This window comes from Meleagris gallopavo, chromosome 1 (assembly GCF_000146605.3).
Source record: "Meleagris gallopavo isolate NT-WF06-2002-E0010 breed Aviagen turkey brand Nicholas breeding stock chromosome 1, Turkey_5.1, whole genome shotgun sequence".
NCBI lineage: Eukaryota > Metazoa > Chordata > Aves > Galliformes > Phasianidae > Meleagris > Meleagris gallopavo.
Genome location: NC_015011.2, coordinates 183,509,924 through 183,566,381, shown reverse-complemented (window position 1 = coordinate 183,566,381; position 56,458 = coordinate 183,509,924). Strand labels below are relative to the sequence as shown.

The window sequence follows — 56,458 nt, the reverse complement described above, 5'->3', positions numbered from 1 at the left end:
CTCCGGAGTGAGGTAAAGAAGGGTAGGAGGGGATGGAGGGGTTGGGGTGTGCGGGATGATGAGAGGGAAAGGATGCGTGGGGTGCTCCGGGGAAGGGATGCTCAGTGATTGGGATGTTGGATGGTGTTTGAGGTCGGGATGCTCATAGAGAGGGATGCTCAGGGATCAGGATGCAGGAGGAGGGTTCGGGGTCCAGGCTTCTCAGAGAAGGGATGCTTGGGGGTTGGGATGCTCAGAGCTTCAAGACACAGAAAGGATGCTCGAATGGAATTGGCATGCTTGGGGAGTGGGATGCTCAGAGAGCATTGCCTGTGAGAAGGGATGCAGGAGGGATGTTCAGAGGAAAGGGATACAGGAGGAGTGTTTTTGGGGGTCGGGATGCAGGATTGGTGTTTGGGGTCGGGGTGCTCAGAGAGGGATGCTGCAGGGAAGGGATGCAGGAGGGATCCTCAAGAGTCTGGATACAGGAATGATGTTCAGGGCTTGGGCTGCTCAAAGGTAAGGAGGGATGATGACTTGAAGGAGAGATGGTCGGGGGCTGAGATGCTGGGGAACTGGGTTGCTCAAGAGTTGCCTGGGAGAAGGGATGCTTAGAGAGACAGGTGCAGGAGGGATGCTTGGGATGTGGGACAGTTGTCTGGGGGTGAAGCTACTCAGACAGAGGGATGTTTGGAAATTGGGGCTTGGGGCTTCAGGATACAGGAAGGATACTTGAAAGAAGGATGCTTGGGGGCTGAGGAGCTAAAAGGGAGGGATATTTTAGGATGTTTCAAAGAAAGGGATGCAAGAGGGAGGGATGCAGTAGGGGTGTTCAGGAGTCAAGATGCTCAGAAATAGGGATGCTCATGTGAAAGAATACTTGGGGATCTTGCTGCAGAGGTGTTATTTGCAGGTTAGGCTACTCAGAGGGAAGGATGCTTGGGGGGTCAGGATGCTCAGTGTATCAGGATACAGGGAGGATACATGAAGGAGGGATGTTCAGAGGTGAGCATGCTTAGAGAGAGGGATGTTTGCGATCAGGATGCTGGAGGGGTTTTCAGGGCTAGGGATGCAGGAGGGATGCTCCAAGGAGGGATGTACAGTGGGAGAGATGCTTGGAGTTCAGAATGCAGGAGTTTGTTCAGGAGTTGGTATGCCCAGGGCTTCAGATGCAGGAAGAGAGAGGGTTGTTTGGGGGTTGGGCTGCTCAGCTGGAGGATGTTCAGGGGGCAGAACACAGGAGGAGTGCTCAAAGGAGGGATGCTCAGGGCTCAGGATGCAGGAGAAATTGATGTCTAAAATGTGGGACATATCCCTTATTTCCTGAAGGCACTGCCAGAAAGATTGGAGGTCTGTGTATCTCCAAGTAGCTAGGCAGTGTTTGATGATTCTCAGCCAGTGTTGGCAGCTGTTGGTCTGGTATGCTTTGGTGAAGAGGACATGTCTTTTGTTTGGGCTATTTCCAGGGGATCTGTTTCTATACACAGAAATGCAGACAAAAATGTGATGAAAGAAGAGTGATGTTTATGCTATAAATACCTCAAAAAAAAACCAACAAGCCTCCGGAGTGAATGTGTTTACAGTCTCTGGGGATGATAATAGGAAGGACACCGGGCTGAAGGTCAGTGAGGGATCTGGGTGCTTCTGTATGCAGAGCTGTGCCCTGGCTGAGAGCTCTGGGAAGGGAGGAAAGCAGAAGTCTTTGATGGCAAGAAAAAGGAGATATATTCTTTAGGGGGACATGAAGAGGAGAGACAGAACAGGGAAAACTTTGCCTAATGCAGGCAGGACAAAGCTTTTCAGCATATGTTGCCCAATATATTCAGAAAATTGAAAAGCAGCTAGTGTGAGTTATTTTTTTGTCTGTGATTGATGCTGGCTTAGCCATAAATCCAGTGATTTGTCAGTGGTGCTCCAAGTCCTGCTTTCTATGCCTTTGCTGCTGTTTTTTGATGCAATGGGATAGAGAAATGTAATTCCTTGTGCCTCGTTTCCTGCAGTCACCCCGGGGGATGAAGGCTGATGACATGCGTTTTGAGATGCTTTATCGGAAAAGGATGCTGGCATCTATTAGAGATGTGTGTGTGTCTGTTGTCTGGAGGGGAGGAATGGAGCTGGGAGGAGTCTGGAAGCAGAGAGGATAAAATGTCAGGGCCTTCGGCTTTATTTGGCATTACTGCACTGATCACTTTGACATTGAGCCAAAGCCTTTTTTTAATCTGACTACTGAGTGCCTAACAGCAGGAAACATAAAGCAAGAGGAGAGACCTGGGACTCTGTATGCATCAAAGGGACTGAAGGAGCAGCATGGGAGAAATAAGGCAGTGGGGTGGCTTCCAGGTAGGGCAGCCAGGCCAGCAGTGGTGTCCATCCATTAAGGCCAAGGTAAGTCAGCGACAGAAGGCTGAGAGAATCATATAATGTGGTCGTAAGTATGTAAGAGTGTTTTAGAAAAAAAAATGATAAAGGAAGACACTGTATTGCAGCAGAAAGGAAAGTGGTCTGCAGATTTAGAATCACAGACTAGTTTGGGTTGGAAGCCCACCCAGTTCCAACCCCCTGCCAGAGCAGGGACATCTCCCATCAGCACAGGCTGCCCAGGGCTCCATCCAGCCTGAGCACTGCAACAAATGGGCCACCCACAGCAATCTGGGCAGCCTGTGCCTGTGCCTCACCACCCTCTGAGTAAAGAATTTCCTCCTAACATCCAATGCAAATCTCCCCTCTTTTTGTTTAAGATTCTTCCTTACTCTATCACTAAAATCTTTGATAAAGCCCTCACTATCTTTCATGAAGGCCCTCTTTAGGTATTGCATGGCCACTGCAAGTTCTTCCTGGAGCCTTCTCTTCCCAAGAGTAAAGGATTCCAGCTCTCCCAACCTGTCACTGCAAGAGAAACAGCAGATTTTGGTAAAGGTATGGGCAACTATTTGGTAATGCACACAGATGCACTTTGATAGAATCGTAGAAAGTCCTGAGTTGGAAGGGACCCACAAGGATTGCAGAATCACAGAATGGCCAGGGTTGGAAGGGACCTCAAGGATCATGAATCTCCAACCCCCTGCCACATGCAGGGCTGCCAACCTCCCCATTTAATACTAGACCAGGCTGCCCAGGGCCCCATCCAATCTGGCCTTGAACACCTCTAGGGACAGGGCATCCACAGCCTCTCTGGGCAGCTGTTCCAGCACCTCACCTCATTCTCCGTAAAGAATTTCCCCCTGACATCTAACCTTAATCCCCCCTCCCTCAACTTAAAACCATTTCCCTTGTCAAAGGATCACTGAGTCCAACCCATGGCCCCACACAGCACTGCCCAAACCCAAACCCAATGTCTGAGAGAGATGTCCCAATGCTCCCTGAACTCCATCAGCTCAGGGCCGTGCCCACTGCCCTAGGCAGCCCGTTCCATGCCCACTGCCCTCTGGGGCACAGCCTTTTCCTCACACCCTGCCCCCCCCCCCCTCACATGGCTCCATGTTGTTCCCTTGGGCCCTGTCACTGTCACCAGAGAGCAGAAATCAGCGCTGCCCTTCCACTGCCCTGTGAGGAGCTGCAGCCACCATGAGGCCTCCCCTCAGCCTCCTCTGCTCTGGACCAAACAAACCAAGGGCCCTCCGTTGGGATAAGACAGAATTAAGTAGCTTTAGCGAGGTGGGGACGTGCAACACAAGTACAAGCTGTCACTGAAAAGCACTTTGGGATGGGAAGTGAAGAAAATGTTATTTCCTTGAGAAGAGAAGGTGAATTTAGAGAGGCCGATTGCAATTACATGCAAAAAGTTGGCCAGGTTTCTGCACTGGCAGTTTTCCCTGCTATAACCATAGGTGGGCAGAGTCTCACTTTGGTTCCTAAAGGGCTAGTTAGGTGCATTTCTGGGAAGTTATTAGCTCTGAGTTTATGTTGTAGCCCTGCAATAGCACGAATGCTATCTGCTTTGAATACAGCATAGGTTCCTCTCTATACATTCCCATATATATACAATCTGTTGGCTGTTGGACATGGAATCATAAATCATTAAGGTTGGAAAGCCCAGTAAGATTCCCAAGGCCAGCCCACCCCACCATGCTCAGTGTCCCCAAATGCCACATCCCAACAGTTCTTGAACAACCCCAGAGATGGTGACTCTTCCACTCCACTGGGCAGCCTGTGCCACTGCATTACCACTGGTTTGGAGGAGAAATTATTCCTGATATCCAACCTGTACATCGCCTGGCACAACTTAAAGCCATGACCTCTTGTGCTACAATACAATTTCAGCTGAAGCCTCCAGAAGTTATTATAATAAAAATAAAGAAGGGAGGCTAAGGCTTCAGGTAATGAGTAGCAGGATGTGGAATAATTAAGAAAGCAGTAAGGAGGGAAGCAGCAATCATGTCATTGGGTGGACTGTAGAAAACAGTTGCAGCATTAAGTCACTGTGAGTGCTTGAGCTGTGCACAGACAGCTCTGAAGTCACGTCAAGTCATTTAACTCAGGTGAATAACTAGATCCCAGCTAAATTAAGAGTAAAACTGGATGTGTAAGCCATAATCATGTTGACATTGGAGTTGGGGATATGGTAGCTGTGTTGAGGGCCTTTGTTTGAAGATTTCCAGCTCTGTAGGGAAATTGCAGTTTCTTCATAGTTATTCACTGGACCATAGCTATTCTCTGACACAGGCTGCCCAGAGGGCTGTGGGTGCCCCATCCCTGAAGTTGCTCAAGGCCATGTTGGATGGGACCCTGGGCAGCCTGGGCTGGTCATCAGCAACCCTGTCCACAGCAGGGGATTGGAACGAGACCATCTTTAAAGTCCCCTCCAACCTAGGCCACTCTGATTCTATGATTTAGAGAGCCTTAAAAATAAAAAAGTCATAGGAATATGATGAGAGGGACTTTCTGTGACTATTTAATACCTGCTGGTCAGGCTGCATCTATTGGATATGGTATTGATGAGTTGCAGTCTGTTTCTCCTCTTTGACAGGATGGATGGGCAGGTACTTCAGACCAAAAGTATCTCCATTACATCTATGACTAAGGATGCGTGTGGTCCCTGCAGGGAAATAATTAAAAAATAAATAAAAAATCATTAGAACTGAAAACTGCTTTGATGGTCCTGAAGTACAGACTTAAGAAGGTGTGTGACAGCAGTTTCTTTGAAAAGTATACCAAATCATGGCAAATTTCATAGAAATTTCATAGAGTACTGTTGAGCAGAGTGCTGTGCTCTAGGAAGCTACTGTGTGCAGTCACTTTCATCCTGCAGCAGCTCAGCATCTTGCAGGACTGAACCTTAATTGCCTGGCTGCCTGGAGGATGCAGCAAGAAGAATAGCGATGTCTTGGCTGACATAAAAGGAACTGTTTGAGCAGGAGTTAAGGTCAGTAAAAGGTGACTTTTGTTTCTGTACTTCCAGACCTCCAGAGAATTTAGAAAAGTAGATCATTATTTCTTTTTCTTTTTAATTAAGAAGAAATCACTTCATTAATCAGCCTTCCTTTGGATGGTGGGATTTTTTTCCTCCTCCAGTGGTATTTATCAAGCTATATAGCATGAAATAATCCAAAAGTCACTGCAGAGAATGTGCTGAATTTATTACCAAGATTCCCTAGAGGTAAGGTGCGTCTGAGATCTATGTTTTCACAGCTTCGTATGATCTGGGATGTAGGGTCTGATACTGCATTCTAGAAAAAAAAAAAAAGAAAAAAAAGAAAAATACCAAGGAGCCTTTACTGAAAATCTGCTGCTGGCAGGGATAGGGGAATGAATTGATTTAGAAGTAATTGGATAGAATTCAATTGAATTGAGTCCTAATTAAAGGAAAAAAAAAAAAAAACAGAAGAAAATACATTAGGACACCTCTGAGCAGTACAGATTATGAGGATTTGATTCAAGTAGAGCCCAAGGTGACTTTTCATCCTGACCTCTGCTTTTTGTTATGTTTTTGTTTGCAGTTTACTCAGTTCAGAGTGTGAAATTAAGATGCAGTTGGTAGATGCAGTTCTTTGCTTATATTCCGTTTCACTGTCTGCTTCCTAGGGCATGACTGGGTATTTGTCCTTGCATATCTTCAAAAAATCAAGAAGGATGATCCTGGGAAGCTAGTTTTGTCAGTCTCGCTTTGGGAAAATCATTGGGCATGCTCTTTTGGAAGCTGTGTCTGAATTCAGGAAGCCCCAAGTAACTTGGTTTAATTTCAGTTTTGTGCAGCCATTGGACCAGAGACCTCTCAAGGTCCTTTCTTGCCCAGCGTTTTGACTTTACCCATGTTTCTTCTGCCAGTTTCATGATTTCATGGGATTTCTTTTTCAGTTCAGAAAAAGTGTACTTTCTGTTTTATTTGAGCTACATAACAGATGGAACCTCAAAATGGCTCTTCAGATTAATAATTAACACTTTAACCTTCTACAGCAACTTCATGTGCTTCAGGAACTCAATTCTCTTTACAAGCAGGAATGAGCCAGTCCTCCCAGCTTTTCTGTGAGTTATTATTCCCTGCCAGGATGATAAAGTGCAGATATGTTGAAGTTCTCCCACTTCAGGAATAGTTGCCTGGTTTCCTGAATATTTATTCTCCTTGTTTTAGTATTTAACAGAAGAGGACCAGGAACCAGATGCCCAGCAATGAACCCATCCTTCCTCCTCCTGCAGTTCCTGGGGTTACTTATGACACAGTTCCAATTCCTGCAACAAATGAGACAGTGCTCTTGCAGGAAACAGTCCTTAACTGCAAACCCTGATTCATTCTCTAGGAAGGGCCTGGAAAAAATAAAGTCAGTACAAGATCCTTTAACTATTATCTCTGATAGCATCTGCAGAGGCGGTGGGTTTGAATTAGCCATCCTCATTCCCAACATTTACCACTTGAATGCTCTCTTAATGTAGTTTAAAAACTGTAGTGTTTATTATTATATATCAAAATGCATCCTGAGTGTTGTTTTAATACAGTTTTAAGATTGCAACGTGCGCTGTAAATATCACCTTTTTACGTGCTGCCTGGCTGGCATCTTCTGTCCTGGCATTATCTGGCCCATGTCCAGCTTGGTGCATCCTGATACACAATAGAAATGTGGGATTGTTCAACCACCTCTGGTTACTTCAGGGCAGTTCACAACCTTGTGTTGTGAAGTCTGTGTTGCTGCAGAGATCATGAACCACCACAAGGTCAATTCAAATGATCCTCTGTGTGCAACTACGAGCTCCTAAAGTCAGCATGAGCCACTACAGTCTTTCTTAGTGAGGAAGATGGTCTTCCTTTACAACTGTTAGGCACTCTCCACTTGTTCATGTGTTTTGACTATGGGCAGAGCCCTATTTCAGTCTTGTGTTCTCCACATTACATCAGACCACACCTGGCTGCCACCAGGCAGCAATGCTGGGGTGACCCATCCTCATATTTCCTCTGGACACCAGCCCAGAGCTGCAGCTTCCTCTAAAAATGTAGTTGGAAGCAGATTCTTCACGTTAAAAATTTGGGTGAAGTTTGGCAGTGTTACAGCTGGTGACCACTGTGATATTTGTTGATCAGTGAGCTACAGACAGGACAACTGTGTCCCTCCATTTCTGGAAGCTTCAAGTTTGCATCTGGCCTAGTTTCTTCCCCACCAGCATGAAGATGCCTACCAGAGGAGGAGACAATCTCCGGCTCAGACACAGGCTTAATTCCAGGGATGGGTTGATCCTTGTATTGCATCCTCTGAGGTTCTTTCTGCTTTTCATCTGTGAAAATCAAAGTTGAGGTATAGAATCGTAGAATAATGGAATGGCTTGGGATGAAAGGGATCTTAAAGATGATCAAGTTCCAACTCTCTGCTTCGGACAGAGTCCCCAGTCACTAGATTAGGCTGCAGGTATATGCCATATGCATGTATACTTTTGATTAATATCATGCTACCCACTTGAGGAGCTTCAAATGCTTTATAATGTCCATGAAAGTTAAATCAATCATTGGAAGGACTGCACTAGAAAAGCACTGCATATTGTCCTTATTTTGCAGACTGGGAAGCTGAGAAACAGAAAAGAGACTTTCCTTGCACTCAGACACAGATGAGTATGGATGGACTTTTGCTGCCTTGATCTCTCATTAGGTATTGAAGATGAAACATGCTTCCCTTTTTCCTCTGCTATATATGGTTTCAGGCTGTATGCAGGAAGGGATGGTCTCGCAGTGTATTTGGGCAGCATATAGCACCAGGGGTGACCTGCTGTTTTTTCCTGTAATATGATTTAGGAAATTCTGTCTATCTGATTTTATCATCTGTAACACAGTTTCTTGTGCAGCAGTGCATCCAGTACCTTGGCTGTAAATGTTCTGAACTGTTCCAAGGAAAGCCTTGGGGGCTTTTTCAGTACTCTCTAATACGTTATTGCTGTTGAGTCCAGGCTGTGACGAATGGGAAGCTTTGCCTGACTCTGCAGTTTCTCTTCCTTGCTTTGGACCTGCATACAAATGTGGAAAGTCCCTGGAGGACAGCCAGGACTGCAGCTCTCCCTCTGCTCTGAGCTGGGGTGGATAACAGCACGGTGTAAATGTCAAATGTACATTCCTTCTACTGTGTGCCTCTCCTTCCCAGGGTTTTTCTCCCCCAACTGTGAAAACAATCACTGGGAACATCATTGCCTCTGGAAGGCACCTGAGCCAGCATACATCAGTTGAAGACTCTGCCTCCACTGTTTGCTTCCTGATCCCAAATTCAGCCCCTCTTACAGGTCTGTGGCAGCCTGTTTCTTGGGGGAATTGGATTTTGTGAGCACTGGGACACCATCTTCAGCTGCTGTACCGCTCAAGGAGAAGGGGTCAAGTGTAAGGTTGTAAGAGATTTACAAGACAACTGTGCTCAAGGATGTGACAAGTCTGAAGAAGTTCTGTTTTTATGTGTTTGTTCCAGATTTGGAGCTTTGGTCTCAATCAAACATCACCCAAAAGGAAACTTTTTAGAAAACCACCACAAAAATGTCACAAGGATTATCACCTTTCTAGTGTTCCAGACAACTCCCAAGCTCTATTTCTTTGGCTTTTCTTGCAAACTTGGTCTTGAATGCTCAATAGACCTTGCCTGAACTAACCTGCTGCTCTGTTCTTTTCTTTCAGCAGGAAACAAAGATGGATAAGATACTGGAAGCTGTGGTGATGTCCTCATACCCCAACAATGTGAAGCAAGGGCTTGTGAGGCGCGTCATTGAGGCATCAAAGCAGCCCATGGACAGTGAGCAATGCTGGTCCATGCTGGAGCTGTGCACCAAGCTTTATCTCGTGGGGGACACAAAATATAAAAGAGAGATTGGGAAAGAGGTTTTGGAGGTCTATGGCCACTACCACCCAGAGGAATTTGAGGAGTTCTTCAATGTCCGCTTCCTACTGAGTCTCCTTCAGGAAGGCTATGGGCCTCTGGGAAAGAGAAGCCATTATGTACTTGATTATATCCAGTTAGGACTGCAGTTTGTCTTGGAAAGTCCATCAGCAAACAGCATTTTCAGCTTACTGAGGATCGAGGTGCTCCGGAAAGTCTGTGAGAGGCCCAGCCCCAAGCAGTGTGCAAAGATCAGCAAACTCTTAATGCAACATCCTCAGTGCATCCCCACAGGCAAACACCAGGTCCTGTTTTGTCAGCAGCTGATACGGTGCATTGGGCAGTTTCAGTGTGTCTCTGAGGGGGAAGATGACATCATGGAGTTTTTGGAGCAGGTGAACAAGGTGAGCGGTCTGCTGCAGAGGATCTGGAGGACTCAGACCTCGGCCATCCTGCCCTCGCTGAAGGAGCTGTTCACTATCATTTCTTCAACAGGTAATAATAAGAAAAAAATGAGAGTGCAAATGCAGATATTGGCTTTGATGAGGAGCAAATACTTTAATTAGTCTTGCTTGATTATGATCTTATGATCCCCCCCAGAAATGCAACCACAGCTGAAATTTCTAGTGCATCTAACTGTTACTCAGAGCCTTAGGATGAGAAATAAATATCTCCTGAAACCACACTGGATCTCTACACAGGAGTTTTTACCTGGTTTGAAATGCCATGTTGCAAAATTTGAGTGCTTGGCATTTTTCAGCATCAGCTGGGCTTAATGGAAAGAATCTTCTTTTCAGAAGGCTAGAGTGGGACCCAGAAGCTTTCAGAAATCTCTCTCTCCACTGCCTGATTCAATGGGACCTCTCAGCCTGCATGTTAGAAGAAAGTAAGAGCAAAACTAAGGACTTATTTCTCTGCAATCTAGAGGTGGGAAGCCCTGCTATCTTTCTGGAAAGTGGTTATGTCTGAAGGTGGGAGATAAGATATTAATCCGGCTTCTGACATCTTTAGATTATTGCAGAATGGCTCAGAATGTTTTTGGAGATACCAGTGCCTTGAAAGATCAGACTCTCTGCATGTAAGTGAGCACCCAGACCCACTATTTCTAAGCCCTTGAGGAGATGGGCATTCCAGTGTTCCCTCCACGGAAACCTCATCTTTTGGAATGTGCTCCAGGCAGGCAAACCCACAGTCACATCTCATTGCAATAATTGCAGTAATTAGTATAAAGAAAGCACCCAGAGGGAATTTTAGGAATAATGTTCTTGTGTCTATGGTTCCTGGCTCCCTTTGGGCTGTATATGACATCATGCAACAGTTCATTGGCTGCCACCCAACCTCATTCTGTGCTACACTGGGACTTGGGGAATTGTCCTAGTGCTGCTGAGCATGGACTCCTTATGGCTGGTTTATGTCAGTTCCATTTATGAAGGTGGGAACGTTTTGGCTTTTACAGCTGAGAAATGACCTCATGTGCCTGGTTTCTCTGGTGACTAACATCTTCATTACTGGTACTCATCCATGTCTTGCAGAGGAGCAGGAGGTGCCATCCAATGCCTTAGCCAGCGTGGTCCAATTTGTCCCTCTGGAGCTCATGGATGGTGTCATAAGAAACCTAACCAATGATGACAGCATCACCGATGTGCAAATGATGATGGCCATTGGCAGGTAGGCTAAACTGCATTAATGAACGTCATTCTCAATCTGGAGAAAAAAACTGTTCCAAAGCTGCATTGGGTTCCTATGCATAGTTTTATCCCCAGATTGTAGCGAAAGCCATTTTGGCTGGTGTTGTCTTGCAAGGTGTAGAGAAAAGGGGAATTCCAGGATCCTTTCTTCCATCCCTGAGGGCTTGGAGAACTAGAATTACTGATGATGATAATGATGATGATAATGATGACAATGACATCTGGTTTGATTTGGTTTCTTTTTTCGAAGTAATAAGTGGTGTTATGGGATATCTAATGTGAGATACTTTGAACACAACTGATTTTTTTTCTCCAAAGGATATCAAGGGCTTTTCTTCACAAAGTGTCCTTTAAATAATTTTTTATTGGCCCCTGTATCCCTTCAGAGGGACATTGCCCTAAATCGTTAGCCACAGCTAAAAGATCTGCAGAAACTTTTTAATGTTCAACTGTCTCAATGAGCACACCTTGACCTCCATTAGATGGGTGCAGTGCTGCTGCTCTGCATCCTGGTGCTGTGTGATTTTTATCCTCTGTGCAAGAAGAGCTGATGGTGACATCAAGGCATGATGACGAAGCAGTGGGTGAAATATCACTTGTCATGCTGGACTTGGTTCTCACAGAGCCAGGGCCCTGATCTTCCTTGCACATCTCTGTCCAAATCCTACAGCTTCGCTTCGCCCCAGTATATTGCTCCACATTTGGCTAAGAGCATCTCCAATCCCTGCTTTCCTCCACAAGAGGTCTCCACTTAAGTGGGTGATGTTGACATGCACTTAGCCCAGGGGAGGTGGAAATATCTTTTTCTCACTGTTCCTACTAGGATTGTTCCCCCTCAAGTAGGTTTCATGACAGAAGCCCACATTATTCCCAGTGGGAACTTGATGCACAAAGAAAGGGATCTCTGATTTGCATGGTTTTCACAGGATCCAGAGCAAGCCAGGACAAATGTTAAAGTTACCGGTTCCGTTCTCAACCTTCTCCATCTTTTTCTCCTTCTGGGATATGGTTCCCAGATGCAACTGTGAACTCCAGGCAATAAATCCTCTAAGAGCACTAGTGTCTAAATATAGTGCTTGCAAAATCAATTGCATCATTCCTTAAAAAATTCTTTGTCATGCCGAAGGATGAGTAAACGATTACTCAGCCAAAATCTGTAAGCAGAGTATGCACAATGTAATTAAGATCACTTAGGAGGAATGCAGAAGTTTTGGTGGCGTGTTTATAGCCAGTAAATGCCCCAGAAAAATGCACCACGGTTGGCCTTTGGATGAGTGCATGCTGCATAAATAGAAAAATAAAGAAAAATGTACAGGTTGAAAGGGTCTTTTTGGTCAGGATCCCTAGAAGAGCAGACACATGCAGTAGTTTCTTCTTCCAAATATTGAATTTGGGATTTCATGGCAGGGGAATGGACTGGACGTGGGGTGGAGCTTGTGATCAGGCATTTAGAGAGCAAATAGTGGTTAAAAAAAAAAGCAAGCCTGGCATCTGCTGGTGTAGATGCACATCACAATCTCTTAGTATCCTTTGTCATAGCTCAGGTAGAGCCTATTAATATGTATCCATGACTTCAGAAGTACTGATTTGTATTTTTACTTGTATTTTTCTTTTTTTTTCCCACTTATGGCGCGTGTGTTTCAAAGGGCCCAACTTCAGCTGCATAGAGCTTCTACCATCACAAAAAAATGCAAGCACTTGCTATCTCTAGAAATCAGAATTTGAATTTAAAAGCTAAGTATGCCACGTCAATGGCTCCTTTGGAAAACTAAGGCCCTGGTTCATAAAATGTTTGTGAATCTTGCAATGTGGAAAGTGCAATGTGAATTTAAAAAGCTGTTTGTTCCCACTGGCTGCTAATGGGGCAGGGCTGTAATTTGGCCATTAATGTTGGTAAAGATAGCTTATAGTGGACAAGGTTATTTTATGTCGGTGTGAAAAGAGATAGATGAAGGAAAGCCTTTAGATCCCTGAATCCATCTTCCTGCTTTATAGATATTGATATTACATCCCTTTCATGAGTGCTCAACCATAATCTTCAAAGCAAGAAGGGTTTTTGCTCCCACTGCTTACTTTCAATAGCTGCTCCACCATTTGATTGCTTTAATGGTTTAGATTTCTCTTCTAATAGGCAGCTTATATTTATTTTTGGTATTCTTATAGCTCTTTTGATTTTATGCCAGCATAAATAGCTGCAGTCTCTTTTCCTTCCCTGGTGTTTATTTGTTCAGTGTATGCTCAGAGAGCTGCCCCATCCCCTCTCTGCTTTTCAATGGCTATGCTGAATGAGCCATATTATTTCAAGTTTTTCTCTCAGGAGAGAGAAAAGGAGAGGAACCTCTCAGGAGAGGTTCTTTGTTTTCTTGACCAGATCAACAGTTTTTTCAACACCTGTTCCCACTTCAGTTCATTGGTTTTGGATATGGATGTTGAATTTTGTGCACCATGTTCCTGTGAGGTTCACCCTGGCTTTAGATGGTGGCTTGAGAGATTATCAAATATCTGACTTCTCTTCTTCAAGCTGATGAATTTCCATCAACAGCCATTTCTTGTTATTTCCTTCTCATGTGCCTTGCCTTTGTTTTGAATGAAAGCATTTCATCCTTGTTCTGTATCTCTAATCCTTGGGGTCTACCTCGTGATGCTTTGATCCTCCTGTGTTGATGATGCCTCCCAGCTTTGCGTCATCACAAGTTTCACCACCACATTCAGGATGTTTATGCCAACACCATTAGGTCCTGAAGTACACTGCTTGTTCTGTATCCCTGCAGATACAGTCAGATATGAGCTTATATTCTTTGACTAGAAAATTAGATATCCCAGCAAATCTTACTTTTGCCATCTCAGTAAACCCCTGTGGCCCTTCTTCCCACTCACTCCCTCATTGCTTATCTTAATTACTGGAACTCTCTTCCTATTCTTCCCACACAGAGCACTACTTCAGTGTTAACAGAGTCATGAAAACCACTAGAGTTGAATTTTACTTGATAAACAACCAGCTCATCTTGGTAGTGTATGAGCTCTTCATGTTTCTCTTTCACATCATCTCTCATTGCTCCTGTTTCCATTACTCCTGTTTCTTTTCTCTGCCTTCTCCTTGTTGCTGACCAGTTCCTTCATCTTGCTGAAAACAAGAGGATGCATTTAGTTTGCAAGTTGCATCTAAAGGCCATGTGATATCTTCAATCACCATCACATCCCCCATGCACAGTGTCTACATATCTATCCTTATTCTACTCTGATGCAACTGTCTGCAGAAGTTTTTCTGGTATTTGTTTTATGATCCATCTTCGCTTGATTTTTGTTATTTCTCAATATCCCAACATATTTTGCTCTTCAAGCTTTATTTATTTCTTTTTTTCCCCAATTTATTGTAGATTTGATTTATTCTTGCTCTTTGCCTTGGTTGGTTATTTATCCACAGTTGCCTTTATGTATTATTGCACAAGATGCAGGCTTGTAAACAAACGAGACTGATTGGGTAAGAAGGCTGGATTGGTATCTTCAAACAAAAGGTACTGGAATGAAAATGATTAGCAAAGTTTGACCTTTGAAGCTCCCAAGCCTTGATTACCTTGAGGTTCTGCTTAGCATTTAATTCAAACATGATTTTAAAAGATGTTTAAATAAATACTTAACCTGTCATCACTCAGTGATACCATTTTTTTACAAGTGCCTCTTCTATAAACCATTGCAGAAACTTGACATCTTGTTGGCTGAGTGGCTGTAGTAGTTGATTAACTATTCTATTCAGTAGTACCTGATTTCTATGAGGCTATTTTCTTTCTTTAATGTGATTTGGGGAATGAATGTTTCCTGTACAGGGAAGATAAAGATCCAGATCCCATTTGCTATCTAACAGCACCGACTCCTTAGATTTGCATTATGGTTCTTGAAAAAAGGAGACTGACCTTCTAGAGAATACTGTGAAAGATGTATTAGAAAATCCTTCTCTGTATCCCTCATGACCAGGCTTCCAGTTTCCTTCCAGAGAGGGTCCACATCCTCCCTGACCTTCTTTTTACCACTGATATATCTATAGAATTTCTTCTTGTTCCCCATTATGTCCCTGGCTAGATTTAATTCTGTCTCTTAGCTTTCCTAACCTGATCCCTGGCTGCTTGGACTTTGTAGTCCTCCCAGGTCTGGTAACCTGTCTGTGCTTCCACTCCCTATAGACTTTCTTTTTGCGCTTCACTAAGTCCAGGAGCTCCTTGTTGATCCACAGAGATCTCCTGGCATTCTTGTCTGCCTTGCTTTTTCTTGGGATGCACCGCCTTCTGGGATTGGATGGGATGGTTTTTGAATATCAGCCAGCTTTCTTGGGCCCCTCTTCCCTCCAGGGCTTTCTCACATGTCATCCTGCCAAGCAGTCCCCTGAAGAGTTCAAAGTCTGCTCTCTAAACGCCATATGTGCATCCTATTTCTTACTTGGCCATCCCATTGACTGGTAGGAACTTGGAGAAAATTTAACCCAAAGTGGAGTTTAACTTTCACAATATGTGCATTACATTTGCTTCAAGAGTTTGATTTTCATTTCAGGATGATCGACTGGGTGTCATGGCCCCTGGGGAAGAACATAGACAAGTGGATCATTGCTCTGCTGAAGGGTTTGGCTGCAGTGAAAAAGTTCAGCATCTTGATTGAAGTTACTCTTTCAAAAATTGAAAAGGTCAGTGGGCATCTTAAATATGACTGCAAAACACAAACTTCTTGCACCTGGGCTACCTTTCTGCCCTTCAATTTAATAAGGGTGAGATACAACTTCAGATGTATACGAAAGACTGTGCTATACCAAGGAGTTTTGCAGGAACCATCATGCCCACTGCACACTGTGTATGCTGTATTACTGTGTACAGGGTAGTGGGCTACTACCAGTTTTGCATCTAGGAATGATGTTTTCCAGTAATGCCCATTTTAGCCATTTAGTGTAGCTCCTAATAAAGGGAGCTGGGTACTAGGAGTCAAGCTGGTTCTTGCTTGAGTGTGTTGCATAAGGATTTTGGGTCCTGCAGCAACTGAAAGCCCAATCCAATGTCATTTAGAGCTTGGTTTGCAGAGGCACTGATATCTTAAAAACTATGAAATATAACAAACCAAAGATTTTAAAGCCAATCAAACATGGAGATCTTGTACAACACATTGTTGAGAATGTAAAACACTCTCCCTCAAATGTGCCTAGGTCGGTGCTGGTTGACACCACCTTATAGGTTAACGATCCATACAGTCACAGGGCAGTTTTAAAGCCTGTGCCCTGGCCTTATTTAATTTAGCAGCACAGACAAGGCCTCACTCCCATTGCTAACCCCTGCTTTGACAATGAGTACTTGCTACTGTCTGAAAGCCGTGTGATCAAATTGGTGGCCACTTCAAAAATATTCTCCAATTTATGGTTCCACGGTTCCTTCCTTTATAAGATGGTCATAAGGCCTGACTGAGTCTCTCCAGTGGAAGTCACCATGGAAATTATCAATACCATAATTGTCTGTAGCAGAACATTATTAGTAACTGAATTTGCACCTGTGATCCCTCTTGTGCATCAAGCAGTGAGAGGGTCACTGAATTTCTTCAACTTCTCTTTATCTTTCCTTTCATTGTTAAAGGATAGGAAAAGAACAGCACTTAAAATGCTGCGTGATTGCTGGAAAACCTCAGAAGAAGGGTCTGAAAGCAGTACAGAGCACTGTTATTTTCTGTAGAGTTCTCTAGATTGGGACAAATGTCATTACTTAGCCTTTGAAAGCACTGAAAGGCCTTTGCTTCCTATCCCTTTGCTTTGGAAGGTTGGTGTTAAGATTTCAAATATAACAATAAACAGAAGAAGCTCATAATAGAAAATGTGGCTGCCATTCTTGTGAGGCCTCTTCTATCAAGAAGAGTAGAGGTATTTTACAACAGCCCAAAGCCCTATGCCTCACTGTGCAGGTCTGAAAGAGTGAGGACAACCCACATGGTGTTTTTATGGTGCTTCAAGGCCACACATCTCTGGACAGGAGATGTGTCTGGAGGCCTCTTCAGGCTGCATGCTTTGACATCCAGATAAGTGTAGGAACACACCAGTAGATGTAGTAGATGCCCGGGGCCTCCATTTCCTGATAGGCCCTTCAAATGCATGTTGTGATGCCATCCTGCCTTCTCATTTGCTTTTCTCTCTCCACCAGGTCTTCTCCAAGCTGCTGTACCCCATTGTAAGAGAGGGGGCTTTGTCTGTCCTACAGTACATGCTCTTGAGTTTCCAGCACTCCCATGAAGCATTTCACTTGGTAAGGATACATTGAACCCTTGGATGAACTCATTGCCCTAAGTTGTAGGACAACATGGCTGGGAGGGAGCCTAAGACGCTGAATAATGCTGTTGAATAGTGAATATTTCCCACTTTTCTGCATACTGCATATTTCACTCTCTTCTGCAGCCCAACCAACTTTTTGGGCCCTATGAAGCTGCTGTTGTAGAAGCAACTCCTACCAATATGTGCCACCCATGTGCCACCATTTATTGAAGTCCTGAAGCACCTTCCCAAGCACCACACACCATCAATGTAGTAAGACTTGAAGACAGGATCAGAACACTTCTAATCAGGAATTCCCCACTGTTCAAAGGCACAAAAAACCCAAACAAGCCCCATTTTCAGCAACAGTAATAGCAACCAACAAAAACCCCTAAACCACATACTCAGTAGCCACTTCTAGCAGCATTTTAATCTCTTTTCATTTCCACAATGATACTTCATATATATGTATATATATTTACTGTTATATGTAGAGTAATGTTTCTGTTTTTCCAGTCACCAGGGATTTCACCAGACTGCCATGATTTTTGAAATATGTTGGAGAGTGGCTTGGCAACCACATCAGCCATCTCTTTCAGAACCTTAGGATAGATATCATTCAGCCCCATGTACTTATACATGTTCAATTTCACGAGAAGGATTCGGACTTGTTCCACTGTTAAAATGAGACAAAAATGAGTGCACTAAGGATTCTGAGCCTTCAGTCCAGAACTGTTCTGGAGTAAAATTAAGCACAGCAGAAACACGATAAATGCAGTGTAATTTCAGAGTTACTCCAGTGCATCTGCTACACTGGAATCATGTTTTCAATTTTCTGTGTGGCTCTGGGGTCAGCAGAGGGTGCCCGTGAGCAATTTATCATTCTCCTTTTGGTCTGCTCATGTTTAAGTTTTCTAGATGACTGCAAAGTAACAAATGTGCTTTTTATGGGCCTTTCACTACCCATCCAACTCACACATAATGAATACATCCACTGTTGATTGGTGGATGGTTGGACTGGATGATTTTGGAGATCTTTTCCAACTTTGGTGATTTGGTGATTCTGTGATACCAGTTCCAGTTTATTTTATGCAGCATGGAATAAAATACAGTGTACCAGATAGCACTTTTTGTATATTAGTTCACCTGTTCTGTTGGTTTGAATTCCTGAACTCAGTATTCAGCATATAACAATCCTTTCCAGTGTATGTTTTAGCAGATATTGATCTTCACAAAGAATTGAAATGACAGCACAAACTTGCAGGTGCTGTACAGTATGAAAACCCTCTACTGGTAGCCCTGAATTTGCACTGCTAAATTTGATGGAAGATTTGCTGTTCAGTTCGTAGGGTGAATGATGAAGTCTGGCACGGGATTGAAGTCAGCTTCTGTTGACTGTCCTTTCTGCCTGGATCGGAATGTCATTCTGTTAAAGCTTTGTGAATTACTTTGAACTCTCCTTTTCCAGCTGCTCCCTCACATCCCCAGGCTGGTGGCCTCGCTGAAGAAGGAGGATTCCAACTCTGCCACCAGCTCCCTGGAGCAGCTGGCTGAGCTCATCCACTGCATGTTCTTCCGCTTCTCAGGATATCCAGATCTCTATGAACCAGTGTTGGAAGCTATAAAAGTAAGCTATTTGCTTCTTGGCTTTTTTTCTGTACTACATATGCAATCATAGAATCAATTGAGTTGAAAGGGACTTTTCAGATGCCATCTGGTCCAATTCCCTTGCAATGAACAGGGATGCCTACACCTTGATCAGATGCTCAGAGCGCATCCGGCCTGATCTTGAATGTCTCCAGGGATGGAGCACCACCACCTCCCTGGACAACCTGCTCCAGTACTTCACTACCCTTATATAAAAAACTTTTTTTCCTTAAATCCAGTGTAAATCTCCCTTCTTTTAGTTGAAACCATTTCTTCTTTTCCTGTCCTGTCTGCTTCTTTCTTACAGCCTGCCCTATATAAATGACATCTCAATTTGCAGCATAATGCACAGGGGCTGTTTTACTGGTAGAAATGTTCTAACCTCAATGCTTCAAACTGTGGCAGAAGAAAGTGTTTACAGTTCTGAATTTGAGCCCCATGTAGGCTAGTTGGCTGCATTTTGGGAAGAGACTTCTCTTATGGTAGGCCTGCAGAAGTCCTTATCTTGACCATGGGTTTTATCTGTAGTTTTCCTCTTAGGTGCCTCTAAAATAGTAATAAATAGTAACACCACTAGTTAAATAACACATTCATGTGAAGAGCATGAGGACAAGCTGTGCCACGAACATGCACACGTCTTGCAGAGGAGTTCTGCATTTGCCCATCAGAAAGATAACGATAAGATAGTGTCGATGATCTCTCTTTCCAAGGCTCTTCCAATTCCAAACGAAGACCGGATTAAACATCTCTTGGGACAAAATGCTTGGACCTCCCAGAAGAATGAGCTGGCCTGCTTCTACCCACGCCTGGCCTCCAAATCAGAGACAGGGAAGATTGGATTAATTAACTTGGGAAACACTTGCTACATGAACAGTGTCATCCAGTCTCTTTTCATGGCTTCAGAGTGAGTTGTTGCTCCCTTGTTCCCACTTGGGGCTGCTTTTTGCACTGGCATCGTGCTGTCCACACTGACTGTCCATCTTGTTTTGCATCTCTTCTTGTCTTTTGCAGCTTTCGGCATTCCGTATTGAATTTAACTGAGGGCATCTCCCAGCCCCTGATGACAAAACTCCAGTGGCTCTTTGCATTTTTGGAGCACAGTCAGGTAATTATTTTGTGTTCTAGTTACTTGCTTAGACTGTCAGCTGTGGAACGGCTCGTCTCCAAGTAGCTTCCTGCCAACTCCAGTGTGCTGATAAAGAGTTGTGGATCTGGGTGCGTGTTTGTAATGGGACCAGTTTTGTTGACAGGAAAGAGGCTAACTTTGGGGGTGGAGGAGGCAAAGTGAGTCTGGAGCTCCTGTCATCTGTGAAAGTGAGCTGTGTTCACACCAGGCTGCCTCTGGCCGTCCTGGCTTTGACGGATGCAATAACTGATAGTTTTGACAATGAAATCCATTTGGTAGTAGTTTGTATGCGTGGCCAACTGAAAAGCCTGTTGGTGTAAAGCAGCACTTTTTGTTTCTTGCTGTGCAGCAAGGAAGAAGACTGGAGCAAGCTGTTTGTCCCCTTGCCTCACTGCAAACTGCAGTCAGTCAGTAGAAAATGCCTTCAAATTAGCTTTGGCAGACCAAAAAAACAAAGACCAAAAACTACAGCAGCAACAAACCTTTGGATTCCAGATGTTATGAATCTTTTGTATCTGAGGGAAAGTAAAAAAAAGGAACCCACCAACAAATTAATTATGAGTGCTTTCTTCACCAACCTGAAATTTAACAAGTGACTCCAGGTGGGTCATATCTGGGCCCATTTGTGAAAACACCCGTCTGTCCCCCAGAGACACAGTTTTGAACTTTCACTTGCTGTGGATCCATTTCCCTGTAGCTCTCCATTTCCCAAGACTTGACTGACAGCTCTGGCTTGTTACATTGTGATCAATCAATTCTGTGATTCTGTGATGCTACAGCATTAGAGATCCATTACAGATCACTTGCATAGAATCATAGAATCACAGAATCACCAAGGTTGAAAAAGGCCCACAGTATCACCCAGTCCAACCATCCACTAATCACCAGTTGTTCTCACTAAACCATGTCCCTCAACACAATGTCCAAACGTTCCTTGAACAGGGGGTAATATAGAGAACATCTGACATCTGGCTATAAAAGAGCCTGTTTCTTGAAAGCAGGATATGGTGTGTTTGATGTGCATTAGCATACTTGCTTGTTGTGTAGCTTGTAGTTAATAATTTCCCAGTAACTTCCTGTAATCCTTCTGGTTATTTTTCTTTTGGGCCAGTACTTAAAGTCATTTCTTCAGCCAATGATGGGTCTTTCAGCATATTAATTAGACAACAATTGCCTAATGGCACTGATTACGTTATCCAGTAAGGCAGATGACCTGCCTGCAGCGATCAGAAGGATGGGTGGAAGTTTAGTGGATTTTTTCTTTTTAACTGGTCTCGGTATCACATTAAGGATCAAATTAAGTTCAGGCTGAATTAAGTAGAAGTCTGTGGGTCAGGAACACAAACCATTTTGAAACTGAATGAAGAAATGAATGCATAGGTAGTTCATATGAGTACCTAAGTGATAGGCATTGGTAAAAGTAAGCGTATAGAAGCTCTCATCCTCATGACAGTCCAGCAAAAGGATGTTCAGCAGGGCGAAGTTCATCCTCCCAGTGCTGGATGCAGCAAACTAAGCAGGTCTTCTCCTGTATGAAGTGAGATCCAGTGATTAAATGTGTTTTTCCCTCTTGGTTCCAGCGACCTGCCATCTCACCTGAGAGCTTCCTCTCTGCCTCCTGGCCACCCTGGTTTACTCCTGGTGCTCAGCAGGACTGCTCGGAGTATCTCAAGTACCTCCTGGATCGGTATGTGGCAAGCACTCCAATTGTGGAGCCCAGACATGATGAGGCCCCAAGACGTAGTGTAATATGAAGCGCTGACTTCCGTGGAAGTGGTGCAAGTGGCTGAGATCTGAGAGATTTGGTGTAAAAGACGGGAAAACCAGGCTGGGGCTTCTTAGTAGAACTGTTTGTGCCCAGCTGGGGGTAAGAAATGAAGTCAGCTTGAAAATTTCTGAAATTGTACCAAGATCAGAGGAGAAGTGTTTGCCTGACAAGCTTCCTCTTTAAAATGCTGACTTTGCCTTTCTTTCACCTAAAAATCCCAAATCCCCAGTGTCCTGGTGATGCCCCTGGAAGTGGGCTCAATGCACATTGACCATCTCTGCTTTCTGCAACACCACACTTGGCATCAGACCCCTGTGCACAGACAGGTTATCACACGTTAACTGCGACGAGCGGAGAACAGATACCATTCTGTAGAAACTCGTTCTTTGGGTTTTATTGCTCTATGTTGCCATCTTTTTTCTTCTGCCAAAGATTACATGAAGAAGAAAAAATTGGAAAGAGGATCTACCAGAAGCTCAAGGAGTCCAGCTTGATGTCTCAAGCCACGGAGCACCATTCCTTAAACAAGACATTGATCGAGAAGATGTTTGGGGGGAAAATGATGACCAAGATTCGTTGCTTGAAATGTTTGAACATCTCCTCTAGAGAAGAAGCCTTCACAGACCTGTCGTTGGCCTTCCCCCCTCCGGATAGGCCCGTACGCAGACCAGGAAGTACCTCTGTTTTACCTGTGGCAGAAATCAGCCCACAGTTTATTGAGCCCCACAAAAACCCAAGCCAGCCAACAGGCTCTCCCTGGGTCCGGAGGAAGCCCCCTGTGCCTGGAGATCCCGCAGCCCAGCCAGTGCCGGTGGAAACACTGGGTTTTCGGGAACCCAGAGAATCAGCACATCCCCTAAGCAACAGTGCTGTCAGCGTGGATACAACCAAAGATCCTCACTTGGCTTTTGCGGAGCAGACATGCGCTCCTAAGGATTCCCGATCTGTCCCAGATTTAATCAACTATTTTCTGTCCCCAGAGAGGCTGACAGCAGAGAATCAATACCACTGCGAGCAATGTGCTTCCTTGCAGGATGCTGAGAAGGTGGCACAGCTGACAGAGGGCCCGCACTACCTCATCCTCACACTGCTGCGGTTCTCCTTCGACTCGCACACCATGAAGAGGAGGAAGATTCTGGACAATGTCTCCATCCCTGTGGTGCTTAAACTGCCCATCCTTGTCAGCTCAGAGGAAACTGAGGACGTTTGCCGGCACGGCGAGGACAGGGCTGACCTGGGCAGCACCTTTGTGTCCGCCGTGTACGATCTCTGCAGCGTGGTGGTGCATTCGGGCATCTCCTCCGAGAGCGGCCACTACTACTGCTACTCCAGAGAGTGCACTGATACCGTGCCCCGCGCACCGCCCCGGGATGGGGCACCAAAACCGGCTTCTGACAAGCAGTTGGACTTTGAAATCCCGTGGTACCTCTTCAACGACACCAGGGTTTCCTTCTCCTCCTTTGAATCAGTCAGCAATGTGACTTCTTTCTTCCCCAAGGACACTGCCTACGTGCTCTTCTACAGGCAGCGGGAGGGCAGGCCATGCTCCCCACTGCATGAGGCTGTGGCAGAAGCCAGCCACCTGCACAGTGAACTCTCCCTCAATAAGGACTTGATGGAAGCCATCTCCAAAGACAACATCCTCTACTTGCAGGTAGATCTCAGCTGTACACAGACGGCATTTTCCCACTGAGGTTGGGTGTTGAGCTTGATGCATGGCATCAGTGAGGCAGCCAACACGAGGCACAAGAGAACGACCCAGTGATGTCTGTCCTGGGCAGCTGTGCATCAGTTTTTCTCCAAGCGCTCAGGTGTGGTGAGTGGACCATGGCTGCCAGTCAGGTGCCCACCCACCTGCTCTCTCACTCCCCCTCCTTAGCAGGAGAAGGAAAATAAGATGAGAAAGCTCACGTGGATCAAGATAAGTATAGAGAGATGGCTTACTGTTTACCATCCTGGGCAAAACAAGCCTAACTCAGGGAAGATAAATTTAATTTGATGCCAGTCAGTAAGAGTAGAATGATAACTAAAAGCAAACTAAAAACTTCCTCCCCATCCACCCTCTTCTACCTTCTCCCCTCTAAGCAGAGCAGAGGAACATAGAGTGGGGGCTGAGGTCAGTCAATAACGCTTTGTCTCTGATGCTCCTGCATGGTCATTCTCTGCCCTGCTGCACCATGAACACCTCCTGCCCTCCTCCTGCTCTGACCTGGGGGGCTGCAGGGCAGCTTCTCCCCATTTTTCCTTCCCAGAAGTTTCACAGCGTTTTTTACCCGGCTCCCTCCTCTCCCAAGGTGGCTGTCAGGGGGCTGGTTTGCATCACTCGTGTGGCTAGAGAGATGTGACACTTAGATGCATCTCTCCAACCAAGTTCTAGAGATGAGTACGTGCCATAGCAGCCCCAGATTAATTTTGTGATAATTCCCAGGGGCAAATGGGACAGCACAAGGAAGGAGGGAGCAATTCCCAAGGGTCATTTCCATGCACATAACAGCAATATACTTGGTCATTTCTCCTACAGGAGCAGGAAAAAGAGGCGAGGAACAGAGCTGCCTACATTTCCACCTTGCCAAAATCCCCTCTATGGTGGAGAGACTTTGAGAGGGACAAGGACGATGACAGCTCGTCAGGAGGATGCAGTCCTGGTGGGGGTGGAAGTGGATCTGGCTCTTTTCATGGACTTGTCTTCTAGCAACTGGTATCTATCAGACAGCCTGCGTCCGTGGGGCTGACCCAAAGCTGGAGGTTCCTCTTTCTCACCTCGGTGACAGCGTGCATCTCAGGAGAGAATTTGGGGAACAATGCAATGGAAAAAGACTCAGGGGCTGATTTGGAGTCTGTTATTGGCACCTGGAGGTTTCTACTGCTTTCTATGCACTTAACGCCTTAAATTAACCCCTGCAGCTAAGCACTTGAGAGCCAAGCATCCACTGACAGCTTGGAGAAGTGCCCTTCTGCTTCAGCGTAGCACTGTTTTGCCTGCTGCCACCAGCCTGGGGAAGGGATGGGGATAGGGATGAGGATGGATGCAGCAATGCCTGGGGGATGGACACCGCTCCCACGCATGCCATCTGCAGTCCTTCCTGCGGCACTGAATTCTGGGGGACCTTTCCTGGGTTGTTTTATTTTAATGTGCTTTTGCCAGCCCACTTTAAGGTGCATCTAATGGTGGGAAAAGGCTGAATAAGGCCCAGCAACCAACATTGCAATGCCAGCATTCCAAGGTGGTGAGTCTGCAAGCTTGTTTGGCAGCACTGAGCGGTAGCAGGTTGACCTGGACAATGCTGAGGGTCACAAATTGCCCCCAGCTACAAGAGACCGAGCAGCTCTGGTTGGTTCTTTTGGGCTCCATTGGGCCCTTGTGTCACTGGTGACCTCTGGATTCTGTAGAAGGCAGACCCAGCTGTTTATCCAGATGTGTCTTTAGGACTTGGTTACTTTGGTATTTCCTGGTTTCTGGTCAGATCTGCCAGACTAGACAACTGGGCATTCTTTTAGGATGCCCTGAGCTAAGACCCCTAAGCCCACCAGCTATTTCTTAAAATATTGATTTGCTAGGAAAATAACCCAACCAGATGCACTGTACGCACCCTATATAAGTGCAGAGCTTTCTACATAATCAGTCACAGAACAGGGGCTGATTTTGGTGGCAGGAGCCAACGCAAGCCCTGGGCATTGTGTCTGTAGGATCGTAGCTCCGGCCCACAATGCCCCCCACCCACTGTCCCAACCTGCTTCTTACTTGCATTTCTAGTAAAGGTTGCTTGAACTCAAGCGGCAGAAGCGTGTGCCTTCGGTGCTGTGTGTGGGGCCTAATCTTGACTGTGGGGTGTCAGGGGGGAACACTGTATTGCTGTAGAGGAGAAGACAAAGCACAGGCATTGCTACAGGGGATGCAAGCAAAGGATCAATCTCTTGGTGTATACCCTTAAATTTTCTTTTATTTTCATCCCTGCATATAAATAAAGGAAATCAATTCAGTATAGAGGCTTAGTGTCTTACAGCAGTACTCGTTTGTGTTGGGTTGATGGGGACAAAAGAACAGGAGAAGCTGATGGGAGAGGAGCACCCGACCTTGTGCGCTCAGGAAAATCACATGGAGTATGGATGGATTCACCCCGGGCGACTCCTGCCTGACAAACTTGGTGCCCTTTCATGATGGAGTTACGGCATCAGTGGATAAAAGAAAAGCAGCTGATTTCACCCACTGGGACTTGTGCAAAGCGTTTGACACTTTGATACTGTCCCTCAGGACATCGTGGTCAGCAAGTTGGAGAAAATGGATCTGATGGACGGACCGCTCGCTGGATAAGGAATTGGCTGGATGGTCCCACTCAGAGAGTTGCAATCAGCTGCACAGTGTGTGACCGGTGATAGTGACATTCCTCAGGGATCGGTGCTGGGATCATTGTTTATCTTTGTAGACAACAATGGCAGTGGGATGGAGTGCACCCTTAGCAAGTTTGCAGACAACACCAAGCCAAGCGATGTATCTGACATGCTAGAGGGAAGGGATGCTCTCCAGAGAGACCTGGACAGGCTTGAGAGGTGGGTCCATGCCAACCTTGTGGAGCTCAGCAAGGCCAAGTGCAAGGTCCTGTACCTTTGTTGGGGCAATCCCAAGCAAAGATATAGGATGGGCAGTGTGTGGCTTGAGGGCAGCTCTGAGGAGAAGGACCTGGGAGTGTCAGTTGATGAAAGATTCAATATGAGCTGCCAACATGTGCTTGTAGCCCAGAAGGCCAACTGTATCCTGAGTTGCATCAGGAGAAGCATTACCAGCAGGGCAAGAGAGGTGATTCCACCCCTCTACTCTGCTGTCGTGAGCCCCCCCGTGCAGTAGGGCATCCACTTCTGGAGCCCCAACACAAGAAGGGCATGGAGCTGTTGGAGCGGGTCCAGAGGAGTGCCACAAAGATGATCAGAGGACTGAATTGGGGCTCTTTTGCCTGGAAAAGAGAAGTCTCTGAGGGGACCTTCCTCTGACCTTCCAGGAAATGAAGGGGGCCTACAGGAAAGCTGGGGAGGGACCTTTTAAGTAGGCAAGTAGAGACAAGATAAACGGGAAATGGTTTTAATCTGGAAGAGGATAGTTTTAGACTAGATATTAGGAAGACATTCTTTAGCGTGAGGGTGGTGAGAGACTGGCACGGGTTGCCCAGAGAGGCTGTGGATGCCCCACCCTAGAGGTGTTCAAGGCCAGGCTGGATGGGGCTTTGAGCAACGTGATCTAGAGGGAGGTGTCCCTGCCTCTAGCAGGGGAACTGGAACTAGATGTGCTTCAAGTCCCTTCCAACCCTAACCATTCTGTGTTGCTATGATTCTGTGATTCTATGATTCTTTTGGACCTGCTGTGTCCAAAAGACGCAGTGTCTGATGCATGGACTCAGGTGTAAATGATCCAAATCATTTATTACAAGTTCTCACATCACTTCATTCACAAGTTTCCTTTTTTAGCTTTCCCATCCACCTTTACTTGTCAACAGTATTCCACGAACACCCCATAACAGTGTATGCAGGTGTTTATCCAATCAGGGCCATGGGCCTTTCCTTTTGCTTCTTCTCTTCTTCTAGAGGTGTCCTTGGTTCTCAACATTGCTTATCTTGCTTCACAGCTGATGCTCTGAATAGTCTTTCTCGTATTCCCACAATTCCCACTTTTTTATTAGCAAACTATTGGCATACTATAACATAGTAACACTAATCGTATTAATAACATAATCAAACTCAAGCAAGGTCTTGATTGACAAAACTCTAAACGTAAGGAAAGAGACAAGAGAAACATAGCATAATGATAAGAAATACTGTTAAACCCATTAAAAAGGACAAACACGTTTGGCTTACGGCCTACGCTTCTGCATCCTGGAAAAAAATCCCTGAGGGTCCGTTCTGTGTTAATCTAAAACTGGTTAGAAAAAATCTTCAACTTTCGTATACTCTCATATATGGATTTTGAATGATCACTGAATTTCTTACAGCACATACTTTCAGTGTGCTCACAACCATGCCTTTGGGCTAACAGGAAATTAATGGTCGCACGGCTTGATGAAATTGCATGTCAGATAGAATCAGTATTTGTGGACAAGTGTGGTAGAATATCACTAGGGACATTGCTTTCCTTAGCTGGCTAATATCCTAACTTGGTGAGTGTGGCTAAAGCTTGAGCAGTACTGTTTCAGGATACATTTGGATCTGAGAGATGGGATGTCACAGGAGCAGAGAGGCCAGCAAACTATGCATTCAGAGCAGCACAGAGGGTTATGAGATTTAGTCAACACATGCACACTCACTCACACACACACACACAAACACACACGCACAGGCATCCATTTTAGACAGTCCCGTAAGCGGGAAGCAGGAGCTCCCTCAGCCAGTGCATTATTAGCATTATTACCTATCAACCCTTGAGAGACTGCAAACTGCCAAAAGGAGAGAGGAGGAACACGCCAGCGGTGGATGCAACAGGGCAGTGCCAGCAGGGCATCCCCTGCTTCAAAGTGCACTGTTCCTCTCTCACCCATCACAGATTCTCTCCTGCTTTTATTCTTCTCAGGGTCTGCAGGGTTTTTTCCATTTGTACACCGCATCCATGTGGCCAGTGAGTGATACGGAGCCCAAGTGAAACACCTGCTTGAAAAACAAAATGAACTACAGAGGTTAGCTCTCTCTACAAAACGAAATGTTTGCAGCTATAGCCACAAATATCAGTTCCCTAAGAACTGTCAGAATGCTTTGTTTCATCCCAAAATCGCTCTTCAGTGAGGGGTCTTTAGGTCCCTGACATAGCTGCTAAATGAAAGAATTGGCGAACTAAAAAATCTGTATTCCAGAATCCCGTATCAGAATCGTATGCTGAATCAAAGTAAGATAGCGTGTGCTTTTGTCTCGAGTGATGCATGGTAATATTTTTAAAATCCTGATTAATGGGATCAAAGAGAGTTAATAATTCGTTAACATCCCTTTGCCTGGGATTCCTTTCCAGGTTTTGTCTTTGCAAATTAAAAAAGGCTAATTGGTAGGCTAATAACATCATAACCGAGCATTACTAGTACACTAAAAAAGCTATTCCCACAGATTCCAGCATTGGTAACATCAAATCCTGTTTAATTCACATTCGATCTACTACTAAAATAGAAGATGCTCACAACAACCTATATAATGCCTAATAATTCTGATTCTTGAGACTGCATTGGGAGCACAGGAAAATCATTCGCTTTGTCATACCATTGCCAAGGTTGTTTACAATACAACAGATTACAAAACATGGTAATGCAGAGAGGACTGGCACTTTCCCAGAGAAAGGCAGGCAATAACTTGTCCCCCTACCCACCTCCCACAGGGCAAATAAACAAACAGACAAACAAAAATTGACAGTGATGGGAGAACTGAGTTGGAACTTTTCTTCAGCTGTTTGTAAGCAGACAGATTGGATTGCCTGCCTTTAGACCCTCTTCTTGTTCTGCTGCTATTAACATACCATCCATGTAGTGATAAATAAGGATGTGAAGCCTAAATTTTTGTACTGGTTGTAATGCATTTGCTACCATCGGTTGGCATATTGTTGGACTATTAGGCATTCCTTGTGGTAACACAGTCCAATGATACTGCTGAACAGGGCTCTGTTGGTTGATGGAGGGCACTGAGAAAGCAAATCATGGTGTGCCTTTTGGATGAGGTTGAATGGTAATAAAACAGTCTTCTAAATCAATGACTGCTATAGGCCAATTTGAAGGTAACAATGGAGGCAAAGGAAGACCAGTCTGCAATGTCCCCATGGGCTCAATTACTGTGTTGACAGCACCCAGGTCCTGTAAAAGCCTCCACTTTCCACTCTTCTTGAGGATAACAAAGACTGGAGTATTCCAAGGTCTGGCAGTAGACACTCTGACCAGCAGCTAGCTGTTCTCAAACTAGCTCATGTAAATGCAGCAACTTTTCCTTTGTTAAGGGCCATAGATCTACCCAAATAGGTTGTTCTGCTTTCCAAGCTAGGGGTATAGGTTGCTGCCAATCAATGGCCCTTACTGAAAATTTGTATGCAAAATCATGCCCCATTGACTTAAAAGATCACTATCCTACAAAATACAGAGAACAAGATGTAAGGAGCAGCGTGAGCAATGGATAAAACCTGGGCACTTTGGGTTGCTGCAAGCCCCCAACTCCTACAATAGCAGAATTAGGGTCTCTAAGTGGCCATTCAGAGGGCCATTCACTTGACTTAATGATGTCAGATGAGGCCATTTCCCTTCATCCTTTCACCTGTTACCAGTGAGAAGAGTGCAACCCTGTTCTTGCTGCAATCATCCTTCAGGTATTTGAAGAGAGCAATAAGGTCTCCCCTCAGCCTCCTCTTCCCCAGACTAAATAGCACCAGTTCCTTCAGTCTCTCCTCATAGGGCATGTTCTCCAAGCCCTTCACAAGCCATGCTGCCCTTCTTTGGATCTACTCCAGCACCTCCATGTCCATTCTGTACTGAGGTGCCCAAAACTGATCACAGTACTGGAGATGGGGCTTCACCAGTGCCGAGCACAGGGGCAGGAGGACATCCCTAGTCCTGCTCACCACTCCATTCCTGATCCAAGCCAGGATGCCATTGGCCTTCTTGGCTACGTGGGCACACTGCTGGCTCATATTCAGCCAACTGTCCATCAGTGCACCAGGGTCCCTTTCTGTCAGGCAGCTTTCCAGCCACTCCTCCCCAAGCCTGTAGGGTTGCCTGGGGTTGTTGTGACCAAAATGCAGGACCTGACATGTGGCTCTATTGAAACTTACATAGTTTACCTTGATCATCGATCCAGTCTATCCAGATCCCTCTTTAGTGCCTTTCTCCCCTTGGGCAAATAATACTCCCTCCCACACCTGCCATAGGATTCCCGGTGTGCCCTGGAGGATTTCCCAATGGACTTTTTGCCAGTCATCCTCATCTCCATCCCTCGAAAGGTCATGGAACAACTTGTTTTTGATACCATCTCCAGGCAGTTGGAAGAGAAGATTATCAGAAGTAGTCAGCATGGTTTCATCAGGGGGTGGTCGTACTCGACCAACCTGGTAGCCTTCTATGTCATCACTGGCTGGATGGGTGGGGGGAGAGCAGTGGATGTAGTCTACTTTGATTTCAGCAAGGCATTTGATTCTGTTTCCCACAACATCCTTGTATTGAAGCTGAGGATGTGTGGAATAGATGAGTTGGCAGACAGGTGGGTTGAGAACTGGCTGACTGGCTGAGCTCAGAGGGTTATGATTGGTGGTGCAAAGTCCAGTTGGAGGCTTTATTTAGCACTTTTCCTCAGGGGTCGGTGCTGAGTCTGCTCTTGTTCAACATCTTCATCAGTATCCTTGATGAGAGGATGCTGTCCACCCTCAGCAAGTTTGCTTATAATACAAAGCTGGGAGGAATGGCTGACATACCAGAAGGCTGTGCTGCCATTCAGCGAGACCTGGACAGGCTGAAGAGTTGGTCAGAGAGGAACCAGATGAGGTTTAACAAGAGCAAGTGCCTCCTAGGGAAGGAATAATCACGTGCACCAGTACAGGCTGGGGGATGACCTGGCGGAACTGGATGTGCTGGTGGATGACAGGTTGGCCGTGAGCGAGCAGTGTGCCCTATGGCATCCTGGGGTGCATTAAAAGGAGTGTGGCCAGCAGGTCAAGGGAGGTGATCCTCCCTGCCCTACTGTGCCCTGGTCAGGCCTCACCTGGAGTATTGTGTCTGGGTTCCCCATTACAAAAAAGACAGGGATCTCCTGGTGAAAGTCCAGTGGGGGACCACAGAGATGATAAAGTTTCTGGATCATCTTCCTTATGAAAAGAGGCTGAGTGACCTGGGTCTGTTCAGCCTTGAGAAAAGAAGACGCAGAGGGGGTCTGATTAATGTTTAGAAAAATCTAAGGTGTGGGAGGCAAAGGGACAAGACCAGACTCTTTTCAGTGATAAATGGTTGTCAGTGTTTTATGGGTGGTTCAGCCCAGTTCTGTCACTAGTTGAGTGGAGGGATTCGCGAATCCGTGCCTCCGGAAAAGGGGAAACAGAGGAACCTGAATTATTAAAAACAGAGGCAACAATCTGAGGAGAAACAAACTAATTTACTAAATATGGTATTGGAATGCAAGATAGCACACTATAATACAATATAATTAGAATTGAAGCTAATAAATCAAATATAATGAGAGAAAGAGTGTCTGAGAACTGAAGGCCTCGCCATAACGCTGAGGTGAGATGTGCAGTTGGGATGAGCAGCAGGGAGGAAAGGCTGATGATGGAAAAGAGGGATGTCAGATGACCTACCAAGGCCTTATATCTGTTCCCCTCGAGCAGAAATGATAACAGAACAGCAAACAGTCTTCTGGGGATGTAGTAGTTCTTCTCTTCTGGGACAGATACCCAGAACTGGAGCATTAACTCTTTAAGTCCCAGTGCACTGCATGATGCTGTGATGTGGAATACTGATAACCAAAAATCATAAAACCATGACAGTGGTGATAGGACAAACTGAAGCATAGGAAGTTCCACACAAATGTGTGTAAGAACTTCACAGAATGAGTGACAGAGCACTGGAACAGACTGCCCAGAGAGGTTGTGGAGTCTCCTTTTCTGGAGACGTTCAAGACCTGCCTGGATGCCTTCCTGTTGCAACCTGGTCTAGGGAGCTTGTTTTGGCAGGGGGGTTGGACTAGGTGATCTTTAGAGGCCCCTTCCATCCCCTGTAATTCTGTGATTCTATGATCCTGTGATTCTCAGTGTGCCCTGGCCACAGCCTACTGGACTTCTATGATGGTGTTACTGCATCAACAGACAGGGAAAGAGCCAGTGGTGTCATCTATCTGGACTTCATTAAGGCCTTTTACATGGTAGCCCACTACATTCTTCTCTCCAAATTGGATAGATATGGGTTTGGTAACTGTTCAGTGCATGAGGAACTGGCTGCAGGATTGAGTCCAGAGATCGGTGGTCAATGGTTCCACGTTTGGATGGAGGTTGGCAATGAGTGGTGACCCTCAGGAGTCAGTGCTGGGGCCAAAACTCTTTAATATCTTTATCAGTGACATTGACAATGGGGTCAAGGGCACCCTCAACAAATTTGCTGATGAAACCAAGCTGTGGGGTGTTGACATACCAGAGGGATGAGATGCCATCCAGAGCGACCTAGACAAAGTTGAGCAGTTGAACATCCTGAGGTTCAACAACTCAAAATGCAAGATCTTGAACCTGCGTTGAGGCAACCCCTGCTACCAATGGTGGAGGATGAAAGGATTGAGCACAGCCCTGCCGAAAAAGACCCAGGGGTATTGGTGAATGGGAAACTGGACCTGAGCCAGCACTGTGCCCTTGCAGCCCAGAAAGCCAACTGTATGCTGGGCTGCATCCAAAGCAGCGTGGACAGCAGAGCTAGGGAGGTGATCCTGCCCCTCTGCTCTGCGCTGATGAGGCCTCGCCTGGAGTACTGCATCCACATGTGGAGTCCTCAGAACAGGAGAGACATGGAGCTGTTGGAGTGCATCCAGAGAAGGGCCACAAAAATGATCTGAGGGATGAAACATCCCTCCTACGTGGACAGGCTGAGAGCTGAGGCTGTGCAGCCTGGAGAAGAGAAGGCTGCAAGGTGACCTGAGAGCGACCTTTCAGTATCTAAAGAGGAGTTACAGGAAAGATGGGGACAGACTCTTGGACAGGGTCTGTGATGACAGAACAAGGGGAAATGGTTTCAAGCTCAAAGCAGGTGGATTCAGGTGAGATGTAAGGAAGAAGTCTTTATCAGTGAGGGCTGAGGAAAATAGAGCATACATGGCTGTGAGGCACCAAAGTGTTCCCCTGAAGCAGATATAGATGTAGTTGTAATTCACTTTATTAACCAAAAACATCTCCGTAGGTTTCTCATCTCATGAAAATCCCTAGCTTCATTCTCATGTCCATCACTTCACAGAGTGGACATGTGTAGCTGTGGGAAATACATAGCAACATGACCCGAAGAATGTTTTGAAAGCTTCAAAGTGCTGCGTAATTCAAACTGATCCAGTTTCCTCCTTCCATTCCACTCCATAGCCGTGCTGACAGTCAGCAATGAGAGACATCATTTTATTATCATTCTTTTATTTTCTTGTTTCTTTTCCCCTGCATATACAGTACTTAAAAACGAGATCACTTTCACATCAGTCATGTACCATGTTTATTAACAGCAAAAAAAAAAAGGAATTATCTAGGTTTCACTCAAGACTGATTTACAGGATAAATAATTGTTTCCAATTACATAAAAAAAAAAAGAACAACAAACCGTAAAGAATAAATTAATTAACTTAAGTGATTAGCTGTCCACAGTGATTTGAAAACTTCATAACCATTCCAACAGCGACACCACAAGAAGACATGTACTGTACAGTTTGCCACAGATTACTCTCGTCCTTCCTTCTACAAACTGAAAAAAAAATCCTCTGTTTTCAGAACAGTCATAGGCTTTGAAACACACAACATATCCCTGCTTCAAAGCCAGGCTTTGACCCGCCCTTGCTGCAGGTTAAGATACAAATGGCAAAAACTATTCTACTTTGGCTGGGTCCACTCCCACCCAGTGATGCTCAAAGTCAGTGGGGACTGCTGACTTCACCAAGAGCTGAGTGGGCCATCACTAATGCTAAAGGTTTGCCCTAGTCCTGTGGGATTCATCAACGTGTTTCCCTGGGAGCCCTTTTCTCCATGATGCTTTCAGCCACTGTGTCCTAGGGGCTCCCAAATTAAATGTAGTATTTCCGGGGACTGTGAGGCAGCAAAACACCAAAACTGTGCAAATGTTTCTTTCTCCTCACTCAGGAGAAAGCCCCAACAAGTGTTTTTTTTTCCCCCACACTGGCAATTGTACATGAGGTTCTCAGTGAGTTTTGCAGAGCAATGTCATGTATGATGCTGGACATGCAATTGTGATGTCGACTAATTAAACCTCACCACGCTCCTGTGAGGTGGGGAAATAAGTACTAAGATCGTAATCTTCATTTTATGGGCTGAAAGTGGGAGTTAGTTTAAATGAACCTCCTGGGCCCACCTGAAGATAAAATGTGGTGTCACCTGAAAGACAACAATAAAAGGATGGCCCTTATAGTCAATCCACTGGCCTACAAATGCACTTGTTATCTTATAAATAGCCAGCATTGAAAATTAAGAGTCTGCTGATTGCAAGCAAGCCCAGCAAGAAGCAATTTTAGCTCGAGAGATAGAGCCACGGGGCCCAGCTCCTGCTCCAGAACATGTTGAAATTTGGGCACAGTGTGTTAAGCAAGGCTCATTGTAAGTTGGCTGGTGACACCTTGCTACATATTGGCTCTTCTCCAAGAGAAACCACCGAGACAGGAATCTGATTAACAGCACTTCTCAAGGAGCTGTGAACAAGGATTGGATACAAAGGACAAGCCGACAGAGGGATGGACTGCTTCAGACTGTGGAGAACTCATCGGTGTACACATCTCTGCCTCTGCCTTGTGATTTGATGCTGGAGTGGTCTCTCAGATTTGCTTGGCTTTTTGGTAGCCACGCGTGTCCTTTGGCTCCAGATCTGACTGGGGTTAGGCTCTTTTTTTTTGCCCCTCCCATTGCAAATAGGGCTTCTCTACAGGCACAGTCCAACTGCACTGGTCTCATACTGACAGTGTTCCTCTAGTACGATGCACAGTGGAGCTATCAACTTTTACATGGAAAAGCAGTATCACCAGCTGGGGAAATGTCAGTGCAATACAAATATGACTTAAGAGAAACACCCACTTCTTCCCTTCCCAGACTAAGGAGATCAGCCAGGACCTGTGGAGCTATTTCACAGAATCACAGTATTAGAATCATGGTGCTGGAGGAGCCTCCGGTATCTGGCCCATCCCTACCCCAGCAGAGATACCCAGAATAGGGTTCCCAGCCCTGCATCCAAAGGCTTCTGGAGATCCCCATGGAGGAGAGCCAAACCCCTCTCTGTGTCCCCTTGTCAGCACTCAGTTTATCTTCCCACCAGAGCCCATGTGGTGGTTTAACCTTGGCACACATTTAAGCACCACACAGTTGCTCACTCACTCATTCTGCAGTGGAAAGGAGGAAGATAATTGAAAGGGCAAAGGCTAGAAGTGAAAGACAGTTGAACAAGTTTTTTGAAAAAGGATGAAAAGAAAAGAAAATTTGCATGATGCAGCTGCTCACCATCAACTGACCAGTGCTCAGCTGGTCCCTGAGCAATGGCACCCCTGGAAAATTCAAATTTCTCCCCACGTTTTATTGCTGGGCATGGCATCATATTGTATGCAATATCCCTTTGGCCACTCTGGGCCACTTGTCCCAGTTGTGTCCCCTTCCAGCTTCTTGTACACCTCCTTGTTCCTCACTGGTAAGGCAGCATGAGAAGCTGAAAAGTCCTCCTCAACTCTGAGCAAGCACTGCTCTGCAACATCTGATAACAGCATCAGTGTGTTATCAATACTGTTTTCATCATGAATCAAGAGCACAGTACCATTGAAGGCACTATGAAAGAAAAACTACTCAAGGTACTACAAAAACAATTAAATCTATCCCAGCCAATGAGCCATGGATGGCCAAATGGAGCCAACTCTTCCCTGTACACTCAAGGGAGTGGGATCCTGGGATGCAGGGATGCAGGTGGGGCTCCAGAGGGTCAATGCCAATGACAAATTTTGTGTTCAAGCTGTTTTCCAGTGGCTCAGACTGTGTATCCATATCCTAGATAACTTGGCCTGATCTAGTCAGCCCTATCCCAGGTGCAAGGGATGGCCTCAGTGTGGGTTAGGCCACTTCACCAGTGTATATGACCTCAGGGACTGAGCTATGCCTTGTCACTTCATGCCCAGAGAAGAGGTCCTGGCCCTGTTCAGGATGCTATAGCATTTAGGTGTTTTTCCTTTTCCCTCACATGTAGGAGCCCCTGCTCCAGCAGTAGGGTCTCATGGTAAATCAAGGGAAAGGTATATCTCCAGTTCTATTCCCTGCTTCAAGCAGGTGCAGCTGTGAGGTCCAACCCATTTGTTCAGGACTTGATCCATTCTGGTTTCCAAGGACAGAGCACAACCTCTCTTGGGACATGCTGTGAAGCCACATGCCAATGATTAAACCAAGGGATCCCCAGAACCAGGTGTCCATCAGCACAGCTGGGTCCCCACCATCCTTTTTATTGTGATTCTGATTGGGATTTCTGAATGTTGGGCAGGATGATTCCCCCAAGGGTGAAGTGCCCTGGATAATTCCTGAGAATGATGGGAGGGGAGCTTTTATGGCTCCCCATGGCTTTTACTGAGAAAAACTCTTCACAACCCACAGATCTCTGCTGATCTGACTTGAGACTCATGCCAAATGAAGTTTTGGAGACCAAGACTCAAATCTTGCTGGCCCCTACCTTCTCTCCATTCAACCCATATACAACCCTCTTTAGTGGCTGGTGGCCCTGGCTCCAAACTCATCCCAGTTATCTCCAAGTCAACCCAAGCCTTGGCTACCTTCTGGTGCCAGCTTCAGATGTAGCCCCATCTGCCAGTCAGTCAGTTTTGTCCCAGCACAATCTGCACACACACATATTTTCTTATATTTGAAACTAGATTTCATCCTGGCATCCATTTAGAGATGGAAATTTATTTCTCACTGAACACTCAAATGTCAAGTCATTGCAAATCAGTTTAAAGACAACTCATATATCTCACGAGACAGAGGGGTTGTGAACAGCAGTTGCAAACTCACAGTAAGAAATACACAGTTTTTGTAAATTTCTGCCCCTAAACCCACCAAGTTATTAGCTTTAAGTCTTGGGAAGATTTCTGACATGGCTCTGATACTTCATAAAACCAAAAACTGAGATCATGATGTTTGTCCTACGGTCAGCTCTCTTCCATGAGCACACACATGTATAAAAGCACATCCCTTGTCATAAATGAGATTGTATAGCTCAGGAGGAGGCTCTGACGTAAGGACTCAAGTCAAATCTTTTGCCTGTAATTAAAATGAATCATTAGCAGTGTTCTCAGCTTCCTAGAATATCTATTTCTAACAAAAGAATCTGTCGTACTTCAGCATCCAAGTATAGAGTGGATGTGATAAACTCAGTGCCTTTGGGACAAAGTTCTTGGCAGTCCGTGTAATTAAGCCAGCTGCTTTTCAATACAGTTTAAGACTAAATACTGCACAAACATTAATCATCAGGGACTGCTGTAATCAGCTCAGCAACAGGCAGGAATGATGATTTCCAACGCAGCGATTGATTACATAGGGGCTGATACAGCCACGTCTACACGGCAATGCATGGATGGAATCAAGGAGTTGCTGCTTAGTATGGAGGAGCCACTTGCTTGATGCTCAGCAGGAAAAAAATGTAGGAATATTTGTTTCTGGAGAAATAAAGACCTCAGAGCAAGGTAGGGAGATAGAAAGCAGCAGTTGTGAAATAGCTGCTTTTGATCTGCCCATGAACAAATTATCAGCACCTGTGGGACCTGGAGAAAAAGGACTATTTTCTCCAGTACTGTTAAGTACTGATTATGCTTTCCTAATCTTAACACCTCGGATTAAACATGGAAGTGGGCACTAGATGCACCTAGTCCCAGTGCAGAATTGCATCCCAGCCCTGGTTTGGATTCTCAAACAACTGCAGCATCAGAAGGATTTGCTGAGCTCCCCATCTCCCAGCCTCACATGAGGTAGAAGACACACATTTCTGGCCATGCTCCAAACAGCTGGATATCTATCTAATGCACTGGGCCAGAAAAGTGAAGAAAAAGATCTGAATGCATTTTACAACTTGATTTTTTTATGCTTTTGGTGCGGCTCAAGATTTTTTTGGCCTGAAGCTGGCTCAGTTTCATCTCAAGCATAATTGCAAGAGACCCCAAGCAACATGAAGGGCTATTTCTGAAGTTTCTGCTGCAATTCACCCAGAGATGGCTGCATTTTAGGAGGCAAACAGCGTGGTTTTGGCAGGGAACTACATTCAGCGTACATCATAACCCCTCCTCCCCAACCTAATCTTCCTTTGTATACAGCAGGTTGGAAGATGAAATAGGAAAGCCAAGTTCTTTGCCTTTCAGCATGGACTGTGCAGAGCTCACTTCCAGCCAGGTCAATGCACACCAGATCCATCCTTCGTGGCTTCTCCTTCGTGTCTCAGGCACCCGTGGGATGCCAAGACCAGAAGATCTCTCCATATCCTCTTAATGAGCTCACTGAACTTTATGGGAGTCTTTACAGTGACTTCAGTGGGCTCTGAACCAGACCCAGTGTTTTGTCTCCCCTGAGAAGTGGTGATGAAAGGGGTTATAGAAAGATGAAGCGCTGCACTCTGCTCTTCATTTCATTATCTCACCATGCAAGCGTGCAAGTCCTCAGTGAGAGGCACAGGCCCTGGTCTTCACAAAGCATCTGGCTGTGTTAATCTTCCCCTTTGGGACTTCTCTCATCTCTCTCCTAGATGATCATTATTTTTACCATAAGCATGAGGATATTTGCTCCATTATTCTTGTAAAAGCCCAACACTGCAATGTCTTAAAAGGGTCATCAGAGCTTTTCCCTTGATATCCTCCCATTTCATGGCAAGGCAGAGGAAAACATCAACTGGTGTTGGAAACTGGAGACTTATTTTATGAGGCAGAGCCTAGCCTTTAAGGGTCTGGCATCCTATACCCATGTGAGATGCATCTGGCCCTTTCCAAACTCAGGCCAAGATTAAACAAATGTGTTAATGCTTAAGCATCAATAATTAATACAAATGATTGCTCTTCTTGGTGGTGGTTGTGGGAAGTAGAGCCCCTGCTGCTGGGAGGGGTTCATTTTGAGGAAAGAATAACTCAAGCTGTTTAGCAAATGTTATTACCTAATCCTTCTAACGTGCCTTTTGTTTAGCTCTCAATTTGCAGTCGGTCTGTTTATCTGTGTCAGTGCTTGCTGTCTGGCAATCAGGCAGCTCCATGGCAATCATTAGTTCTTCCTGTTTTCATGAGATCATGAGTTATTATCTTTGCAATAAGCTGCCTCTTCCTTCTCTACTCTCTGTGTGCGGCAGCTGCCTGGGGAGAGCAATCCCAAAGCCTGGATGTGTCAAAGATGCAGGCAGTGGAACAGCAGCTTCCCATCCATTATCAGAGCCTGGGGTCATTACCATCACAAAGTACTGTTTGTATCAAAGAGGTATCACCAAAGATGGAGAAAAATATTTAGACCAACCCTTTGTTTCCAGCATGAACCAGCTGTATGCTGCGATAAATTTAATATTGGAACACCCTGTCCTGCTTCTTCTGATCAGCCTCTTTCCAAACCTAACGCCTCACCACTGACCAACATTTCAGTTATTCCACTCCTTTCCCCCAAGTTACAGCCCACAGGAGCACTTCATCCAAGTCTGACCTCTGAGGTACAGCACCTGCCTTCTCCTGGTCCCTACATCTCCTCCTTCCTCCCACTTATCACTCAACCTCACATCAGCCCAGGTACACAGGGGTCCCATAGCCTTTCTGAATACCTCATGCAGAGCTTTTCATGATGGGGACTCATCCTCACTGGGCTTATTTTCGTGCCACAAAAGGTAGATTTTGGTTTCTAGGGCCAGATTCACAGGCAATTGGCTTCAGAAAGGCTGACATTCTGCCATCCAAAGCCAACCTCTCCAACCCACTGACTTTGAGAGTCAACCATAAAAGACACTCCATCACACCTGGGTGTTCCTGCGTGCATGCAAGTGTCTGCGTACATACATACTGGTGTATGTATGCATGGTGGGGCAAGTCCTGGACTGCAAAGCCAGCTCAACAAGGCAGTCTGGAAGCTCTTCGAGCTCGTCACAATTACAAATCACTACCAGAAACACAGAGGCTGTCCCACAATGAGAAAAACTATCAGAGGTTTTGAACACATTACTATTTACAACAGATGGGATGATGAAAATAAAGTCAAAGAGGAATGGTCTTTGCCCAGTTTTGGGATTGAGAGGAGGCAGAGAAGAGGGCAACCATAAAGAGGAGAGAATTGGTGCTGGGGAATGATGTTCTGGAAGAGATGCTGCCAAACCTAAATGGCATGGTTTATGGGCTTGGTATGGAAGAAGAAGGGGAAAGATGATATTAGGATATAAAGGGTGGCTTTAATAACTGTAAGCAACAAATGTGTAAGGTGGAACTTGGTATTGCTACATCAAAGTTCCTGGATGGTGCATTCAGCAGCTAAAGCACAAACCCAGCCAACAAACATAGTTGACCTTTATCACTGGCAAACAGTATCTGCCAAGTCTTCCTCTGCAATTAAGTTTCTTTTGTCTTAAAAGAAAATGATAATAAAGAACCTCTCCCCTCCACAGACAGCAGTTTTAGAGAAATCCAGTCCAAATGGAGCTGGAAGTCTGATAGGGCCCCAAGCTGGGAGAACCCCTGGGACATCTGCCTGTTAAGTATCTGCCCTGTCACTATTGCTTGGTGCTCTTGGTGGCCTCTGAGGACTGCCGCACATCAGTCCACTCCTGCATGGTGCTCTGCAGCGCCTGTGTCTTCTCCTTGTCCACTTGCACATAGTCAACCTTCTCATCTGAGGCAACCGATGAGGTGGAGGGCTGTGGGGAGGAGAAAGACAGCCACCGGCTGGTTATCCATCAGCAGCCATCAACTCCCATCCTCCCTTATAGCTCATCACCCTCCCTCTGAATGGTCTCGGGTGAAAGATTTTGGTCTGTTCTGCAGCTTTCTTGCATGAGACCACAGTGTGATGGGAGGGTTAAATCAGCACCCAGTTCTCTGCCTTCTCACCAACTCTGGAGCATGGGTCATATCTTGCTCATTTTCTTGTAAGACCTCAAGAATTCTTACAGAGACACAGAAAAATCTTAGCATTGCTTTTAACCAGAAGTCTAGAAAATCCCCAGTACCTTTCTGTGTGGCCCTGGTGAGCTTGGCTGGAAGTCCAGGGCCAGATAATCCACACTACCCGAACTCTTTTTAGGCGCTGGGCTGTTGGTGCCACTAGGAACAGGAGAAGCAGAAATGGGGTTTTGCTAATGCAGGGAAGAGACAGGAGAGATAATGAGCATTAAAATGGGAAGAAATAATAATAATTATAAAGGAATTAACACAAATCTGGCAAAGAAATGCCTCAGAGGCACTTTCAAGGGAGGTCCTATCTTGAAGATGCTCCCTCATTGCTCACAGGAACCAGAACTGCAGAACTGCTGGGAACTGGGTTATGTATGAGATAACAAATATAAATGTGTGCTGTGGATTTGTTGCATCACGGCAGTTCTGCTGCTCTGTGTTGGCTTTATTCACGTGCCAGACATGAGATGTCAGGTCCAGCATTTCCTGGGAGCGACTCCTCTGGGAGCCAGTGAACACAGTTCTGGGATCTCTGCTCAGCCCCCTCAGTTACACAGCTTTAAAAATATGCTTCAAGTCAGCAGCTTTGCTAAGAAAGGCAAAGTCCCTCCCTGTAAGCAGTGCCACTCCCTGCTGTGCTCTGATAGCCCCTGCCCTCCGCACAAACATGACGTCAGTGGGGAAAAAAAACCCTGAAAAAAAATGAACTCAATTAGGAAAATATGCCCCAGATGTTTTTATCCCCTCTTAATTCCTTGCAAAGTAGGTAATATGTGTTCCTGCTCTCATATGGAGTTAAAACCCCAGTAGGATGTACCATATCAGGAACAAAAGCCGCTGTTTTGTGCATGTGGGGATTATGTAAGGATGCACACTACATCCATCATGATGCTATCGGAATCACTGTGGTGCTTCCATGTCATGAGCTAGGAATGTGTTTGCAGCACTGGGGAATGGACATGTCCTGCCAGGACCGTGTATCCTAGCTGGAGGCCCTTACCATTGCCACGTAGTTCTCCTCACTGTCTCCTGAGTCAGTGCTGGTGATGCTCTGGGAGGAGACAGGTCGACAGTATTGCAAAGAGCTGGCGTTGAAGGTCTGGCTGTAAGGACAAGGTTCAACACGTTAATGATGGCTGCGGGACCATGGCTCGGGAGAGATAGAAGAGAGCTGCACCTGATCTCTACCAGTGCTCACAGTGGGTGATGGAGAAGAGCTGGTGGTACTGGGGGTCTTCCAATCTGACCATCCCATGGGCCAATAAACACTGGGTTTGATCTTGTTTTTTCCCTTCCTGGAACTTTGTAAATAACACCTTGCTTACTATATCATAGAATCATAGAATCACAGAATCATTTGAGTTGGAAAGGACCATTAAAGGCCATCTGGTCCAACTCCCCTGCAACGAATAGGGACACCCACAGCTCCATCAAATGCTCAGAGCCCAGTTCAGCCTGACCTTGGATGTCTCCGAGGACGGGGCATCCCCACCTCACTGAGCATATCCATAACTCTCCTGCAATCACTTGCATAAATCGGGCTCCATAAACTCTTTCATCTCATGGGAAGTATTTCATTGGGGAGGATGCACAGCCAGCCTCCATGGAGATCCTCAGCAGGCTTCTCATCTCCAGCCCCTTTTCAGCTCCAAGCTTTGGTACCATGCAGGGCCCCATCTGAATTTTTTGACTGAAAAAAATCTGCAAGGCGTTGCCTTGTTTTCAATTGGCCAGATCTAATTATGGAGAATAGCATAATGCAATCAGCATCTGGCACTGAAGCCCGTGTCTTAAAAAGCTATTTGTTGCTTTGCAGTAAAGGCAGGGTCATATGATTAACTGATAAGGGAAAAATCCATTAGCTTCTATGGGGTCAGGCATCTTGTCAGTCAAAGTCTGTGTGCTGTTTCCTGGTGCAGCGATTTCAGCACACAGTGCTCATGCCCTGCAGTCAGTCTCCACACAATCCAATTTATTACAAGAGTCATAACAGCCAAACCTGGCTTCTTCCTTTCATTGGACAACATCAGACTGAGAATTAGCAGCAGAACTGGAGCTGTGCGAATCCTGTTATTTCTGGCCAGCAGACTTTGCTATGAAGTGCTTTGGTTTCATTTTGCAGACTTCCTCCAGGCTAGGCTTTGCTTTCAAGGCAATCAAAACACAACTGAGTCAAACCCTGTGTGTCTCACCCTGCATTTTTAGACCAAAGCAGCATTTCTGGGGATGAGCTGGATATGAAATTGGTACTGTGCCCCTACTGCAGTTGGGCTGGGGTTGCTTGGCCATGTCACAAATCATGATGGACTGCAGGTCTTGTGTCAGAGCCACAGGGCTGTGGCAATGTCAGATCCCAAAATGTTTCCAAGGGATCTTAATTAGCCACATTCTGGGCTTTCACGTAAAATTCTAACCTAAACCCATTTGTCTTCCTGTCACTGGCTGTGATGTGGGGAATGTGGCTCTGGCTCTCCCAACACTTGGATGGAGTTCACAAGGAATCCAAGAGAGAAGGTCCTCTTCTTCAATATCATCTGACCCAGATCCAAAGTTTGGCTGATGATGTGACCAAAGAAATCCCCAAGCCCCGCATCAGCTGGTGTGGCAGGAGATTTTAGGAAATAATTACTTAATAAATTCCCAATTCTAATCCTCTTCCCAGACTGCTCCTACTGCTCCCTGATGGATGAAGATGTTGTGCAATGTGGACTTTCAGCTTAATATAGCTGCTTGTTTATTTTCAAGACATGACCCAGCTCTGCAGCTACTGTTTCTAAAATCAACAAAGGAAAAATCTAGATGAAAGACATCACCCATCTTTTGGGGAAATTTGAGTATGCATCACACCCAACCATTACTCACCTTGGCCTGGACCAGGATTTTGTCACTGGTGATTTGAAGGGAAGCTCATCGATGACAGTGTTGTTCCTCAGGTCCAGTGGTGATGGCTTTGCTGGGATAAAAGTTTTTATTCAGATCATAACCAATATGAGAGGGGATAGTCTCCTAAAATTTACTTGTTGTTTCCCATTTTGCACATTAGCCCTCCTTGCTGATGACAAATCAAAGATCTCTGCTGTCATTTATGCTGAAACCAGGGAGAAAAGGTCAGTTTCTCCCTCTAACTCACAGCTCAGAGCTGGATGGATGGCCCCAAAAGGGGAATCTGTCTCATAAGGGAGTTCTAATGCCTCAACACAGCTGGAAAACACCAGCACTGATCAACTTCTGGCTAGAGCACTTGCCCAGAGACATTCAAAAGGAAATCTACAGAGTAACCTCATCATGGGTGGGTTATTAAGTGGAAGAGAAGAATGCTGTGCTGCAGTCCCAGCCTCATCTAGTGTGATGATTGAGTTAGGTGCTGAGATCCTAATGATGGGAGTCCTCCTCCTGAACTGTGACCAAAATACCCTGAATGGGCTGAGCAAGAGTCAAGGTGGTGATATGGGTGCAGGTAAAGCCCTGAGGGAAGAGCTGCTGAGAACCAGTCAGTAGGAAACAGTAGGGGAAATGTGAGTGATCTGAATACAATCACTGAATTATTAAGACCTCTAAGATTGTCTAGCCCAACTGTCTGTCTACCACCAATATTGTCCAGTAAACCATGTTCCTAAATGACACATCTAAATGTTTCTTCAACACCTCCAGGGATGGTAACTCCAACACCACCCAAAGGTTTTGGGGTGGAGTGTAGAAAGAGCTGCCAGCAAAAGAGTTGTGCTTGCCACGTGCAGCTCCTTTAAAGGCCAGGAAGGGTGTGAGATGGGTATTTTGAGCTTCGTTGCACCACAGTCCTCTTGAAAGAGGAATGGAATGGGGAAAGGGGAGATCTGAAGGTCTGACTGTGCTGCTGGTAGCAAATGAGACCTCGCAAAGGACTTTGCTGAGTGCACAAGAAGACATATGTAGCCAGAAGGGTTCCGGGAAAGCTCTGCCCACAAACATCCAGTCTTACCTTTCCGGTCGGGTTTGAGGTTGCGGTTGACTGGTGGGGGCTGGATTTCACTCAGCCGCCTGTGGCACTGGGCCATGGCCCCTCCTTTATGCATGGGGAGGGTGGCTGAAGACAATCCCACCAGGTCAAAGTGATGCGGCCCAGGGCTCATGGGGATGTAGAGATTTTGGGCGTTGTCGTTGGCTTTCTCAGCATGGATCAGGGGCGAGGAACCAGGGTTCATGGGGACGTAGTTGTCCTCAGAGTCGGCACTGTGGGAACGGGCCACCACAGCCTTGGCCTGCTGTGGGACAAGTGGAAGCACACTTTGAGCATCAGACACCACTCAGAGACCCTACAAACCCCTTCATTTAATTATCATCAAACACACCAGTCATCAGTGAGACCAGCCTTAACAACTCAGCACAGAGGGAATGAAAAGCCTTTTCTCCTCCTTGGCCATCAGTTTGCACTGAGGACCTACTTCCCCTGCTTTCAAGATACTGCAGAATCCCAAATTTAGGGAAAGGTGTGCATCATCCAGACATGCACTTCTCATGATCACAGTGATCTGCAAAAGCAAACAACCTGGGAAGTTATTTTTCCCTGGACTTCGACCATGGCTAAAACAAAATATGAAAGATTGCTCTAAAGTAATTTCCATCTCAGAAAATTTTAGAAAGAGCACAAAAGAGGCTGCTCTGGCAATGTGTCAAAATGCAGCTCAGTAGCATCCCTGGCTTTCAGGAAGCCAGTCACTCCTGGTCACCATGTTTTAGGATCATAAAGCCTTTCTGTGAGGCTCCACCTGGAACTGTGTTAACCTATAAAGGCCCAAATGATGCTTATAGAGCAACAGCCAAACCAACAGCCAACTCACCAGGTAGGAGTTGTACCCATCATTCATGGACTCCACCGACTGCACGGTGCTGCTGCCCCCGTGCTGGGGGTAGTCGTACGTCTCACAAGAAGAAGCTGCAAGACAACCACAAATGTACAAAGCATCCCAGCACAGCTGCTAATAAACTTGGCCCTGCAAGGCAATATCTATTTCTGCTGATTGTGGCAAGAGACACTGGTGTGATGACATGACTTGAAGGCCATCCCAGATCCTCTGAATCCCTGATGCACTCTCTCCCATTTATCATCTCCAACACATCACCGTGCTGCCCGCACCTAACCTGGTTCTGTCAAAGCACTGCAGAATCTCAGGGGTGAGATGTCAGGAAAGGTAGATCATGGAGAGAAAACTGGGTTAAGGGAGAGCGTCGTTACACCTCCGTTGACAGACATAAGGACTGGCAGCTTCTGCTATAGGGAGGATGGGGTGAAGATGGAGTGCTAAGCACTGGAATACCTATTGTCTACATGTTGTTGAGTGTGGCTCTGATCTCAGTCTAAACGTTAGTATTTAGGTAGAAGAAAATGAAAAGGGCAATTCAGGAAGCTGTGTGTATCATTTATTGCACATTTTCTTTCCAACCACCCCTTCTAAATTACTTTGCACTATCTCATCTGCTTGAGAACCAACAGTGATTACATGAACTGGGCTAGATTAGGAGATGCAGAGATAAACTGTTCTTTCCAAGATTCCTCTGATCCCTGCAAGACTAGGACCAAAGTTCAGAAAGGGTACACTCATCCATGGCCCACCCATGGCTAATGGAAAGGGCATCTCTTCCTCATTGGGGGTATTGGGTCTTGGAGATATACAAAACTACTTCCCTGTCTGGTGAGCAAAATGGAGAGACACATCCGGGCTGAAGTGGTGTTGCTCTGATAGCCCTGGTTATGAACTGAACCACAAGCAAACTAAAAATGGCAAGTCTTGGTGAAGGACTGCATGGACAAGCAGGTTTAGGGTTTTAGTTCAAAGCACAACACTCTGCTGAGCAGCCTGGATGAGCAGAGCCCTGGGGTGCCTCTCCATGCCTTGAGCGTATTGTATATCCAAAGCAGGGCCAGAACCTTGCCAGAGAAAGATTCTTTGTGTTTAGCCTTCCATACTGGCTTTTGTCAGCATCTACCCTGGCTCTGTTGCAACTCAGTTGGACCTCTCTGTCCAAGGTTTCAAGATAAGAAAAAGCCAACCCTACTCCCGGTCCCCAAATTCACCTCGGTGCAGCCTGCTGTTCTCCACTGCTGGCAGTGTGTTTCTCCGGGGAATGGTGGCTGCCATGGGGGCCAACCCTAAGCTTTCACTGGGTTGGGGTCGCTGGGGTGGGCTGCCCCATCGTGGCTCCATCTGCCCAGGTTTTGGAGGCCGTGGGGGTGGCATGGTGGGCGAGTCACTGGCGGCCACGGCAAGAGCATTGTGGTTCTTGTCTAGTGTAAATGTCCTGGGAATCTGGTAGACGGAGAGCGGGGTGGCGGGAATATCGTAGGAGTCCGTGGAGAGCTCTCCAAATTCCTTGCATAAGGCATTGCTGGGAGTCTTGTAGGTATAGACTTCCTCGTTATCCGTTTCGGAACTGGTGAGGCTCAACTTGGGGTGTGTGTAGGAACCGAAAGAGCGTGGGAGGTCATACGCGCTGTCCCTGAACTCTGAGTTGTGTCGGCTGGGTTTTGGCAGGCTGTAAAAGCCATGGAGCTGCCCACCCACTCCATTCATGCAGTGCCCGTTGCCTTGTGAGAGCTTCTGGACAGCCGTGTCACTGCGCATGAAAAAGGAGGACCTCGTGGCTTGGGAGAAGCTGGCGCTCCTGCAGAGGAAGGAAAGAAAGGGGCTGAGATGAGAGAGAGCTGGTGAGCACTGAGCTCTGCTCCCTCTCTTCATCACCCTCCCAACTTGCATTGCCAAATCCATGGGGACAAGAACACCTGAGATCCCTTCAAGTGTGCCTGCCCATGACGCAGTGTGTCCCAAAGCAAGTTGGATATTAGGAAAAAATTCTTCTTGGAAAAAGTCGTAATGTGTTGGAACAGGCTGCCCAGGAAAGTGATGGAGGTGTTAAAAAAATGTGTAGATGAGGCACTGAGAGAGATGGTTAGTGGGCATGGGGGGGATGGGTCTGTTGGACTTGATGTTAGTGGTCTTTTCCAACCTTAATGATTCTATGTTTCTATGAAATGTCTTCAGGATGCCCAAGGACAACCTGTAACCTAAGCCTCCTCCCAGCAAAGCCACAAGTGGGAGCTGCACACACAAAGCTTCATGGCAGGGCTAAAGGCTGCAATGGGCCTTTAATTCAGATAGACAGAAATTGCAATTTTTGCATTAGTTGACAGTGATCCAAGACAATACTGCAATGAGCCACCCCATCATCACCACCACCATGTGCTGGCCACCCACGTCCAAGGAAGTAGGAAGGATTACTCTTACCTACACCATGTCAATTCATTCAAGATGGGCTGAAATAATTCTTCATGGGGATTTTTTCAAAGTATCCAGGCAACACCTATACCTTATCCTCTCACAGGACAACAAAACCTCTGCTGGGAGAGATGGAGCCCTTATGGGAGGGCTGGAGGGAAGAGTGCTCATTGCAAAGCTCTGATCAGGTTCCTTTGCTATACTCCTGCAGGGAGCAGCCTCTAAAACCAACATGTTACAAGATCAGCGCATCCCCAGGACCCTGTCATGCTGGTCAAGATGCATCTCCTATTCAGGGGTGTTTGTTACTGAAACAATTTCCTTCCGTCGACACTCAGAGCCATAGGAAGCCAGTGATGGATAGAGATGTGTTTTTCTTTTCTCTTCCTTTCATTGTGGCTCTGTTTAATCATGTGTGTGGTTGTGGGGATGAATGGACAGCAGGACAGGGATGCTGATGCCCCGTTCTGGAACCCCACTCAGAGTGGTGCAAGCTCCAAAGAGGTCAGTTACACTCAGCAGTTTCCAGCTGGGAACTGGGGTTTGCAGCCTTGATTGCAGTCTGAGAGGAATAATTCATGGGGTTGAATTCAGATCTACATTCCATTCCTTGGGGGGAGTGGGGCATTATGATCGTTATGTCCCCCCTTATGATTCTTTGATTTGCCTTGAAGTCATGCCCAAGGATGAAGACCAAAAGTTGGGAAGACCCTGATCCTCCAGTGACTACTTGTTAGCTGCCACTCCTCCACTGAGTTCCTCTGAACCCTCCGGCACAGCAAATTCCATCTCCAGCCTCTTGTTTCATTCCTCCTGCTGCTTCCTCCCTCTTCCTACAGTGTGACTTCTCCCTCATCCTCCCTCCAATGGGACTTTTTGCCCCAGCAGACTGGCTTTCTGCACCCACAATTCTCTTTTTTTTTTTCCCCCATGTCTAATGTCACTGTGACTTTTGCAGTAAGGAACAAACACATTTGCATCAGACATGGGCATCATGACACATTTGGATTTGGGTCAACTTTGGGCCATACATGGGTCAGGCTTTTTGAGACCATGTGAATCACAGAATCATTAGAGTTGGAAGGGACACTTAAAGGTCATCTAGTCCAAGTCCCCTGCAATGAACAGGGATGTCTACAGCTTGATCAGGTGCCCGAAGACCCATCCAGCCTGACCTTCAATGTCTCCAGGGATGGGGCATCCACCACCTCTCTGGGCAACTTGTTCCAGTGCCTCACCACCATTATCACAAAAAAAACAACAACCCCACAACCAAAAACCTTTCCTTCTTGAAGATCTGAATCTTCACTGTTTTAGTTTGAAATCATTTCAACCATATGCTCACAGCCAAATAAAAATTGCTCAATCAGCCCCATATAAACACCTCCCCATATTGTGAGTCCTTCCCTGTCATCAAGGTGGGACAAAAGTGCAATGGGAAGATTTCTGCTGCAAATCCCTGGCAAGTGTCAGCTTGGTGGGAAAAACTGGGAGATGTCAGTTAACATCACTCAAGTGGGGCTGATTCCGTGCAGGGTGAAGGCTCTGTTTCCTGGAGCCAGCACGAGATGGCGCTCAGAAACAGGATTTATTTGGGGAAAAAAGAAATGTGATGCTGTGATAACACCAACGCATCCCCTCTGCCTTTCGAGTTCTGTCTGCCTGTGAGATGTTTGGTCCTTTCAGGCAAGGATTTGAAGTATCCCATGGGTTAATAAATCATCTTCCTCCACCAATTAGCTACTACTGTCCTCATTTTATGGATGAGTAAAGTGAGAGCAGCAGAGCTGGGTGGGGGAATTCCCAGTAGTCCTGCAGCCTGACCCGTGCGCTGGGCATCGATCAGGGTGATTATTTCAGTCCCAATTTGTCTCTGCCCATCAAAGCATCAGTATTTGTGTCCTCCTCCTCCTTGCCCTAGCCGCGTTTGGGATCTTGAAGTGTGGCTTTGAGATATCCTTTCAGCTGGAGCATCAGAGGGTTTTTTATAAACACTGTTCTATTAACGCCATCTGAAGTTAATTTTCTGACCCCATCTTTTTGTTGTTGTTGTTGTTTTTGGTGGGGAAAGGCAGCTGCAGCAGGAAAACCCAGCGGAGGTGGCAGCTGAGGCTCTGCTCTCACACTCCGCCAGCTGGGCTCTGGCCACTGCTCCTCCATCCTCCTCACTGCTCTCACCAGCCAAAACTCCTCACGCCAAGAAAGCTCTTCCCTATTTAAGGCAACTATCTGTGTCTGGAGGTGGAGAGCGATGCAAAATCTGCCCATCCCTGAGCTGGGGATTTTCTGGTTAAAGCTGGGAAAGCCATAAAGTCACTGGTGGAAACTCCTGTTCCAAAAGCTCAGGGTTTTCTGCATCTGAGTTTTGCAAAACCTTAGGAAATCACCACAGGGTTGAGATTGGAAGGGAACTCTGGGTCCATCTTGGCAAAAGGATAAGAGAGAGTGGCCTCAAGTTGGGCCAGGGGAGGTTCAGGTTGGATATGAGGAAGAATTTATTTTCAGAAAGAGTGGTGTTTCATTAAAACAGGCTGCCCAGGGAGCTGGAGGAGTCATCATCAATGAGGTGTTTACGGAAAGGATAGACTAAGTACTTAGGTACATGGGCTAGTGGGCAATATTGGTGGTAGGTAGATGGTTGGGCCTGATGACTTTAGAGGTCTTTTCCAACCTTAATGATTCTCTGATTCTATGATCTCATCCAACCCCTGCTCAAGTAGGGCCATCTCGTTGAGTTGCCCAACGCAGCGTTGCCTCGCCATGAGATTTGTTACAATACCTTGTGTTTTCCGACTTTCTGCTCATACACTGGTGGAGGAAAAGGTAATCCTGGGGGGCACTGGCAGAGAGGGTGCTCTGGAGGTGGCCAGCAGGGGAGTCAAAGGTGAAGAGGGTGGGCTGGCTGGAGTGGGAAGGCGCGGAGGACTTGCGCTCACGCAGCAGGTGGTGGTTGGCACCACTGAGCTCTGCCGGCGAGGACCGCGGTGCGTGGTTCATGGAGACGATGCTCCGCAGGGCATCTGTGTGGGAAGAAAACACAGTGGTGAGTGGGAACACTCAGAGACACCACAGCTTGATTTTGCATGGATTCCCTTATTTAAATGCTGCTCTCATGTTTGCAGGGTCAGTGGGGTTTGCTTACAGCTCTAAGTGATGCAGCAGCAGGCTTCTGCACTTGGAGCAAAAGCAATTACTGGTACTAGGAAAATAAATATTTTATCACATTTTATTATATTTTATCATTTTATCTTATGTTATTATTTTTTATCATATCCTCAGCAGCTTGCAAGGATGTCTAGGGGATGCCAGGCCAACTCATAACAAAGAAAGAGCTTTAACACCATAGTTTCTGCTGCTGTTTCTCCTTAGAGACTTCCTGTGGGAGGTTGAGAGACATGATTCAAGTCACTTCCATACCTCTGTGTAAGGACATCACTGCTGTCTCATAGTGGGGTAAATTGAGACATGGGGTGGGAGTGTGAATAGACCCAGTGACAGCAGAGCTGGAACATATACCCATGTTCCCTAATTCTCGATTATTTCTGTGGCTTAGGAAGAGCTTCTGACACTTTATGTCTATAAAACAGGATGTGCATCCAACAACGAATGTCCCTTCCCCTTGCTGAAGAAGAAATACAACAAAAAATATTAAATGTGTTTCAAACGATGTCCCAGAGGTCAAGAGTAATCACCCAGCTACTCCAGCCCTTCTGGGAAACTCCAGGAATTTGAATCAGAAATGAATTTTTACAGCCAAGCTGAAAATGTCATTAAAAAAGAAAATCCCCAAACCTGTATGCTGCAGAAAAATTTGGAAAAGTTGTTCCATCTCCAGCTTTAGAAGAGGCAGTGGTCTCCTTTCCACACTTCTGGTGTGTAAAACACTCGTGTGGTGCTGAGGTCACCCATTTTATAGCTCTGATTCACATTTATTTGGTGCTGATGCAAAATGCAAAAAAATCCCAGACGCTAATGAAAAAAGCCCTCTTTCCTTGGGCAAACATTGATTTAGGAACTGCTCCCACGTTTTCTCTACCATGAACTTCAGCTTCAGAAACACTTAAGGAATTAACACAATGGACATGGAGGATTTTCCAGGTTTCTGATCCCTTTTCCTCCATTTCTTCTCTCAACTCCTTGACCCTTTCCCCACGAAATTCCCATTGTAGCTCAGACAAGGAGCTGCAGTGTATGGTGTGATTTTTCACTGCCTTTTGAATTGCGTCAAGACGCCTCATCGATCTGTCTGCCACTCGCTCGCTGATGCTCCATTTTTTCCCCAGCAATGCTGCAAACTTCACCCTATGCAGAAAAAGTACATTAATAAAAGCCAAAGAGTGTAGCTTGACTCTATTGTTTGGTTTGTGTTAAACAGAAGAAGGATCAATACAGAACAGTGACATTAATGGTGGGGGATGAGAGCTTAAAACTCCAATTCCTGTCTTCTTTGCATGGTCATTATAGATTCCTCAGTGCTTTTCATGGGAGTAAGTGGCTACTCTGGTGTCCTTAGACAAAACGACGACTTCACCCTTATTCTTATTAAATATTTATCCTGTTGCAGCCAGGACATATCTCCATCGGAAAGGGAGTCTTCAGAAATCTCTGAGTCTCAAATGCTAGCTCCGTAACAAGTGCTTTGAAGTCAATCAACACAGTGGAACCCACAGCCATGTTCCTATCCAAAATAGGGTGACTGCACCCAAAATGCCCCTTGGGAACGGCACCACAGTCCTGCTGCCTCCTGAATCATGGCTGGAAATTGCCCACAACACAGGGCTTTGGCCAACATGGTGTGAGGATGGAATGTTGGGGCCCTGTCCCCATCTGGACATAACCATGAACTGTGATGGGTTGGGTCTTTGAGCAGTTGTCCAATGCTATCCCTGCAGGCTCTGCAGTTCTTGTGCCATGGAAAAGCCTCAGCAAGCCAAAATCATAGAATCACTGAATCACTGAGGTTGGAAAAGACCTCCCCAAGATCATCCAGTCCAATCGTCCACCTATCATCAAGATTTTTCACTAAATTATGTCCCTCAGTACAACATCTAAATGTTTCTTGAACATCTCCAAGGATGGTGACTCCACCACCTCCCTGGGCAGTCCGTTCCAGCACCTGACCACTCTTTTGGAGAAGATTTTCCTGATGTTCAACCTGAAAATACACCCAGCAGTCAGGAATTGCAGAGATTTTCTTGTGTTGCCACAACTCAAGGGTACAGTTGGGGCTGGTCTGAGGAGACAGTCCCTGGTATCACCATGAGGGACAGCATATCAGAATCACAACACGTGGAGTAACCTATCAAATCCTGCACCACCAGGTGACTTTTCCAAAGAGTCAGCTCAATTTGGGGAGATCAGAGAGAGCAGTGGCTCCTAGAAGCAGGATTAATTACGTGTAGGTTATCTCTATCACTTCAATGGTGTAAAATGAAACGGGAGATGGAGGGGAGAAAGCAAGCGGCAAAGCCCAGTGAAAGCACCTCTGCTTCCCCAGGGGAAGTTGCTCTATTGATGGCTGCATTGATTTTCAAAATGAATTCCCAGCCTGCTTTCCACAGTGACCCAGAGCCTGAGAGCATCAGTGAGAGTGAATCCAGGACTCACGTACTCCATTAGAGCTGTGAGATGAGCCCCCTAATAGCAGGTGAGAGATGGATGGTTTCACTGGCCTGGGAGGGGATTGCAAGGGCTAAGAAGATAAATTCTGCTACTGCAGATGCTAAAATGGTTGTTGTTTTCTTCTTTTATGTGTTTATCTTTTTTTTTTTTACAATTAAAAAGAAAGGGCAGCTTGTGACTCCACGTCACACATTGATGGTGTGTCCTGCTCAAGGTAGGAAAGGAGAAAAAAGGGTAACTGAGGTAGCAAAATAGGACTTGATGACTAGTGTGTGCTAAAGGTCAAGATATTTGTGCTCTTGTGCTTGGTCCATGCTCAGCACTCTGAGAACATCAATTCAGGTTGTGTATCGGGAAAAAAATCTCTCAGAAAGAGTGGTAAGTCATTGGTACAGGCTGCCCAGGGAGGGAGGTGGTGGAGTCACCGTCCATGGAGGTGTTCAAGAAACATGGGGATGTGGTACTGAGGGACACGGTTCAGTGGGTGTGGTGGGGTTGGATTGGGGTCAGACCTGATGATTTTAGAGGTGTTTCCCAACCTTAATGATTCTATGATTCTATGTCTGATGGTACCATCTGAATGCCTCTGGGCATTGGTTTCACCCACAATACAACCAGTGACTCTCAACTCACTCTGGTCAGGACCCAAGAAGAGTGAAGCTTTCCCATTCATTACCACCATCTGCCTCGAGGATAAAGGTAAGTCCATGGCCCTCATTTATTTTGCAATATGGATGAAACTTCCAAATCCCTTGGCTTTATGTTGATGTCTTGAGTTTATGTTTAGGGAATGCATCAAATAGAGCCAAGGAAGGATGAGATGCCGTTCCAATGGCCATTCCCTGGGGGGGCAGGGTTAAGATTATGGAGTGGGGCCATGTGGGAAGTGTCATCTTAACCCCATGTTTCCTGGGCTGTACTCCTCCGAGTGTGGGGAATTGGACTCTCACGGTCTGGAAGAAGTGGTGTCGGGCAGCCACAACGTAAATCTTGATGTCAGCAGCACAGCTTGCATGCAAAGCTCTTGGGTTCGTGCTACAGATGCTACACCTCTCCCTGCAAGAGGAGAGCCAGAAGCAAAACACCACGATGCCAGGCACGTTTCGGTCAGCAGAAGGCTTGGTGCTCTCCGGTCCAGGTTTAGATGTGCCTTTTTGGCAGCAAGGGGAAAGAAAATCCTCACTGGGACTCCGTCCCTGAAGGAAAAACACATGACTGCAACGGCACTGAGCAGGCTGGGAGCCAAGAATTTTTTATGAACATTTTCGATCCCCAAAAGTGCTGTTTTCCTCATTGCTGACAGCTCTGAACTCCCTCGCTTCCAGCACTCGGCTATTGCAATGTGCACATCTCTTTACACAGTGTTCCTGGGCTTATCTGAGTGCAATAATTACTTGGGCTCTTTTGGAAATTGCTGTTCACAACAGCTTTTTTTTTCACCGTGGCAGAGGCTGCAGCTTCAGCTCCCTAACCACTGAGTGGAAAAGATGCAGTCAGGAAGATGATGGTTTTCAGTTGCAGTTCAATTCTGCACTTTAACTGATGGCTGCAGTAAGGTGCCAGGTTAGCTTTTTTTCCCCCCAGTTCCCTGTGATGCACACACCATGCTGGCCAGAGTGAATCACAGAATCACAAAATAGAGTCACAGAACCATTAGAGGGGGAAGGGACCCTTAAAGGTCATCTAATCCAACTCCCCTTGCCAGTCCAAGTGCCCTTGCAAATAAGGGAACCCTTGGCCTGCTTTGCGAAAAAATGGCAAAAAAATGCCTCTCTGGGCAATGCTGTGCCATACATTGGACTCTGAGCTCCAACATTTCAGCTGGTAATGGCATTTCAGATGCAACATCCCTTTGCAATGGGAAACTACAAACCCTCGGACTGTGCCACTGACTTTTGGCTTGCTAAAACTTCTGGCTAAAGCTTTACTTTTAGGAAGGAATACAGAAATCAACTACAAATAATCCCTAGGAAGGGCACAGAGGCATGCTCATACACTATTTGGAGCAGCTCCATCCTTTATTAGCAAA

The 56,458-nt window shown here is 46.0% G+C and overlaps 2 protein-coding genes across 3 annotated transcripts; one reads left to right on the top strand and one right to left on the bottom strand.

The window, feature by feature from the left end:
* The first annotated feature begins 7,941 nt into the window (after nucleotides 1–7,941).
* Nucleotides 7,942–25,905, top strand: LOC100542160 (ubiquitin carboxyl-terminal hydrolase 35). Of its 2 annotated transcripts, none has more exons than XM_031552087.1 (11): nucleotides 7,942–8,048; nucleotides 9,053–9,746; nucleotides 10,784–10,919; nucleotides 15,482–15,611; nucleotides 17,101–17,202; nucleotides 18,676–18,834; nucleotides 19,565–19,758; nucleotides 19,866–19,959; nucleotides 21,561–21,667; nucleotides 22,181–23,402; nucleotides 24,270–25,905. In XM_031552087.1, exons 2-11 carry the CDS (start codon nucleotides 9,065–9,067, stop codon nucleotides 24,438–24,440), a joined length of 2,997 nt encoding a protein of 998 aa, XP_031407947.1. In that variant the 5' UTR covers nucleotides 7,942–8,048; nucleotides 9,053–9,064; the 3' UTR covers nucleotides 24,441–25,905. The 2 variants fall into 2 exon arrangements, with proteins under 2 accessions (XP_031407947.1, XP_003203605.1); XM_003203557.4 differs by lacking the exon at nucleotides 7,942–8,048 and adding an exon at nucleotides 8,500–8,670.
* Nucleotides 25,906–33,895: 7,990 nt separating this feature from the next.
* Nucleotides 33,896–52,327, bottom strand: GAB2 (GRB2 associated binding protein 2). The gene is made up of 9 exons (XM_010706219.3): nucleotides 52,324–52,327; nucleotides 51,587–51,863; nucleotides 47,610–48,196; nucleotides 46,375–46,469; nucleotides 45,516–45,798; nucleotides 44,420–44,510; nucleotides 42,558–42,660; nucleotides 41,614–41,739; nucleotides 33,896–41,301 (listed from the first exon to the last, which is right to left on the bottom strand). The coding sequence occupies exons 1-9, from the start codon at nucleotides 52,325–52,327 to the stop codon at nucleotides 41,158–41,160; spliced, it is 1,710 nt and encodes a 569-aa protein (XP_010704521.1). The 3' UTR covers nucleotides 33,896–41,157.
* Between the last annotated feature and the right edge of the window lie 4,131 nt (nucleotides 52,328–56,458).

What these genes read in the sequence shown, in the direction of transcription:
- LOC100542160 (XM_031552087.1), top strand. Translation starts at nt 9,065, where the DNA reads ATGGATAAGATACTGGAAGCTGTGGTGATGTCCTCATACCCCAACAAT. An exon ending in CCCATGAAGCATTTCACTTG is followed by an intron (nt 17,203 to 18,675) that starts GTAAGGATACAT and finishes CTCCTTTTCCAG; the next exon opens with CTGCTCCCTCACATCCCCAG. An exon ending in CTCAAGTACCTCCTGGATCG is followed by an intron (nt 21,668 to 22,180) that starts GTATGTGGCAAG and finishes CTTCTGCCAAAG; the next exon opens with ATTACATGAAGAAGAAAAAA.
- GAB2 (XM_010706219.3), bottom strand. An exon ending in AGAAAGTCGGAAAACACAAG is followed by an intron (nt 48,197 to 51,586) that starts GTATTGTAACAA and finishes CTTCCTCTGCAG; the next exon opens with GAGCGCCAGCTTCTCCCAAG. An exon ending in CCTCAAACCCGACCGGAAAG is followed by an intron (nt 44,511 to 45,515) that starts GTAAGACTGGAT and finishes CTTTTATCCCAG; the next exon opens with CAAAGCCATCACCACTGGAC.